Here is a 72,089-nt window from a genome sequence, read left to right on the forward strand (position 1 = left end):
TTGTCGGAATTCCATTCCGTCCCTCGGATCAAAATCTCACCTATCAACCGGAATTTTGCCAAAATACTAACTTCGCCAAATCAAGCCTATTTCTACACGGGACCTCCAAAATAAATTTCGATCACACTCCTAAGTCAAAAATCACCTTCCGGAGCTAAACCAACCACCGGAATTCACATCTGATCCCTCTAACTCATAAGTCAACTTCCCGTTGACTTTTCTAACTTAAGCCTTCTTAAAAGAGACTAAGTGTCCCATTTCTTATCAAAACCACTCCAAACCAACTCGATCACATAAGATACAGATAATGAAGCCTAAAGAAGTTGGAAATGGGGAAAACGGAGTGTAACTTATGAGACGACGGATCGGGTTGTCACATTGGTCTAACCTTAGCTTGAGGGATTAGGAGTCAAGTCCTATTTGCTATGTGATTATTGTTGAGTACGGCATATAGGCATGGTGACGAGTCTCTATACGTTGGGGTCTAGCATGACCGTGGGTCTTATAATGTGATTTTCATGATTTCGTTGAACAATCTATGCTTTAGAAGTGATTTCTATTTGTTGTGAAACGTTGAGGAAGTAATTGTGACTTTTGTACATTGTGGAGCGATGGCTCAAGTTATATTACGAATTTGTGAAAGTGAGTGAGTTGATTGAACCCTTTGGAGCATTGTCTCAAGTGGTAAAGCGAGTTGTGAAGTAAAAGTGAAAAGAGAAAGAGTTATTAAATTGTTCCCTTGCCGGGATATTACTGTTTATTTGGTTATCTCCCTTGCCGGGATGTTGATATTGTTAATGTTGTTCCCTTGCCGGGATTCCTATTATAATCTTGTTTATTCCCTCGCCCCATTGTTGTGATTTCTGTTTGGGTGAGGAAGAGTGATAAAGCACGAAGGGTGATACCGTGCATTGTTTGTTTTCGTGAGGAAAGAATGTAAAGCACGAAGGGTGATGCCGTGCCGCACGATGTACCATTCCGTGCCTATTATACTGATTTCATGGTGAGGAAAGACTATAAAGCACGAAGGGTGATGCCGTGCCGCACGATGTACCATTCCGTGCCTATTATATTAATTCTTATGGTGAGGACGAGAGTAAAAGCACGAAGGGTGATGCCGTGCACTTGTCCTTGATTTCCCTGATTCTTGTTGATAATTGAGTTATGTTGTTCTTTATGTTTATTTTACTGATTTTCTGTTGTTACTTGACTTTATGTTGATGTCATTGATTCCCTTGCCCTAATTGCTTTGTAATTGTTGCTTGGGTGAGGAAGAGTGTAAAGCACGAAGGGTGATGCCGTGTATTATTTTGGTGTGAGAGTGTTAAAGCACGAAGGGTGATGCCGTGTATTATTTTGGTGAGAGAGTGTTAAAGCACGAAAGGTGATGTCGTGCACTTATTACCGTTTCTTATGATTTCTTGTTGTTATCGGTTCAAGTGAATTAATTGTCTTATTCCACTATTACTGTGATTCTTTATGTTGGCATTTTCCTTTATTTGTGTTACTTGTTATTATTGGCTCAAGGTATCCTTGCGCAACATTATGCCTTGAATTTATGCTATAGCTGCTACATGTTTATGTGACTTAATTGCTACTTGACATTAAGCATACTAAATATTAGATTGCCTATTTGCTCCTTAAAGTCCTTGATTAATTGCTACTTGTCATTATTTGTTTTCCTCAGTGAATCATAATTATTGTGTACTTTGTTGTCCTATGAATTCGTATTAATTGTTGCGTTTGTTGGAGAAATTTCTTTTGGAAGAACTGTTGATTTAATAAAATGGGAGCGGGTGGTACGCCTACCACAAGATATGAGAAATGGGATCGGGTTGCACTCCTGCAACGAGTGGTGAACCGCGAGTGAAATCTGCCTTTGTTTTCCTTATCCTTGTTAGAAGTTGAATTTTGGTTTCCTGATAATTCTCTTGAGATTCTGCTTTATCTGTTATTTCCCGAAGCATGTTTCCCCCTCCCATCCTTGTTTGTTTATTTCTGCTTTACTTTCCGCTGTATATTATACAACTGCACAGGTTTATTTGGTGGTCTAGTCCTAGCCTCGTCACTATTTCGCCGGGGTTAGGCTAGGCACTTACCAGCACATGGGGTCGGTTGTGCTGATACTACACTCTGCACTCTTTTGTGCAGACCATAGTGTTGTAGATTTTGGACCGCAGTGAGATTGCTGGATCTTATTCATCAGGCGACCCGAGGTAGCCCTGCAGGCGTTCGCAGGCCCTGGCGTCTCCTTTCATCTACTTTCCTGTTTCTTTCATGTATTTCCAGAGACAGTGTTGAATTTATTTCTTTCAGACCTTTATGTGTAGTATTCTTAGACCGTCTATGAAACTGTTGTTAGTATACTGTATTTGTAAAATAATTCTGGAAATATAAATGAACATAAACAGAAATGACAGAAAACCAATTCGAGCCCACTGAATTCACAGTGTTTCCTTAAGGAATTTAATCCCCTCTTAGTACCCAAGGTTATGGATTATTTCCTCCCAGGATAGAACAAATTACACACTGGTGTAGTGGTACTTTAAACCCCAGTGTTTCAGCGAACACAAAATTCGGTAGCAAATCACACTTACTTTTTGCTTTGTTTGATGCTAAAAGTATGCAGAAGAAGGAGAAGAAACTCAGAAAATCGTAGTGAAATTCTGAGCAGAATAGTGTTGTATTTATAGCCAAAGTTGGGCTAAAATCTGAAGAGGTGCAACTCTTTAGAATGGTTGTTTATGCAAAATGCCCACAGCATAAATGCCATTACATAAATGGTCATTTACTCAACAATAAAGATGGAAAATAAAGAGAAAAAATTGAAGAGGGTAGTTACTTTTCTGTTACCAAAACAGAAAAACGGATTGGATTTAATAATTAATATTTAATATTAATATTCTGTTATTAAAACAAATATTTAATGACATTTCTGTTAATATTTTACTATTAACAAATAAATTTGGTCCAAAAAGTTAATCAATCAATCATTTGACCAAATCCGAATCCGAAGCCGAAGCCGAAGCCGAAGCCGTAGCCGAAGCCGAAGCCGAAGCCGAGCCGAGCGAGCGAGCGACGAGGACGGCGCGAGGCTTGCCTTCTTCTCAACTCTTTAAGAGCTAGAAGAAGAGCAATTGCTTATATACCCATAAAAACCTCTTCCTCTTTCAATATGGGACAATGCCCATTTGCCAAGGGGGGAAACTTAAAATTTTACTCAAAAATTTCATTTCCCTCCATTTCCCATTCACCCTCTTTTAAGTATTTATTATATTAATTAAATACATCCAAAACCCAACAATCCCCCACATGAATGGGGAATGGCTATATCACGGAAGTATGCATGAAAAACTGTGTGATTCGCAAGTAAGGATTAATTGCATCTGGATAAGTAGGTTTCCCTTTGAACTTTCCGTAGTGAACTTATGTCGGATATACTCGATCAATCGGTAGATTTGATATCTTTGAACGGTCGAACTTTAGTGTATACCTAGACAACCACAAGTCACACAACCAACCCTTAACCGTCTTTGGTTCTCATTGTTGTGTTCGTTTCAGCCATGAACACCGCCTGGTTTCATAAGTGCGTAGAGAACTGGCCTTACAATGTTCTCCTTGAAGCGGCTAACACTTCACACTTACATAGGTGATTCCTAAACGTGTCATCCCGTAGATACACTATTTGATATACCCCGTATCAAATTTAGAAATCATTAAAAAGCCTTAATGCTTTATCCGTGGTACTGAACATTGTCTCATCACGAGAATGGACCAAAAGTTTAGTTGACAATGTTGAACCGTCATAAATGACTTTGTTTGATCTCCTTAAACCTAGATCTTGGGATCTCCAGTCTTCTAGGTAGAGTTACCGCCACTATGACTTGTTCTCACCACAGTCCCATTCCCCTTGATGACTTCTCAACTACCTCTCTAGTTAGGCCTTTTGTAAGTGGATCCGACACGTTATCACTTGACTTTACATAGTCAATCGTGATAATTCCTCTAGAGAGTAATTGTCTAACGTTTTTATGTCTTTGTCGTATATGACGAGACTTATCGTTATACATAACGCTCCCAGCCCTTCCAATTGCCGCTTGACTATCACAATGTATACATATTGGTGCCAACGGTTTGGGCCAAAATGGAATATCTTCCAAGAAATTCCGGAGCCATTCAGCTTCTTCACCGGCTTTATCCAAGGCTATGAACTCAGCCTCCATTGTAGAGCGGGCAATACAAGTTTGTTTGGATGACTTCCAAGATACCGCTCCTCCACCAATAGTGAATACATATCCACTTGTGGGCTTGGAATCAGTTGATCCGGTGATCCAATTTGCATCACAGTATCCCTCAATGACCGCAGGATATTTATTGTAATGCAAAGCAAAGTCCTGGGTATGTACTAAATACCCCAAAACTCGTTTCATGGCCATCCAATGAGATTGGCCTGGATTGCTCGTATATCGACTCAATTTACTTATAGCACAAGCTATATCTGGTCGTGTACAATTCATGATGTACATTAAGCAACCCAACACACGAGCATAATCCAATTGTGATATGCTCTGGCCTTTGTTCTTTGCTAATGCAAGATTCACATCAATTGGAGTCTTTGCAACTTTAAAGCCCAAGTGCTTGAATTTTTCAAGTACTGTCTTAATATAATGAGATTGTGACAATGCTAGACCTTGAGAAGTCTTATGGATCTTAATTCCCAGAATTAAATCAGCAACTCCCAAGTCTTTCATATCAAACTTGCTAGTTAGCATACGCTTAGTAGCATTTATGTTGGCAATGTCATTACTCATTATGAGCATATCATCCACATATAAGCAAACAATGACTATGTGATTTGGAACATTTTTAATGTACACACATTTATCACATTCATTTATCTTAAATCCATTTGACAACATTGTTTGGTCAAATTTAGCATGCCATTGTTTGGGTGCTTGTTTTAATCCGTAAAGGGACTTAACAAGTCTACAGACCTTCTTTTCTTTACCTGGAACCACAAACCCTTCAGGTTGTTCCATGTAAATTTCTTCCTCCAACTCTCCATTTAAGAAGGCCGTCTTAACATCCATTTGATGAATTTCAAGACCATAAACTGCAGCTAACGCTACTAACGTTCGTATGGATGTAATTCTTGTAACTGGAGAGTATGTATCAAAATAGTCAAGACCTTCTCGTTGTCTATACCCTTTGACCACAAGTCTTGCCTTATACTTGTCAATAGTGCCATCATCTTTCATTTTCCTCTTAAAGATCCATTTAGAACCCAACGGTTTATTTCCAGGAGGAAGATCAACCAATTCCCATGTATGGTTGTTCAGTATGGATTCTATTTCACTATTGACCGCCTCTTTCCATAACAATGATTCCGAAGAAGACATAGCTTCTTTAAATGTTTGAGGCTCATTTTCCAATAAGAAAGTCACAAAATCTGGTCCAAATGAAGTAGACGTTCTTTGACGTTTACTACGTCTTGGATCCTCTTGGTTAAGTGTACTTTCTTTTGTTTCTTCCCGGGGTCGTTTAGATCCTTCACCAATCGACTCACATTCCTTTTTATACGGATATATATTTTCAAAGAACTCAGCATTATCTGATTCTATAACCGTATTATTATGAATGTCGGGATTTTCTGATTTATGAACCAGAAATCGATATGCTTTACTATTAGTCGCATATCCTATGAAAACACAATCAACGGTTTTCGGTCCTATTTTTACCCTTTTGGGTTTAGGAACTTGCACTTTTGCCAAACACCCCCACACTTTAAAATAATTCAAGTTGGGCTTCCTTCCTTTCCATTTTTCATATGGAATGGATTGTGTTTTGCTATGGGGTACTCGATTTAGTATTCGGCTAGCCGTAAGAATGGCTTCCCCCCACAAGTTCTGTGGCAAACCAGAACTTATCAATAATGCGTTCATCATCTCCTTTAATGAACGATTCTTTCTTTCTGCAATCCCATTGGATTGGGGCGTGTAAGGGGCCGTTGTTTGATGAATAATTCCATATTCTAAACATATTTGTTCAAAAGGAGATTCATATTCACCACCCCTATCACTTCTTATCATTTTGATTTTCTTATTAAGTTGCGTTTCAACTTCATTTTTGTATTGCTTGAATGCGTCTATTGCTTCATCTTTACTATTAAGTAAGTAAACATAGCAATATCGAGTACTATCGTCAATAAAAGTTATGAAATACTTTTTTCCACCGCGAGATGGTATTGACTTCATGTCACAAATATCTGTGTGAATTAAGTCTAAAGGATTTGAATTCCTTTCAACCGACTTATAAGGATGTTTAACATACTTAGATTCCACACATACTTGACATTTTGATTTGTCACATTCAAACTTGGGCAATACTTCCAAATTAATCATTTTCCGTAAGGTTTTATAATTGACATGACCCAAACGTACATGCCATAATTCATTTGACTCAAGTAAGTAAGACGAAGCTGAAATTTTATTATTATTTTCAACAACCATTACATTCAGCTTGAAAAGGCCCTCAGTGAGGTAACCTTTTCCTACAAACATCTCATTCTTACTTATTACAACCTTATCGGAAACAAAAACACATTTAAACCCATTCTTAACAAGAAGTCCAGTAGAGACTAAATTCTTCCTAATCTCGGGAACATGAAGGACGTTGTTCAAAGTCACCACTTTGCCGGAAGTCATTTTGAGAAATATCTTCCCACATCCTTCAATCTTCGCCTTTGAAGCATTTCCCATAGAAATCGTCTCATCGGGTCCAACAGGAGCATAAGAAGCAAAAGCTTCTCTAACAGCACAAACATGGCGAGTGGCTCCAGAATCAATCCACCACTCTTTAGGATTGCCCACCAAGTTGCATTAGGAAAGCATGGCACATAAATCATCAACATCATCATGCTTTTCAATCAAGTTTGCTTGACCCTTCTTCTTGTCTTTCTTTGGAGCACGACACTCCGTAGATTTGTGTCCAGTTTTTCCACAGTTGTAGCAGTTTCCACTGAACCGCTTCTTGCTTGGGTTGTATTTCGGTCCAGAAGCCTTCTTCCTTTTTTTGTTCTCTTCAACAATATTTTCTCCCATTATTGTTGAGTTTCCACGGCCTCTCTTTTCAGCAGCTTTGTTGTCCTCTTCGATTCTCAACCGAACAATGAGATCTTCAAGGGACATCTCCTTGCGTTTGTGTTTCAAGTAGTTTTTGAAGTCCTTCTACAAAGGAGGCAACTTCTTAATCATTGATGCTACTTGAAATGCTTCATTGATGACAAGGCCTTCAATAAAATTTCTGTTAGTAAAAATACTAAGATTATTACTTTCAACATCAATATTAATTTGATTTATACCTTCAGCAAGGAGATGTGAATAATCACTTGCAATTCCTGGACTTGGGTAATAACAGACTTGCTATCTACCATTTTGTAGTCCAAAAACTTTGCAGCAACAAACTTTTTCAACCCGGCATCTTCGGTTTTGTATTTCTTTTCAAGCGCAGTCCATAGTTTCTTTGACGTTTCCACGCCACTGTAGACGTTATACAAAGCATCCTCCAGCCCGCTTAGAATATAATTCTTGCACAAAAAATCTGAATGCTTCCACGCCTCAATCACGAGAAAGCGTTCAGTTTTTGGAGTTTCATCGGACAGCACAGGAACATCTTCCTTGATGAACTTCTGGAGACTTAGAGTAGTCAAATAGAAGAACATCTTTTGTTGCCAGCGCTTGAAATCAATCCCGGAAAATTTTCCGGGTTTCTCCGCCGGTGCCAATGCTGCCGGTGTCGTTCGGCTTGTTGACGCATTGACAGTCACCATTGGAACCGCTTGGTTCTCATTCTCATTAGTCATTTCTGTAAAAGAATGACACAAACGTTAAAATCACGTAGATTTTAATAGAGTACAAAACCACAAAGGTTTTACTCTTCCAGAAACAGTAAGTACAAATACAGAAAATAATATTAAATTCCTTAAGCTTGTTAGTATACTGTATTTGTAAAATAATTCTGGAAATATAAATGAACATAAACAGAAATGAACATAAACAGAAATGACAGAAAACCAATTCGAGCCCACTGAATTCACAGTGTTTCCTTAAGGAATTTAATCCCCTCCTAGTACCCAAGGTTATGGATTATTTCCTCCCAGGATAGAACGAATTACACACTGGTGTAGTGGTACTTCAAACCCCAGTGTTTCAGCGAATACAAAATTCGGTAGCAAATCACACTTACTTGCTTTGTTTGATGCTAAAAGTATGCAGAAGAAGGAGAAGAAACTCAAAAAAATCGTAGTGAAATTCTGAGCATAATAATGTTGTATTTATAGCCAAAGTTGGGCTGAAATCTGAAGAGGTGCAACTCTTTAGAATGGCTGTTTATGCAAAACGCCCACAGCATAAATGTCATTACATAAATGGCCATTTATTCAACAATAAAGAGGGAAAATAAAGAGGGAAAATTGAAGAGGGTAATTACTTTTCTGTTACCAAAATAGAAAAACGGATTGGATTTAATATTAATATTCTGTTATTAAAACAAATATTTAATAACATTTCTGTTATTAACAAATAAATTTGGTCCAAAAAGTTAATCAATCAATCATTTGACCGAAGCCGAAGCCGAAGCCGAAGCCGAGCCGAGCGACGATGACGACGACGACGGCGCGATGCTTGCCTTCTTCTCAACTCTTTAAGAGCTAGAAGAAGAGCAATTACTTATATACCCATAAAAAACCTCTTCCTCTTCCAATATGGGACAATGCCCATTTGCCAAGGGGGAAAACTTAAAATTTCACTCAAAAATTTCATTTCCCTCCATTTCCCATTCACCCTCTTTTAAGTATTTAATATATTAATTAAATACATCCAAAACCCAACAACTGTGACACCAGTTCTGGGTAGTCGAGACTCAAACAGTTGTATTAGATATTCATGCTCAGATAGCTTATTGTTTTTCTTCCGCTTATGTTAAATTCTGCTGTTAAATGTTATATCTTCGTAAATGTTAAAGAATATAAAATGGGTAAAAAGTTAAATTGTTCAAATGATTGGCTTGCCTAGCTCATATTAGTAGGCGCCATCACGACTCCCGAGGGTGAAAAAACCGGGTCGAGACAAAGAAGATGACGGGGAGGAAGGGGTTTGAGGGGAAAGAATTTCTGAACTTTTTTTGTGGAAAAGATTTTTTTGAAGTTGATTTTCCATGTGTCACGTTCTAAATTGTCATTTTTTCCAAGTCACTGAGTTTGAAATTCACGCACCTTAATATCTATGAGAGATTCTCAGCTATGTATCTAATAATAGATACACATTGAATGAGGTTGAAGTATCTAATAGGTACAAGGCTTAATTGAAGTAGCTAGGTTAAAATATTGAGCAAGTTTAAGGAGCGTATATGTATTCCCCTAACAATAATTTATATAGTTTTCTTTTTAAAAGAAATTTCATATTTAAAATAATATAAAAAGTACTATGCTATCAGTCCTCTTATAATTAAAATATTTAAAAATATTATAGTTAAAGAATAATCTCTTCATACTTCACTCCTTATACGGATAGAGTAATATTTAGAAATCTCAGCAAAATAAAAAATACTAATATGATTTATCTGATGTGAACAGAATTTTTAGTGCTAGCGATGATCGGAGGAAGCAGCTATCCACTGTTGAGGTGGGTGTAAACTGACCCTAACACTGCCAAAAAATGACGAAAAGAAGATAGATGTAGCATATATTTATTTCTTATAGTAAGATTATTCTTTTCTTTCCTAGTTCATTAATTTGTAAGAAAACCTTCCCGTTCTTTTTTATTACATTTCAAACTTCGGGTTTTTATCGGTTAATACAATACGGTATTTAAATATTTCGGTTCGGTATTTTTTATATTCGATTTCTTAAAATATTATACCAACATCGTACCTACTTTAAACCGGTGTGGTTCGATATTTCTCCCTCGGTTAGGTAACTTCTGTTTATTTAGTTTGAATACTAACTAGTGCATAGAGTCATAGACTGTTATATTCTTAATTAAAGTACTCAAAAATATAAAGATAAAAATGTTTGTTGACAAAATCTTTATCCAAAACCAACAAGTATCAACCCATAGAGAAACGGTACATAAAAAAGTAAATTTAATCACCCAAAATATCTTGTTACTTGCTTAGAGTTAATTGCTGAACTAAGAGAATAAATAAAAGTAAAATTTTAATTTTATACTTATATTATAATCAATTATCCTTCTTCGAGCCATTGATGGCAGAACTGCGTAGGGGGTAGGGGAGGGGAATAGCGGGGGCTAGGTAAAGAGAGGATGATGGATCTATGTGGGTTAGAAAGAAAGAAGCGAGAGGCGGTGAGAGAGAATTTAGTGTGCTGGGAATGAAGAAAGAAGAAAATAATAAAATCCCTAAAAGTGTGTCTTTAATAATGGGCTAAAGGCTGAAAAATTTCTTTCAAGTTATATACAATATAGGTTAAATAGGGTAAGAGCTTCAAATCTGGGCCATTTTCGGTTGGGCTGTTAGGCCAAGTGACAAGGGAATTCTTTCTTTTTTGAAAGATACTTAAATTGCACATGTAATACCAAATCATTTTAGTAAAACTTAAACCAAATACCATATCAAATATCAAAATACTGAATAAGAAATACCAAAATACCAAAAAAGTTGGATTTCACTATGCTAACTGTATATCTATCTATACTATATTAAAAGCATGAAGGCCCTTAGCGAAATGTCATTCGCCTTTTTTTACCCTTTAAAAACAGATTTCACATTGGACAAAACTGTAATTTAAAATATATTCCTAACATTTAGTATTTTGAATCAACTAAAATTTAGGTTATAAAATATTTTCTTACTTGAACTAGGTAAAAAATCTTACATTCTATAAGACATAAAATCAATAATAACTTTATTATAGATTCAATCCTTATTTGATCTATAATTCTCCTCACGCTTTTTCCATCACGATTTTCTCTTCGAGAACACTCGCCTCGTCGATTCTTCCCCTCGTTCTTTTTGTCTTGGACATTGAGATGTTCATGTCTATCAAACGTAATCATATAATTTAATTCATGGTACTTTTGCCCAATCCTTATATTTATGAGTATTCCACGTTACTTTTCCTTATTTGTTTTTCTTACTATTTATACCAGGGAATCGAAATATTACTTAACTAAAACTCGAATATATTTTGAATGAAACATAATTAAATTTATATTAAGACAATATTGAAACATTTACGTTAAAAGAACATCAAACAAACAAAAGATTTATTTATCTTGATGGCTTTGATTATAAAACTCATACATCAAATTTGCGGGACATGATTTATTCCTTGATTGAGCTAACTAATTAATAAGATCAACATTAATTATTTTCAAGAACTTATATTTTTATTTAATTTTTATTTTATAATGCAAATATATTATTTAATAATATTATTTATGAATTTTTTTAATATTTTATATATTAATACGGGTACTATGGACTAGTTTACCAAATTATGCACAGTTATATTTCACACAATATTCAAAAACTCTTTTTCCCTAAAACCTCTACCTCTTGCCTTTAAAGGGTTCCACATTTGCTGCGAGGTTTTGTGTAATTGTGTCGTCGTACTCTCAACATGTCTTTGGAAGAAGAAGAAAATGCAGCCGAACTCAAAATTGGCGACGGTAATTCTTATTAAATTTCCTTTTCTGTTCAGCCGTTTGACTTTCTTTACTTTTTCCCAAACCCTCGAATTTTATTTGTTACTTTGTAGTCCTTGGGCCAGTCGATTCCTAAATAACTGAATTTGATGAGAAAATTAGACTGATTTGTCTTTAAATTGTTTAATTTTAGTGCAAGGAAGTGGAAAAATATGTTATGCTTTTGCTATCAATGGATTTTGATGGAGTTTGCAGAAGTGTTGATTTGGAGAATCCACATGAAGATAGTTGCCAATCCATGGAACTATTTTCTTAATGCAATCCAAATTTTAGGAAAATAAAAAGAATTCCCCTCTCCCCTTTTAGGTTTTACTTGGTCGCAATTACAGGGGCGGAGCTAGAGTATCCGCTGCGCGTTCGGGTGAACCTAGTAGCTTTTGTGTAGACCCTGTATTTGTAGGAGGAAGTCCATAAATATATGTAAATATTTAATTGCGAACTCGGAAACTAAGACGAGCTGTGGGTTCAGTCGCAAGTTCAGAACTCGTAAATTTCAACCCTTGGCTCCGCCTCTAGTCGCAAAAGGGTATGTGTGTGTGTGCACACAAAGTCCGAGTGTACGCGCGCACACACACACTGTTCAAAATATATAGATACACACATATTTTTTGTGTGTATGTAGTACTTATACGTGTGTGTTGTGTGTGTGTGCCGTGTGTATGGTCTTGTTCACTGCAAAAGTTGAAGGGAAGTAAATGATTTATGGGTATTCTTTATTTTGCAAAACTAAAAATGAAAATACTAGTCACTTCCCAATTAGTTGTCTCTGGTATTTGGGTTAGTTGGTGTCTCTTTGAAGTGATAGGTTCTTTCCTTCTTGTTATGTTGATGCTTACATGCTATAAGTAGGTGGAGCTTGATGTTTTATGTTACTTTGGTTTCAGAGTTTTTGAAGGCCAAGTGTCTAATGAACTCTGAAGTTTCTTTGATTCTTGAACACAAGTATGAGCAGATTCAGCAGATGTCTGATGATCCGAGCAATCAAGTTTCCCAGTAAGAATATGAACTCAAACATTTCATTTCCCTTTTCTTGTGGATCTTTGAGCTGCCCACTGAATAATACTTTGTTTTTGGATTTTTTGCTCTATTCTGTAAGTTACATCTTTTTAGTTTTGATAATCTTTTTTAGAATTTGCAGCGGTTAAAGAACTTATGAATGGTAAAACATTGTTGAATTGACGTTTTTCTTATGTCCATATAGATAATAGAGTTGTTCGTTTAATCCGGGCTGTCTGTCCTAATAATGTAAATTTGAGGAAATGGTGGAATAAGTTGGCAACTATGGGGAATAGGTGGCCAACCGAAAAAGGGAGGATCTACTGGCGTTTGTTTTTCTCACTTCTTTTGTTTCAAGAGATTCCTCTTTGACAGCTTTGGAAGTTTTTATTATGTACGTATGTACATTTGAGGATAAATACATGTAACAGACAGATATACAAAAAAGGAAGTACCTTTTCTCCTACTTTAGAAAATCTATTTCATGATGTGGTGTGCTATGTTCATTTTTCTTCTCTTTGAAAATCAACTATATCCTGTTTTTGACCGTTAGATATTTTGTTTGAGCATGTAGTGGGTGCTTGGTTTTGAAGTGTTCTCACTAAAATTATTTGTCTTTCAGAGTGTTTGAGAAGTCACTGCAGTATGTGAAGCGTTTCAGCCGGTACAAGAATCCTGATGCTGTTAGACAAGTTCGAGAGTATCCTCCAAATATGGTGCATACAAAGAAATTATCTGCATTCCTTTTTGCATATGCTGCAGACACTACATGTATATGGCACACTTTGGTCTCAAGTGATATGAGTGTTTTAGTATATGAAAAGTTTGGGAAAATAATTAGTGACTAAGAAGTATATGCATCATAGTCTCTCTCTAATTATACCTGGAGATGTAGATTAACATATTTACAGTGGGTGTATATGAAGAATATATAATGAAAAGTGACGTTCTTGAATTTATCAAAAGTGAGAGAGAGTAAAGGAAAGAATTAAGGCAAGGAAGCACATAGAGCTGCATATTGTGGTATAACCTCTTTTAGCAAGTATACTTGGACTGGTCAAGCCAAGGAGATCATTTCTATAGATCCTCAACCCTAAGAAATAAGATGTTTCTATCAAATCCTTTCATGCAGAGCTTTTTATGGTTTGACATTTTGAAATGCCAGGGTATCATTCCCTGGCAAAAGAATATCATTGGGATTTTCAAATACTACCACTGTTATTAAAGCAATGTGAAGCAAGGGGTTATCACTTCACAGGAGAAAAAAATGGCCGGTTCTTTAGATTTCAACTTTGAGGAGTTGGATTCATAGTGTCATTCTTGCTTATCGAATGCTGAGATTAATCATTTTCATTACAGTTTGATTATTATAGTACAAAATTAATATATTTTTGGTATTGTAAAACTTTGTGCTTCACTTCTCGCTTTTCATTTCCAGTTCCATGGACCCTGTCACCTTTTTGTGCTTTTCGTTTTGAAAAACAATTGACACAACTTTCTTATAAAATGTGGATCTTAACTTGCTTTTAGAATCCTTAGCAGATATCAGCTTGCTGAATTCGAGGTTAGCATTTGTCTACATCTTATTTATACATCTATCTTTTTTTTTATTGTTTATACCTTTATGGGAAGCTGCAATTATTAAATGTTGTACATTGGCAGCTCTGCGTCCTGGGGAATCTTTGTCCAGAAACCGTTGAGGAAGCTATTGCCATGGTCCCATCTATAAAGGTACCTAATTTACCTTGGTAATCATGGTCAATTGCAGAAAGAAGACACATAGATTTCCTACAGTCAACTACTTATTCTTGCTGGTCTTGTGTCCCTAAATTATTGTACATGTTAAACCCTATGTTTTCTTATCTTTGTGCTTTACATTTGATCCATTTATGAGGAGAGTGTTGCCACTGTTGCGTATAAAATTTACTCAAGTTTCTACCTTCACTGAGTCCCTTAAGAAATGCTTTGAAGTTTAGTCAAGTTGTCAGAGTACAATTTTATAAATTGACTGTGATATAACGAACGACTTGAAACAAGAGTATGTATCGAGTTTGGTTAAAGCTTATCAACCAAATGAACCAAGTGTTTTTTGAGTATTTCTTTTGAGTGTTAAGCTTGACTCAAGTTTCAGTTCTTATTACATGGTAGTTAAGGGACACCGCAAAGTTTTAAGTGTGCAACTTAAAAAACGGGACAAGCACAGGGGGAAATTATTATCCATGAATCTTCATAAAATCCCACCCCACCCCCAAAGAAGAGAATATTATCCACCATGGGTCTGGTGGAAGTGAATTGTGCCATAGTGCTGCATTAGGTCAGATGCATTATTGGAGATCATATCATTACATTATTGGTCTCTTTTAAAATATCCTAGAATCTGCAGTACCTACCATGCAACTCTAGTTTGACAGTTCATGTGTAACTTCCTGGAGTTCTGTTCAGTACAGTTCTTTTTCTTGGCTTGTGTGTTTATAAGCTGGTATCATTTGTTCAATACTTGTATTATCTCAGTAGACTTGGGCTGATGAACTTCCTTCATTGGTTGCAGAATAGAGGTCGCACGCTTGATGAGGAGGCAATCGAGAAAATGCTGAATGATCTCTCCCTGATAAAGAAGTTTGAGTAGTGTCATTTTGATTTATATCTGCATTTCAGGTCTGTAAATATTTCTGCGAATTGTGCAAGTACTGCTACCAAGTCTCCAGGACTCAATGTTGTTGGAAAAATATAACTACCGAAGAAAGAGAAGATTATGTGGTCTATACCTGCGTCTTTTTCAACCAAATTTCTACATTGGTAAAACCACCGCTAACTAGATAGGTAGGCAATCCCATGCCCAACGCAGATTTAAGTAAGCCAAGCATGCCTATTCTCTATTACACGCATCGGGGCCATTTCCCTAGAGGAGGTTTTTTTCTGTTAGGTTAGCGCTTGCAGGTTCAATCTCTCTTACTAGTATAGAGAAAAGAAGTCTACCTTTCTCTATTGACAAGCAAGCCTGAATCCATCCAATGAAGGAAGTGACGCTACGATCAATATCCGAACAAGACCTTGACTTTGAATCTAGATGATGGGTGGGACCCCCTCTCCCGCGCGAATTGATCTTTCTTGCGTTATGAAATTATAACGACAGGCGGAGAGCTGCCCTATTGGTCTAATTCCCGCTTCCCGTTGGTATCGGTAAAGAGGCTTGGCCCCGTCCTGTTTGGAAAATGACCCCTTATGGCATGACTATGGCACGGCTTAGTCAGTTATTCTTGCAGTTAGCTTTCTTAAGTCTTAATTTTTGTCTGCTTGTTTTGGATTTCAACCGTGACAGTGAACAACGCTGTCTAATGCTTTTTTGTGATGTTGCCGTCTTTGTTTGAACTTAATATTCTAAACGTTTTTATGCATAATGGAAGTAAAAGCTTTACGTCCTCAAAGTGATGAATAGCCCGTTTGGCCAAGCTGCAAAAATCAGCTTATTTTGAGAAGTGCTTTTTTTCAAAAATACTTTTGGTGAGAAGCAGTTTGTGTTTGGCTAATTAGTTTGAAAAGCACTTTTGAGCAGCAATTAGTGTTTGGCCAAGCTTTAAAAAACCGCTTCTAAGTGTATTTTTCTCAAAAGTGCTTCTCAAAAAAGTGCTTTTGGAGAGAAGCTACTTTTTTCTGCTTCTCCAAAACTGCTTCTGCTTCTCCTCAAAAGCACTTTTTTTCCTTCTAAAAGCTTGGCCAAACACCTCAAGTTTTCGCGGCAAAAAAAAAAAAAAGCACTTTTGGCCAAACAGGCTAGAAGTCGTTTATTGGGAAAATTTCTAAACAGTTCAAAGACTGATGAGGAAAGATGGGTATATGAAGTGACATGTAAAATGGAAAGTCGTGACGCTGCTAAATGCCTACTGAAAAAGAAAAGAACGGAAGTACGAAAATTTCTAGGTAATTCCCCCGCGCCCGCGCCCGCGCCAATTATATATTTTTCTTGCACAATGGTCAGGAATAACAGCACGAAGGAACAAAATGAGCAAACATGAATCAAACTCAGAAAAGCATTACTAAAAAAAATGGTCCGACCTCCCTCACTAGTTTAACTAGATAAGGTGACAAAAAATATGAACTCCCCGACTGAAAAGCACTCTAAAACGTAATAGGAAATCGCACAGCAAAAGACCAATCAAGCAAGGCACCAAGATGATAATATGATTGTCAAACTAACAAGCTAAACGTCGATTAACATGCAGTATGAATGTGCAACAGCTACTCGATGTTAAAATAGACTCAACAAAACGTCTAACTCATTCTGCCGTCAGAAAAAAAATGTTACATAGTAGCTAACCTAACATGAAAGAGAGGAGACATTTGTAAATAATTTTCAAATTTAGACCAATTTACATAATATATAATCATATACACTAGTCTGACCCAAATAAAGATGTCCATCCCTCTTATTCTTTTGCAGCAAACTACAGTTTCTGATGATCTTTCACAGCAGTGCTGATGTTGACAAGGGTTATCCATCTGCAAGCACAAAATCTTTTGTAAGATCAAACTGATACAGGTTAACAAACAAAATATTACTCAATGAATATATTATTATAATTAAGAACGACATGGACAGAAAAGAAATTAAGGAAGAGCTCTGGCAACACTTGCCAAGTGATATATGGGAATTCTGGTGTATTCTTTGGAGGATGCCTACAACAAGCCAAGGCCCAAAAGCTTCATGTTCATACCTTCTAGACCTTACGAACTAGGTTTTTCGGCACAAGTACTTAATATCCTAAGGTGGAAGAGTGCTGCTGTTCTCAATGACTATTGGTTTATGGCAGCATATGCTTTCATGAGAAGCCTTGTAGAGATTCTTCGTAATCATCAAATAACCAAGTTTTGACACTCTGACCTCGAAATTACCTAAAATTATTGTTTTTCGCCTTTCTATCAACTTATGATAGAACTAGCTACCCGTCAAAAGCAAGCTAAAACCACTAGTTAATCCTGACAAGATGCCAACAAACAGCCATCTGCTCTGTATTACTATAGTACAATTTATTCCGACTTTAAAAGCAGCCTATTTTACCAAACACATCTTTCAAAAGCTAATTAGCGAATCAATGAATAGTCGACCTATCAAAAAATATTGTACCAGTAGACAAGATACATACACCTAGATAGTACGTGCGTTAAATATGTATCAAAAGGACCCCATACATAAGGACCCGGAACCCAATTGTTGTTTTTTTGGACTCAAAGTACATTAATAAGTGTAAAAAAAAAAGTTACCTTTCTATATATAACGTCAAAATACAAGACGCTATACCTTAACGGTAACTTTTGCCGTTAAGGTATAGCGTCTTGTATTTGAACGTTATATAGCCTGACGATTGGACTGACATATATAGCGTTCTAGATTTATACGCTATACATATAGCGTACAGAAAAAAAAACGCTATAACCAAGGAAGTTGACAAGACAACTCACTTTCCCCCTGTTAGAATAGTCATGTAAATAGGAGTAAATAAATAACCCTAATCCAATATATATTAGGAGTAGGACATGTTATGTGTGTATATATATAGGGCTCATTGTAACATATGTCAATACATCAATAATATATTTTCTCCCGTGCATTCTCACATGGTATCAGAGCAATTGTGAGAGGTTTATCGCTGTGCATAAATTCCAGCGATTCCGGGAAGAGAAATCAGTCACCGGAACCCTTTTTCCGGCGACTTTTTCAAGCCTGTTTGCGTCTGCTTTGTCTCTGTCAGTGTTGTGCAAAATCCAACACTACCACAAGAGTCGCCACTGTCCGGCGACCAAACCCCACAAAAAATCTCCGGCAAACAGTACCCCACGCGCCTCCACGCGCCACCAGAAGCTCACGCGCGTGAGCCCACGCGCCGGCGCGTGCACCACTTTCCGGCCATTTTTTGACGAAGTTCCTTCAGGGCAGTTGGATCGCCCTCAAATTCCAAGCCTACCCATAATTTTATTTTTCAATTCCGACCACTTTGAGTTTTTCCGGCGACTACACTGATTTTTCCGGCAGCTACAGTACTCTTCCGGCAAACACAGTGTTTTCTTCATCTGTTTCAGAGAATTTTCAGTTGATTCTTTTTGTTATTTGGTGATAATCCAACCATGTCTTTGGGAGTCGATGCTTTCGGGTCTAGAAACCCGGGTTCTGGCAGTTCCGGTGTTATGATTACCTCAGAACCTTTAATGGGAGGTTCAAACTACTTAGATTGGGCTTCATCTGTCGAGTTGTGGTGTAAAGGTCAAGGAGTTCAAGATCATTTAACAAAAAAGGCTAGCGAAGGTGATGAAAAGGCCAAAACACAGTGGGAGAAGGTCGATGCTCAGTTATGTAGTATCCTGTGGCGATCTATTGATTCCAAGTTGATGCCCTTTTTCCGTCCATTCCAGACATGTTATTTAGTTTGGGAAAAGGCTCGTAATCTATACACTAATGACATATCTCGTTTCTATGATGTAATATCGCGAATGACAAGCTTGAAGAAACAGGAATTAGATATGTCTACTTACTTGGGACAAGTTCAGACAGTCATGGAAGAATTTGAGACGTTGATGCCAGTTTCTGCTAGTATTGAAAAACAACAAGAGCAACGACAGAAGATAGTTTCTAGTTCTTACACTCGCTGGACTCCCTAATGACCTTGATTCAGTACGTGACCAGATTTTGGCTAGTCCAACCGTCCCCACAGTTGATGAATTATTCTCTCGATTACTTCGCCTTGCTGCAGTACCTAGTCACCCAGTGAGCTCATCACAGACAATTGACTCCTCTGTCCTCGTATCCCAATCAGTGGACAATCGGGCATCTCATACTATGGAGAATAGACGAGGAGGAGGTCGTTTTGGAAGATCTAGACCCAAGTGCTCTTATTGTCATAAACTTGGACACACTCGTGATGTATGCCATTCTTTACATGGCCGCCCAACCAAAAATGCTTATGTTGCTCAGACTGAGACTACAGGTAACCAGGGATTTTCTTTATCTGAAGGGGAGTATAATGAGTTCCTTCAGTATCGAGCAAGTAAGAAGACATCTCCACAAGTAGCTTCTGTTGCTCAGACTAATACTTCTGTTGCTGGTAATTCTTTTGCTTGTGTTTCCCAGTCTAGTCCTCCCGGACAATGGGTTGTGGACTCAGCCGCTTCTGATCATATCTCTGGTAATAAATCACTTTTGTCAAATATTGCGTATTCACAGTCTCTTCCCACTGTTACTTTAGCCAATGGGTCTCAAACCAAAGCAAAAGGAGTTGGACAAACGAATCCCCTACCCTCTGTCACTCTAGATTCCGTTCTCTATGTCCCTGGCTGTCCTTTTAATCTTGCATCTGTTAGTCGTTTGACTCGTGCCCTCCATTGTGGTATATATTTTATTGATGATTCTTTTATTATGCAGGACCGCAGTACAGGGCAAACGATTGGAACAGGACTTGAATCAGAAGGGCTTTACTACCTTAACTCCCTAAAATCCTCCAAGGCATGTCTAGTTACAGATCCTCCGGACCTAATTCATAGACGTTTAGGACATCCAAGCTTATCCAAGCTTCAGAAGATGGTGCCTGGTTTGTCTAGTTTATCCACATTAGAGTGTGAGTCATGTCAGCTCGGGAAACATACCCGAGCCTCCTATCCTCGTAGTATTGAGAGTCACGCAGAGTCTATTTTTTCTTTAGTTCACTCTGATATATGGGGTCCTAGTAGAGTCAGTTCAACCTTGGGATTTCGTTATTTTGTTAGTTTTATTGATGATCATTCAAGATGTACTTGGATTTTCTTAATGAAAGATCGTTCTGAGTTGTTTTCTATATTCCAGAATTTTTGTGCTGAAATTAAAAATCAATTTGGTGTTTCTATTCGCACTTTTCGCGCTGATAATGCCTTAGAATATTTATCCTCTCAATTTCAGCAGTTTATGACTTCTCAAGGAATTATTCATCAGACCTCTTGTCCTTATACCCCTCAGCAAAATGGGGTTGCAGAGAGAAAGAATAGGCACATCATTGAGACTGCTCGCACACTTCTCATTGAATCTCATGTTCCGCTGCGTTTTTGGGGCGATGCAGTTCTCACAGCATGTTATTTAGTTAATCGGATGCCTTCCTCTCCCATCCAGAATCAGATACCGTATGCAGTATTGTTTTCCCAATCACCCGTATACTCTGTTCCCCCTCGTGTTTTTTGGAGCACTTGTTTCGTTCATAACCTAGCCCCTGGGAAAGATAAGTTAGCTCCTCGTGCTCTCAAGTGTGTCTTCCTTGGTTATTCTCGTGTTCAGAAGGGATATCGTTGTTACTCACTTGATCTTCGTAGGTACTTTATGTCATCTGACGTCACATTTTTTGAGTCTAAACCTTTCTTTATCTCTTCTGACCTTTCTGACCCCCTTGATATATCTGAGGTCTTACCTATACCGACCTTTAAGGAGTCTACTATAGCTCCTCCTTCACCTTCCGCCACAGAAGTCTTACCCCGAGTCTCCTATAGCTCCTCCTTCACCTTCCGCTATAGAAGACTTATCCATTCCAGCCGTTGAGGAGTCTAGTGTGGCTCCTCCTAGACTCCCTGCCACAGGAACACCACTTTTGACATATCATCGTCGTCCGCACCCAGCATCGGGTCCAGCTGATTCACGTCCTGCACCTGACCCTGCTAATACTGCGGACTTGTCTCCTCTTAATCAACCGATTGCACTTCGGAAAGGTATACGGGCCACCCTTAATCCTAATCCCCATTATGTCGGTTTGAGTTATCATCGTTTGTCATCACCCTATTATGCTTTTCTATCTTCTTTGTCCTCTGTTTCCATCCCTAAGTCTACAGGTGAAGCATTGTCTCATCCAGGATGGCGACAGGCTATGATTGACGAGATGTCTGCTTTACATACGAGTGGTACTTGGGAGCTCGTCCCTCTTCCTTCAGGTAAATCTACTGTTGGTTGTCGTTGGGTGTATGCAGTCAAGGTTGGTCCGGATGGTAAGGTTGATCGTCTTAAGGCTCGTCTTGTTGCCAAAGGATATACTCAGATATTTGGGCTCGATTACAGTGATACCTTCTCTCCTGTGGCTAAGATAGCATCAGTCCGCCTTTTTCTATCCATGGCTGCTGTTCGCCATTGGCCCCTCTATCAGCTGGACATTAAGAATGCTTTTTTACACGGTGACCTTGAGGATGAAGTTTATATGGAGTTGTTGCTCAGGGGGAGTCTCGTGGCCTTGTATGTCGCTTGCGTCGGTCACTTTATGGTCTAAAGCAGTCTCCTCGAGCCTGGTTTGGTAAGTTCAGCACAGTTATTCGAGAATTTGGCATGATTCAGAGTGAAGCTGATCACTCTGTATTCTATCGGCATTCTGCCTCGAGTCTCTGTATTTATCTGGTGGTCTATGTTGACGACATTGTTATTACTGGCAATGACCAGGATGGTATTACTAAATTGAAGCAACATCTCTTGCAACACTTTCAGACTAAGGATCTGGGCAAACTAAAGTATTTTCTGGGTATTGAGGTCGCTCAGTCTAGCTCAGGTGTTGTGATCTCACAACGAAAGTATGCCTTAGATATTCTTGAAGAGACAGGAATGACAGGTTGTAGACCGGTTGACACTCCGATGGATCCGAATTCTAAACTTATGCCAGGACAGGGGGAGCCTCTTAGCGATCCTGCAAGATATAGACGGTTGGTTGGTAAATTAAATTACCTTACAGTGACAAGACCTGATATTTCCTTTTCTGTGAGTGTTGTGAGTCAGTTTATGGATTCTCCGTGTGATAGTCATTGGGATGCAGTTGTTCGCATTCTTCGGTATATAAAATCAGCTCCAGGCAAAGGTTTATTGTTTGAGGGTCGAGGCCATGAGCAGATCGTTGGATACTCAGATGCTGATTGGGCAGGATCACCTTCTGATAGACGTTCTACGTCTGGATATTGTGTCTTGGTAGGAGGAAATTTGGTGTCCTGGAAGAGCAAGAAACAGAATGTGGTTGCTCGGTCTAGTGCAGAAGCAGAATATCGAGCGATGGCTATGGCGACATGTGAGCTAATTTGGATCAAACAGTTGCTCAAGGAGTTGAAATTTGGTGAGATTAGTCAGATGGGACTTGTGTGTGATAATCAAGTTGCTCTTCATATTGCGTCAAATCCAGTGTTCCATGAGAGAACTAAACACATTGAGATTGACTGTCACTTTGTTAGAGAAAAGATACTCTCGGGAGATATTGCTACAAAGTTTGTGAAGTCGAATGATCAGCTTGCAGATAGTTTCACCAAGTCCCTCACTGGTCCTCGTATTAACTACATATGTAACAAGCTCGGTACAAATGATTTATATGCACCAGCTTGAGGGGGAGTGTTAGAATAGTCATGTAAATAGGAGTAAATAAATAACCCTAATCCAATATATATTAGGAGTAGGACATGTTATGTGTGTATATATATAGGGCTCATTGTAACATATGTCAATACATCAATAATATATTTTCTCCCGTGCATTCTCACACCCCCCAAACAGATGAAGCAACCTTTTGGATAATGAAGTGCATTAGCAAGAGAGGCAACACATCTCCGTAGAATTCTAGAAATTTATTGTTTTGTTTGTTTCTGCCTAGAAAGGAGAAGAATTAGAATTTTTTTTTTAAAAAAAGAAAAAAAGATACATGAACTAATAATGTGAAGAACAGAGCAGCCGATTTAAAACCCTCTCTACACGATTAATGATTGTAATCATTTTTGCATGATTCAAACAGAGCGTTTATAGATTTATATATTTCTCCCTCTTAGTTTCTGTATATGCTTTTTCTTAAATTTTATAATGTTGGATTTCACGAGCAAAGCTCTTTGTGAATAAGATTCACTTTTTTGGTATGGATAAAAACATCTTTCATAAAAAATATTTTTTATGAAAGATGTTTGTATATTAGGAGAGTTTTTGGTATGGATAAAAACATCTTTCATAAAAAATATTTTACACAAAAATCTGTCTACCTTTTAGAAAATAATTGTCTGGGATCATTTACAAATTACAATATTTGGTTGATGTAAAGTATGTGATATATATTTATTTTACAAAGTGGAGGATAATATATGGGTACACAGATTTTAATCAAACTAACAACCACTTTATAGTAATTTTCACAAACAGAAAATTTGAGAATATTCACAAATCCCCAAAAGAAAATTCAGACACATGCCGTGTCAGCAAGTAATCATAAAGGGTGGCAAAAAAGGGGAAAAGAGCAATTTTTTGGTTATAGCGTCTTTTTTCTGTACGCTATATGTATAGCGTATAAATTTAGAACGCTATATATGTCAATCCAATCGTCAGGCTATATAGCGTTCAAATACAAACGCTATACCTTAACGGCAAAAGTTACCGTTAAGGTATAGCGTCTTGTATTTTGACGTTATATATAGAAAGGTAACTTCTTTTTTTTACACTAGTCCAAAAAAACAACAATTGGGTTCCGGACTCCCATACATAACTTGTTAAATGTATAAACAAACATATTACCAAGATTGTATCGTTGGACAATTAGCAAAGCACAACATAACACGAAGACAAACAGAGTTATATCAGAGCTCTAACATATCATTCGTGCACAATCTAAAGTCTAATCACTACAAATAGAGTCTCTCTCACTTTCTCCTTTCTAAACCCAAAGTAAAGGATTATATAAGAAACAACATGGTCAATTCAATTCTGATGCATATTGCTATGTCACAACAAAAACAGAAACCTAATTTTCCCCCCTGATAAATAACAACAACAAACACCTCATGCAACTTGCATTGTGCTGCCAGATCTTTGAAAAAGGTTTGACATTTATAACTGATCACTAAACTCTAACATTCTTAACTAATTAAACCATTAAATGCTGTGTCCAGGGAGGAACAAATTATCGATATAGTTTAAGCTTATGAATGATAACAGACATACAGCAGAAAATTAGGACCCAAGTTTCTCTCATCAATATTTATCTTGTTCTGGAATTTCTATGTTGTACGCAACTAGGATATATTAAGAATCTTTGACAATATAAATTGCAATGTATCCCGATTTAGTTTAGGCAAGGTGCTTAATACCTCTGCAGCTTATAACACATTTCAAAGACGATTTCTTCTGTGAAGCTATATAATCAAAATGTAATTCATCTAGTGTTTTCATAGAAATTAAAAAAACTGGTAGTGGCAAATCGATATCCACCACCGGAGACAACTTGCAGAGTTGAATGATTACCTAGAAACAACTTGCAGGAAATCGATCTATAATATACATAAAGCATACAAAATAGCTTTTTTTTTTTTAATAAATAAAGAATACAAAGTATCTTTCTTTTTAAAAAAAAAGAAGAAGAAATTGGAGTAGGAAAGTAACTTCAACTATGAGATATTAACAAATTCAAGGACGCAAAAAGTATGGAGAACCATTGCCTTTGGTCCACGCGCCTTATGCGTAGAAAGCTCAATGTGCAATTTGTATTGTTTTTTATAGCAAGTACTTAACGAGAAAAATAGAAACAGTAGAAGTTCAATAATCCATCTAGAGCCATTATAATCTCAATGTGGCACAACTTTAAAAATGTTAAAGAATGTAAGCTATGAAGCATTGTATCTCTAGCCCCGAATCAGTCGTTCTAGCTCTCCATGATAGTATTAATGGAATGACTCCATCCCTATGAAACAATGTTGTCATATTACTTTTTGCAATAAGAATCTAATAAATATATCCATGACAATGTAGTAACATCACGTTCAGACTCCCGAGAGTAAATCATATATGTAAGAGCCTCGGAGCCACTCATCAGCCATCACCAATCATGGGAAGGACGGATGTTTTCTTGGTTTTGGAGCACTACTAAACTACTTCATGCCAGTTATTGTTGATCTTAAATGGCGGATGAAATCTCACATGCACATTCTACAAATAGTTGCCCCCCCCCCCCCCTCCAAATGCTCACACGCATATATTAGCATATAGAGCAAAAGAGAAGGTCAAAGACAGGTTCTGCTTCTACACAGAAATATGGGATAGCTAAGACAAAACTTACCATTACCATGGCTTGTTAAGAGTGCTTCATCCAAACTTAGTTTGAACCAGAACTAGCAGCACATATGGATTGCCCATTACCCTCAGTCAAAGAAGAATCACGACCCATCTCTGAAATCTGCTGGTCAGCATGCTGAGCTGGTAAACTGCCTTCAGATCTGTTTGATTCGGGAGAACTATTTCTGTTACCCTCTGTAGTTTCCGAATGTTCCACATGTGGTATGAAAGCAGTCCCAGTATTAACCTCATGCCGAGCTTCAGCACCATGATCTGATGTTGAACTGTTGCGGGAGAAAAATCTCTCCTTCCAACCTCTTGTGCTCTTAGTTATAGACTCTTTATACCTTAATGATTGCAAAGAAAACAATCAATCAAACAAGACCCAGGTCCGCATTGGTAAATGAGATATCAAAGGATTCATACAGAACTATAAATAATGTATCTTACTACCTCAGCGACATTGCAGCAAATCGAGATTTAATTGATTCTGAAAGAGACTGAAGATCCGATGGTCCAGCTCTCTCTTGATTATTAGGAGAAGACTGTGAAGGAGACCTTCTACAAGACGAGCAATTTCGAATAGGCAAAAAAACACAACTCATTGAACACAAATAATTTACTATGCTGGGAGCCAAAAATAAAAATAAAATAAAAATGCAGTTGTAAAGCCAAACTTGAGAATCATAATCACCTATTGTTTGAAGAAGTTCCAAGATGATTAATAACAGCACTTGATCCTGATCCAGATGCAGAAACCAGATCGGCTTGAACAGGAGGCGTAGTAAATAGCCGTGAACCTTCACCAACTGAAACAATTGGAGAAGTCGAAGCAGAAACCGATGCGGGAGAAGCGGATTCACCACCAGTCATCAGAGTTGGAGAGGTAGCGGGGCCAGCAGGTGGTGAATTTGGGTGAGTGGAGAATACCAGAAACTGTGGACGACCTTGAGCAGAAGACCTCCCCCTCTGACCGTCCCTCCTGGCAAGGTGGCGGGCCCTTCCCATAGCAGCAGCGGCAGCTAGGTGCTGAATGATACGTTCTTCTAGTTCTGAATCAGTTGCACTCACTGGTAACTGTAAAACATTAAAAATATGAATTATAATAAAAAGGAATAAGAAGAAAAGAAATGATATCTTCTGTCTCTAACTGATGGTAAACACCACCAAGAAGTTGAAGTCATGGACAATGGAGAATGCTAACATGCTGTAATTCAAAATCTCCCAAAGTTGGATGGTGAAAGATAGTGGTATTTCGAGGAGGATTCATCCTGATATTTCTCTCGTGCTCAACTGCATCCAGCAATTCTTGGCTGCAAATACAAGAACAATGGTCACATCATTGGAAACAAGACTATACAAGAGATAAATGAGCGAGAGATGTAACATATAAGGATGCAACCTGTTGGGATCTTTTAAGGAGAGGGCCTGCCAACACATGGGGCATTGAGAACTTCTCTGACACCTGCGAAACATCAACTATCATGCACAATGTTATTGACACCAGCTAAAGTTATATCCATGCTTCTGGGTCTCACTGGTAGGAAAACCAAAATATAATCAGGGGGAACACACCGACAACTAATTTTTATGAAATAACGAACTGTTAAAAAGCCTTCTTCTTCCGCATCTCAAAATTAATAGTTCTCTTACCTGCTAACTGATTTTTTGATGGATTAAGATTCCTAATACCTGCTTCTTAATAAACCTTAAATGTCAACTTAAATGCATTAGATCTCTAGAGAGAAAATTAAACATGCTTTCAACTTTCTACTTATAGTATAGTCTATAATTTCAACTGTTTGATAGAAACAGAAGTATATTTGTGACTGCCATTGAAAATTTCCTCTAGGAACACATTAATAGGAGCATATGCGGATGAATACAAAAAGAAAGCTGGTAGGCAAATTAAACAAGATCTGCGTGCTATACCCATCAAACATACTCCTGTAGCAAAAGCACTACCTTAAAGTTGCATGAATATAAAGAAGAAGGACACAGTCATCATTACCGTCGACAGTTGGTACACTTCTTTCCCCCTTTTTTGACAGGTTTGAGTGGACACACTTCTCTATAAGGTAGAAGGTTTATTTTCTGGGAGTAGCTTTAACCGACTTATGAAGCGATAAGCTCTTCCTATTTAGAGTTTTCTTATCTTTCATATCTTCTATTTTAGCAACTCAGGACCTGGTAAGGGGAGGGTGGGAATGAAGGAGGAAGATAAAGTATATCATCTAGGCCAAGCTGCCAAGATATTGTCCACTTTGACTCGACCCCTCTAAACAACTGGAAGGCTTTTAGGCTTCACGGTTTGTCCCCCCAGAGAAAACAACCCAAAAGGCGCCTCAATGATTGAATCCTGATCTCGCCCTTATATTTCCCCTAACTTTCCCCTCCCATTCTAATGTGAATTTTGCTTAAGGCAAGTTTCACAACAAACCTCCTTTGAAGTTCAACAACCGGTCCGTGAGCTGTTACACTTCATTAAGGGATTCAACGTCCTTGCTGCAGTTTGCTCCACCCCCGTACTAAGGGAGGTACCGACTCTGATACCGCCTATCAACGTCTCAAGCGCAACTACCAAGGTATTGTTTGCTTTGGCATAAAACCTTTGTGCCACCTCAAGGCTTTTGGGCCTCACGATTTGCCTCCCTTGTACCCAAAAAGACACCTCACCGGTTGAATCCTAAACTTGTCCTCATATGGCCCTTAACTTTCCCATCTCGTTCAGAAGTAGGATTCGCCTAAGACAAGCTTCATAGCGAACTCCCTTTCAAGTTCAATCACCAGCGGTTGTTACATAGAGGTAAAGGAAAAATAGTGATTCATTGATGTTAAGATCATATCTCGGAGATGAATAACTCAAACAAAAGGGTCAATCATTAAGGTGGGAGTATGAGAATGGAGGCAAACTTAGTGTGCTTTCGGGGACGACGTGGAGCTCGTGGCGAACACATTGGCAAAAAGTGCGACGGAAGGTGGGTTAAGCATGACACTGCCCGCCTAATGAGAGTGCGGGAGGCATATTACTCCTATTGGATGTGAGGAAGTTAGAGGCCGTGGAAGTAAGGAAAGAAGAGCTTATACTAGCTACCCTGCATCACAGAGTAGGCTAGACTGGAATTTTGAGAGAGAGAGTTTGGGCGGGTATGGGAGGGTTCTAAGGAGAGACTTTGAAATGAGTTATCGATCACTTTGGCAAGATGAGAGACACTCTAAGTGTTGGTGACTGGACTTGATATTATTAGGTTTTCGAAGGAAACGGTAGTGCAGAACAATGTACAAACAATTGAAAGGTTCTCGGAATTCATCAATAACCACCAGTTATTGGTCTTCATTTGACGGGGTCTAAGTTTACATGAATAAGGTAAGAGGAGTCAACATACAAGTCAAGGTTTGACAAATTCTTTGTGTCGACCACATAAAGGAATGGCCGAATTTGTTGCAAGTTCCATTGCCTAAGTTGATCGTGGACCACTTATCCACCATGCTGGATGACAACAATAACAAACCCAGTGATATCCCACAAGTGGGTCTAGGGTAGGTAAGATGTACGTAGCTTTACCCCTACCCTGGAACACCGTGTTTGAGAAATGACTAAAAGTGGCAAACTTTGAAGATAGAGTGGCGGATTGGTCGAGTTATTAAGGACCTCATTCTCACTAACAAAGAAACTCAAAATGCTGAAAGGGAACATAAGGGTGTCGAATAGGGAGCTTTTTGAGAGGGTAGAAGTGAAGATAAGGAAATCATGAACGACATTTGGGTAGACTAAGAGAGCAAAAGATTTGAGGGGGCTAGGGGGACGAGGAAAAAAAAGAAGAGGAGAAGGAGGAAAGGAAATGTCAATTAAGAGCACATTATTCAGTATGCCCACATACTACATGCCACTAACCCAAGCACCGACTAATGATTCTGGAAAACTTGAGACTCTAGAGGAATTTTCTATAGAATGCAGTAGATAGGACCAAGAGGCACCATCTAGTCAACCAGGAGATCGTTACTTCCCGAAAAAGGAAGGAGGACTTGGGGTAAGGAGACCTTAGAGTGTTTCTGATAAGGGGGATCTTAGTGTGTTCAACAAGACATGTTGGAAAAACGATTGTGAAGATTAGAAACTGAGGAGAAGACCTACTTGAGGAAGATGATAGCTTAAAGTATGGAATTGTGGACAGGTGAAGGACTAGAAATATCACTTTTGTCCTTTGAATGTAGCTTATGGAGGAGCATCATGAAGGAGCGGGAGGATTTCAACTGCAATATTGCATTCAAAATTAGGGTAATAAAAGAATTTGTCTAATTGGTGGTTTGGAGATAAAGCCTTAAGATTCACCTTCCCTAAGGTTATAGATTGCCAATCCACAGAGATACATTACAACAACTTCAGGGAACATAAGAAGTTTTCTATATCTTGAAATTAGGAGGAATTTGCAAGATTAGAAGATGATAAAATACCAAAGCCTATTAGAGATTCTTAACAAAACAGTTTATTTAAAATAGTTGGGACTCATGGATGGAACGAGGAGAGGCGGGGAAGAAGAGATGATTCTTCTTGGTTAAGTCCTATTATCATATGCCGCTCACAAGGGAAGAATTGATCTTTCCACACTTAATGGTTGGATATCTAGAGCACCAAGAAATGGTATTTCTTTGCTTAAGTGGCAGGTTGGCAGCAAGGGAAGCAAATGTAACAGCCGAGAACATGAGAAAGAAGAGGTTTACTTATATTAGCTGGTATACAACAACAACATAGTGTAATCCCACAAGTGAGGTCTGGGGAAGGTAGTGTATACACAGACCTTTCCCCTACCTTGTGTGACGTAGAGAGGCTGTTTCCGATAGACCCTCGGGTGAAAGGGAAAAAATAAAGCAAGTTTGAAAAGAAAAAACAGTAGTGAAGAAACCACGTTCAAAATACTGCAGTTATATTAGCTGGTATTTCATGTGCAATTGCTCACGTGAAGCTGTTAACCACCTACTGTTACATTACAAGGTTGCCACGCGGTTGAGATGGGTAGTGTTGAATTGGGTTAGAACACAATGGATGATACCTGGCATGGAGTACAGCGAACAAAGTGAAAAAAGCCTACACAGCTGAACCTTCGGAGAAGGAAGAGAAGATGCAAGGTATGCGTTTCTATACTAGCTCTAATATGGGTCCTATAGTAGGACATGAATAGGAGAACTTTCATAGTTTATATATAGATCTTTTACATATGAGCAATAGCTTATGGTTTCTAGTTTTTTTTAATGTACACTCATGGAGTCCTAATTTGTATGGGAGATTGGGTGTACTCTGTGAAAAGCCATATTTTATTATAGGTTCTCTATTTTTTGGTTTACTAGCATGGGGGAAATTCCCCCGTTAATAAATTTACTTGCTTTGTAAAAAGGCCTCACAATCTGAATTTGATAAACTAATGAACCTTCTGCTGGACTTTAAGCTCAAACTCACCATGGCATAGTTGACAGCCAAGTCTTATATCCACCTAGTGGTTGGATGTGGACGTTAGGCTTAGTAATTGCGGGGTCCATTGGACCTCTCTAATCTTGGCGAAATTGGGCAAGCCTCAACTCATTATGAGTTGCGATAAAGCAACAACATCTCTATGGGGTGGCCTAGTATTAAGATATGAGAGCAACAACCTGGAGATTCCAGATTCAAATCCCAACTACAACACTAGATATGAGCTCATCCACTCTATGTTTGGTGAGCAGGATTACCTTGACAACATGTGCCCGTGCGCAAGACAGGTTGCTTTGTGGATTAATTGAGGTGCGAGCAAATGGACCCGGACACCACCAACATCAAAAAAATTAAAGAAAAATGAAATTAAAGAATGCAGCACTTTGAAAGCTCTATAACATTTTTACTTGCACCTACAATACTTTACATCCTCTTTCTCATAAATAACTTGAAGAATTTAATTTCACGCATAATACATTGAGACAATGTCAAATTTATAAAAGCTGGTGGTGTATAGCCAGCCTAGATTTTGCCTATTTATCAAAACAAGCCCTCTCTTAACGCCAACAGTGCAAGTAAATAGAAAAAAAAGTCTTTTAATATGTCCTACAAGTTCCACATGTTTTTGGTATAGTTCCTGATCATGGGACTTCAGCAACCTACTGATACGTATCCCATTTTATTCGATGTACATTCAAGTATCAACCAACTCTGAGGAGTGGGTCCTGTTACTTGCACACAAAAAATTCAAACTCTTAACAGTTTCAGATTATTATATAGCTATTTTGAAAATATATTAATATGATACCTTTACCCACTTTTCATTATCTCCAAACTGTTATTAGTACATCTGATATACTCGGACATGGCAACCCATTCAAACTTTGTTCTCTTCGTCACTGCACTATTTAACTGAATTAGGATGGAAAGAGAAACACGTTGCAGTAAAGTCCTAACAAAGAGCTGCAACGTCAGCTTTCCAGCAATTAGATTAGAAAAAAAAACAGACCCTAAGGCAGCTACCCATCTCCAGATCTGATTATCTTCTACAGAATGCGATACCGCATTCGACTAAAAACCAAGTAGTTCAAACATAAGTATTAATCAAATAGCACAAAATATATCATACCATTCAAGAATACATTGAAGATGAAACTCATGCTTGCAACCAGTCACCTACACATAAAAAAGATTTGATTATTTGGAATGAAGTCCATCTCAGTGCATTCCACAGTGACAAGGGACAGTACGAAACAAAACATACCGTTGAGGGATCACTTTCACAAAATGCTTCAAGGCATATGCTGCAAGTATCTTCACAAGCATCCTGAATACCGCCCTCCACAAATGCTGCCGCTGAAGTCAAATGATTCTCGGACATCTTGCCCTCCTCCATCTGCCAAAACATAAAACCTCACTGAAACTACACTTCATCATTATACAAAGTAATAGAAAGTAAACAGTCACATGACCCCACCCCCACCCCCCTCCCAAACCCTTTTTTTCGATAAATAGTAAAAGAACACTTCAGACCTCTAAATTCATATTCAAAGCTAACAAAACACATACAGAATCCAGACAACAGAGTACTATCACATTACTTCGGCATGGCAACCATTGTCATTAGCATAGAGAGGGGGGAAAAATAGAAGAAAAAAGCTCNTATATATATAAAAGAGTTGTATTATATGAGAGTTGAACAATATTGTATAAAATTTGTATTTAAGTTGTATGTTATTGTAGTTGTATTTAACTGGGTAGAAATAATGTATAAAAATTGAAGATAAGTTGTAGATAAATTGTATAATATATAATTAGTTGTATGAAATTTGTTTTTACTATGTATAAATCAGATACAAAATATACAAAAGACATATTGTATAAAATTATTATAAAAATTATTTTTAACTGGTATGATATTTCAAAGCTCATGTCACTCCAAGCTTGAGATATCAAATTCTTAACATCAGATTGTTGTTGCATAGCTGAAGTACTCTTCAATTCTGACACCAAATTCGGCTCTAATTGGACATACACATTACTAGTATTTGAAAGAACACACCTTCCACTAACTTTTCGTCCAAACAACGAGCTCAATGACCAACTTGGCTGTCGTATTGAGCCAACAGATGATGTCATGCCACTTCCTAAAGTAACCGGTTGAAGAGCAACGGTAAGTGTCTGTTCAAGCACAATTCCATAACTTGCTTCGGCTAGATCAAATTCATTCGAGACCAAATGCAATCTCTGAGAGTGATAAAATCCTCTGTTGATAGAAGGTCTATCCATCAATGCAGAAAGCCCAGCTTTATCTCGGCAAGGAAGCAACATTAGCCATGGAGAGAGGTTCTCTATGCAAACAGCCTCATGGGGCAATGTGGAGAGAAGGAGAGAGAGAGAGAGAGAGGAAGGGAGAGAGGAGAGAAAGAAGGAAAGGGTGTAACTAAATCCCTTATTGAAGCCACAAATAATGGATTGGGTGCCTTTTAAGGTGGAATGTATATATTTTGTAAACAAAACTTGTGTAGGTAGGGTAATTTGCTAAACATGAACATTTAGAGTAATAAAGTTCCCAATAGTGTATAGGAATGAAAAAATCCCTAAATTGAAAACCATGAAATTAACCCGTTTTATTTTCAAACAATCGAGATTCAGTACCCAGACCCGTTTGCTTTCCCCATAATGCTCCCCCTTCTTAAAAGAAAAAAAATCTCACTTTATACCCATCAATTCCAAACTATTTACCCTTTAATGCCCAGGCCCAAACTATTTACTACTCCTAATCATGCGCCCAAAACTATTTACCCGGTTATTAACTTTGTATAAACTCTTCCACAAGAAATAATCTGAAATACAGTGAAACAAAAAAAAACAAGAAATAGCAAAGAAAAGGGTAGCCATGGATGCGGAAGAAGGAACACAACAACCCCAGCTAGTTCTTGCACACAAACTCTTCCTTTTGACACACCCAGATGTCAATGACTTGGATAAAGTTCGCCTCCGTGAAGAAGACTTGGACAAACTCTTCCATTTCCCTTATATCCTTCTTCAAAAAGAAATTAGATCTGATTATCTGAGAAGTTGACCTCTAGCTAGTTTCAACTCTGCTCCACTTTTTTTTATTGTTCTTTCCCTAGCTCTTGCTCTTGCCTTGGCCCTTGAATTTAAAATTCTTATTTTGAAGATTTCTTGTTTGATTCAAAGTGGGTGTTGTTAAATATTGCTTATAGTACCTTCTGGAAGTTCATACTGAAATTTGATAGCATTTGGAGCTGATTTGAGGTGATTGAGATCGAAATTTTCAGTTGAAAATCGAAAAAGAACACAGCTACAGTATACCTCTACGGTATACATATGCTGTAGGAGTATATAGCTATACTGCAACAGTATATTATTATAGTTTACAATATACTGCAACGGTATATTGTAATAATCGAATAAGAACATAGTTACCTAACAGTATACCGCTACAGTCTAAAATATACTATAGGAGTATATAGTTATACTGCAATAGTATACTATTATAGTATACAATATATTGTTATAGTATACTGTATAATATGCAATATACTGTAACAGTATGTTGTAATAGTATACAATATACTATAATAGTATACTTATTACACGTAAATTCACTTGCCTTTTCCCTTTTAATTTGCTTTAAGCTTTTACCCAGCGTGAGGGGCAAACTGAAAATGCAAAAAAATAAATAAAATATTATAGTATTTAATGGTATACTCTTACAATTAGATCCTTTTAGAATTTTTTGAAATTTTTATTGACAACTGATATTATTTTAATTTAATAATTGAATTAAATTAATTTTACCTCTTTACGTAGAATTATATACCCTGTTGGTATAGCTATATACTATACTGGTATTATGTGTTAGTTAATTTTTGGTTGTATTAGCTACATTAAATCGGTACACAATTTGATTTTTCTTTAGTAATAGTATGAAAAAAAGAATAATAAAAAATAGTGAAAACAGTAAATGAAATTAGATTATGAAGAGAAAAAGAATATAAAAAAAGAAGTTAAATCAAATTAGAAAAGGAAAAAAGAAAAAAATAAGAAGAAAACGAGAAAAAAGAAAAGGAGAAAAGAAAAAAAAAGAAAAAAAAAGAAAAGAAACATAGAAATAAAAAAGAATTGGAGAATAAAGAAAAAAATTCCCCACAAAAATTACTATGGGTAGGAAATATAATTAGTTTATGGGTAAAAAAATAAATTGATAGACAAAGGTAAATAATTTTGTTTTGGTGGGTAACTGTGTCACAGCATTTCATAGACCTCTCTCCATGTTTTGTCTCGTAACGTTAACTTCTCTTTTGTTTTGTCTCTAACTCTAACTTCTCTTGTGGCAATATTACACTTAATTCACCTATTTTAATTTTTTTTGTTTTGCACGTTTCTCTTAACTTGTTAACAAAAAATATAAGAAGTAACAGTTTAATTAATTTACTCTCATTAGTATACTTTTTTGTTAAATTAATTTTATTAATATTTTTAAATTCTGTTAAAATAAGTATAACCAGAAAGTGAAAAGCAAAGAAGTCAAGAATTGAACATGGCGATAAGCTGACATAAAACAAGACAAAAGTCTAGAAGAAAAAGACAAATCATAATAGCAAAAAATAAGTGAAAATAAGAACATCAATATATTAACTATATGAGCTAATGTTAATCGTACATAAATTATCAGTTGTAAATAAAGAATTAAGGAGTATCAATAAAGCAAAGAGCCCTCTAGGAGAATTCAAGATTCATCGAATAATCGTGATTTAAATTGTAGACGATAAATTGCGTTGAGAAAATAAATTCAAGACCGAAAAATATCGCAACAATCGTAGTAATTGATTTCAGATATTTGAGCGTTACAATCTCTACGAATCCTCTGATTCTTCTTTGCAATAGTAAATAAATTCAGGCTTTCGAGCTTGATCTTGAATCTATATTTGTTGCCACGAACGATGATCTTGAATTCAACTAGCACGAACTTTGATTTGAACTCGTACTCCTTGAACCTTGATTTGCTCTTCGTTCTTGAGCTTGAACTTGATTTCTTGAACTTGATTGCGTGAAGCTTGAAACTTGTGGAGGAATTTGCAGCGTTTGATCCACGAGCTCTTTCTTGCTTCTTGTTATATCCTCTGGTATCTTTTCTGGGTTATGAAGACCCCTATTTATAGTTGTGGGAGGGAAGAGTTATGATAAGAACAAACTCTTTCCGACTAATCAGATTGAAGAGTGACAAGGTCGCATTTGATTGGCTAGAATATGTCACTTGCACACGTGGCGCGATTTCATTAGCCTTTTAATGTGACTTGGCATGCCTTGTCATTTTGACACGTGGCATGATCCTATTGGCTCTTCCGCTTGACTTAGCATGCCACGTCATTTGACACATGGCACCAAATTGGGCCTCTAGGAAGATTATATCTTGGACTTAATAAAGCGAGCTCATCATTCGTAGGCCAATTAAATGGGCTAGCTCAATGAATTTGGACTTATTTATTTAATTCATATATATTGGACTTATATAATTATGTAACGACCCGACCTGTCGTTACTTCGCTCGCCAGTCCTCGGGCATGACTAGCCCCGTATGATGTATTATGACTTATGTAAATCGTTGGTTTTGGTTTTCAGGATGATCGGAATAGATTTGGAAGAACAATTCTCAGTTTGAAGCTTTAAATTTGAAAGGTTTGACCAAGTTTTGACTTTTGAGTATATGATCTTGGATTTGGATTTTTTATGATTTGGTTAGCTCCGTTAAGTGATTTGGGACTTATGAGCGCGATCGGAATGTATTTTGGATGTCTGTGGAAGGTTTAGGCTTGAATTGGCGAAATTGAAATTTGGCATTTTTCGGTCGGCATTGGAAATTTTGATATCGGGGTCGGAATGGAACTCCGGAAATTGGAGTAGGTCCGCTGTGTCATTTGGGACGTGTGTGCAAAATTTCAGGTCATTCGGATGAGGTTTGATAGACTTTTTGATCGAAAGCGGAATTTGGAAGTTTTGGAAACCTTAGGCTTGAATCCGAGGGTGTTTTGATGATTCGATGTTGTTTTAAGTGTTTTCGAAGATTGGTATGAGTTTGAATAGTGGTATATGACCTGTTCATACTTTTGGTTGAGGTCCCGGGGGCCTCGGGATGATTTCGGGTGGTTGACGGGAAGTTTGGAGTTGGAAATTTGCAGGTGAAGCTGCTGAAGCTTCTGTCATAACCGCAGAAGCGCAAGGAGGGTCGCAGATGCGGCCAAGGTTGAGGAAGATTGGAACCGCAGATGCGGAGGTACGAGCGCACATGCGATAGCGCAGGTGCGGGATTTCGATCGCAGGTGCGATTCTTGAGCGGTTAAGTGGATTCCGCAGATGCGCACCTGGGTCCGCAGGTGCGAGATTTTGACCGCAGAAGCGATTTAGCTGGGGCAGAACATATAAATTAAGTCCTTCGTGAATTTTTGGGTTATTCCACCATTTTCATATATAGGTTTGAGCTTGGGATAGCAAATTGAAGAGGGACTTCAAGAGGGTTTCGTGGAGGTAAGATTTTTGGACCCTAAACTTATTTCTATGATGGTTTTTAACTGTTTAAGCTTGAAATCTATGGAAATTAGTAGCAAAATTTGGGGATTTATGGCTTAAAAATGACTTTTATAGAGTAATGGTTTGATTTGGGAATTGTGTCGGCTGGCCTAGTTTCACGATAGGCGCCATCACGACCGGGTCGGTTTTAGGGTCGTGACAAGTTGGTATCAGAGCCTAGGTTACATAGGTCTCACGAGCAGGCATAGTAGAGTCTTGCGGATCGGTACGGAGACGTCTGTACTTATCTTCGAGAGGCTGCAGAACCTTTAGGAAATCCCACGTTCTTGAATTCTTATCGTGCGTCCTTGATTCAGTTTGAAATGTAACTCTTTGAATTCCTCCCACGCGTTCGTATGCGCGCATGAGCGCTCGGTATAAGCCGTGCATCGACGGTTTGTGATTCCCTTATGAGGGGCGAGATGTGATTTCTGTGTGTTGATGTTGGACCAGTCTGGAGGACTTGAGGCCGGGCTCTGCTTGTAGCTTGGCACTGAGGTGTTGATTATGTGAGCACGTACTTCTGGATTTATATGTTCGGTAGTGTCCCTATTAGTGGAAGTGATGACTGGATGGCTATGTGATGAGTATGATGTGACTGCGAGATGTGTTCATATGATTTGAATGTGACGAGAAGGGTCTGCTTGAGGGAAGGAAGAACGATTTGGTGCTTGATTTCCATCTTGGTTTGATGTGTGGCCCCGAGTTATGGGCGTGCTGAAGGGCCTTTTCATGTTGTCTAGTTGTGGAATGAAGTAAATTTCATGCCGTGATATGAGTTCAGACTCAGGAAGATTAAGTGATTGCGAAGTGTTTATGACTGTGGAAGGGTATAGAGAGATACCAGTTTGAGGCTAAGCAAGTGGATTATCTCCTGCGAAGTATTCTGAGGTTTGTGTGATCCTTATGTTGTTGGTTGGGAGTCCTCTTTTATCAGTGGAATATATGTGTTGCAATTTGAGTTTGGATCGCTTATGAGAGTGGGCTTGTCACGCCCCAAACCTCGGGGAGCGCGACCGGCGCGCGACCGAGCGAATCCGGCCGAGCAAGCCGATCTAACCTTTCTCGCCCGACTCATTCTATATTCGAAGAAGTAATGCATTACCAATTACGTATTAAACATGGGAGGGAGAGTTATTATTTAAATTCATAACCATTGCTAGTTAGATTCGTACTTAAATGCAACATGCCATAGTTAAGTTCCTAAAAGTACATACAGTTGACAGTCTAGTGGAGAAAAGTTTCAAAATACAACGTGATCCTATGACCACCCCGGCACCCATACATGACCCACATAAACGTCTATGGAGCCTCTAAGGATACAAAAGTCCAAAATGATAATGCCGGCAACAAGGCCCCGGCTATACCTCAAAGTATAAAAATTTACACAAAAGAAGAACTACAAAACCCCTGGGAGAAATGGGGGCTCACCAAGACAGCTGTGAAGGGAGAAAGGGAGCACCACTATCTGCGATCGGCACTGTCAGCAACGGAACCACCTACATCCATTCAAAGATGTAGCGCCCCTGGCAAAAGGGACGTTAGTACTGTCTAATAGTACTAGTATGTAAAGCAAACACAATTCTTAATAGGATGAACAGTGAACAAATAAAAGGAAGTTATAACATCAACAAGTACTTCACAGGATTACAAGGGAAAACACCAAATAAGGTTCACACGGCTCCGGTTAAGTCTTTCTATTCCTTTAGGTTAATGTTCTTTAGTGCCAAATGCCAAAACTTATAATATAATGCCACCGTGATTTTACACGGAGTCTGGTCTCGGCCCGACCGGCTAAGCCATCCCAAGTGAGACATATCCAAGTCCACAATGATAATTAGAAATCCAATGTAAATGCCACCATGTGTACAACATGGCGTCCGATCTCGGCCCGATCGGCTAAGCCATCTCACTTGGGACATAACCTCTTTCAATTATTCCTTGGTTCCCGTTTCTTTCCATTTTCCCATTACATGGTACAACACCTCTTTTTATAAATTTATTTCCTGGCACTTGGATACATTGTTACAACTCAAGTCTTCCCTTATTTATTCGTTCAAGTAGCTTCATCATCCATGCCGATAAGGGGGCTATCATATAAAGCATGCACACATAAGAAAGTAATGAACACTTGGGGAACACAATCACATTTTCAACTATCATGAACTCAGAGTAAACACATAGAACAATTTTGGGACAACAGTCCGTCACCCAACACATTAATGCAATACATCTAGTATGATCAATTCGAAACTCACGCCAACTATTTGGACACTAAGAATTCAACACTAAGAAGAAGAGGGTTAGCCATACATACCTTAATGGAGCTCTTCCTTAAATCCGTACAATAAATTCCACAATTTCCTAGCAACTTCGATCTATTTATGAGAAATACAAATTGAGCCAAGAATTAGAGACATGATTAAGGTTTTAGCTCATTTGAGTATACTGTCAAGCACTAGGTGTGCATTGTGGTTCTAGGACCCCTTTTGTGAGAGATTTTTATCACCTTACACCCCAATTGTCATCTTTTTAACTCACAATCTTCTCATACCCCATTATCACTCATGCATGCAAGATAGTCAATTCTTATACCCTCAAACCCACCCGTGATCACTTATTTTAGTAGAAATTTCGAAATTATAGATGAGGGCACAAGTCCTTACCTCTTAGGATGAAGGCCTAGCAGATTTTACTTGATAATCTTCAAGGGTTTAGGCAAGGATCAAGTGGGGACATGATGAAGATCACCCTCCCTCTCTAGAACTCCCTCTCTCACTCTATTTTCAGGAAAAATCACATAAAAGGGTCTAAGGGGGTGTTTTTAATGGAATGGGGTCGGGTTTTAAAAGTTAGAAAATAGGAGCCCCGACAAAATCTGCGATCGCATATGCGATCGCATAATAGACATGCGGCCCGCAAAAGGGACCGCAAAAATGGTCCCCAAAACCTGAACAAACTGCCCGGGTATGCGACAAGAATGCGGTCCGCATACCTTGTTACAACCCATATTCACATACGTTAGTTCATGCCATAAGGTCGTCGACGTAAATCCATGAAGAGATTATCTTTGAGATGATAAGAGATTAATCCTATTGGTCTTAAATAATACAAAGGTGTATAAGGGTGGTTAACAAGTATTAGAAGTTAAACGAATCAAGGATGTTGTCAGCCGTATTTTTGGGTAAACCTAGGGGTGCTTAATACTCTCAAGAGGTCGTATTTTAAGGTATATAAATCATAAAATATCCGTATCATAGTCTTGAAGTCAAACGAGTTATGAAACAAAAGTCGACAAGAGTTGTTGCAACTTAAGTTCATAGTTTTACTTAAACTTTAGCTTTTCTCCCAATATACTTGAAGTTACGGGGTGATCTACCCACCAAATTGAAGATCTATGAGTCTAGTTTCCAACGCATTAAACCTTTTATCAATACGACATTGGAGTAGAGAGATATAGACATTTTTGCGAGACAGCACAAGCTGCTAGGTGACAAGTAGGTGGGTCACCTACTTGGTTAAATGATAGCCCAAAAAGAGGCAATTTCGGGTCAGACAAAGAGCCCATTAAAAGGCTTATCTTCTGCAATATATCCCTCATTATATTTCACAAATAACCAGACCTAAACCCCTGCAAAATTCCTCCCAAAAATTATCCACAAACCCTAATTGATTTTTCCTCTCTTTCAAGTTCAAATTGGGGGTAAACCCTAGAGTTTGAAGAACCAAGATAAGGGCTGAGTTATCCAACAAGTAAGGTGAGTTTACTGCTATCTTTCATACATTTATTCTGCTGTGAATTCATGGTAATTCGTTCTATACATGTAAGAACTCACGGGACGGTGATCGGAAGCCGTGAGTTCGAGTTATTCACTTGTAGCGGACTGTTTTGTGGACTGTTTTGTGTTGCTGTTGGGCTGCGTATTTTACTACTGTTTTGTGGAGTTTTGGAGGAGGAAGGGTGTGGAGAAACACCATATAGATGTAGGGTTGTGGGCTGGTAGTTCTTCGTAACATTTCCGGGTCGTTTGACACGACTACGGTGGCCGTCGTATGTATGAAGTGATTTGGTTGTGCGTGGACTGTTTTGGGAGGCTCAATATGATTATTATTGATGTTGTTTGGGCTGTTTGGTGATTGTTTGGAATTGTGTGAAGTCATATATATAGGGGAGGTGCTGTCCGTTTCATTGTAAAATAGGTTGTGGTCGATACATAATAGTTATGACGCTTGAATGATAACTATAGTATCGTTTCTCTTATTGTAGACTAAGGAGTCGTGAAAATTGCATAGCTTGAGATTGGGGCAGTATATACAAGGTATGTGAGGCTATCCCTTTCCTTCTTTTGCACGACTCCGATTGTACATAATGTGATGAACGAGCTTCCAAAGATACTCTACTCTTAGAAGCTGGCAGTACTTACATAGTTTCCCCTCTTATGGAACGATTGATGTTGATGTTGCTTCTCTTATTCTTATGTTATCAATGTTGTTGGTACTTCCTGATTCTTATAAGGTTCATGGTGAAGAGTTAGTCCTAATAACGTGTACAGAGGATACCGACCTTACGTCACTCCGAAAGTTTTAGAACGTGAGTCCATGAGTCGAGCATGCATTATATATATGTATCTATTTTACTCTACCGAGCGGCGCTATAGTCGGCCGGGTACGGCACCTATTGTGCAACCACTGATCAGTTGGGTTTTACCGAGCTCCACGTGGCCGGGTACGTTTTTACCGAGCCTATTACGTCCGGGTACGATATGATGATGATGATGCCCACAGAGGCGTATGTTTTAAAAGTTTATGTATATATACATATGTATCACGCATTTTATGTCAGTAGCCCTTAGAGGTACCCAGATGTTACAGGTTGTTTATTTTCTATCCCTGTTTACATTACTGTTCGTACTTATGGTTCCCTGCCTTACATACTCAGTACTTTATTCGTACTGACGTCCTTTTATTTGTGGACGCTGCATGTCGTGCTGCAGGTCCTGATAGACAGGCAGGCGCAGCTCCCCCACCATAGTAGGCTGTCCAGTTCAGCGGTGATTGGCGAGATCCCTTCTTCGGACTTGCCTTGGTCTTGGTATGCATTTTTGTTATAGATATTATAGGTATGTCGGGGCCTTGTTCCGGCTATGTTGCAACACTTATGTTCCTTTAGAGGCTCATAGACAGGTGTCGACTCATGTATAGTTTGGTAGGCCTTGTCGGCTGGTTTTTGTTGTATAGTCTCTCATGGTAGTGTGGTAGCTCGTACCTTATATATAGTTTCTTGATTGTCTAGTCATCCCATGTTATGTATGTTCATGCCATCATATTTTATTGTTGGTTGTCCATGACCCATGTCTACCATTTATATTGATCTCGTCAGCCCTAAAAGATAATAAAGAAGGTTAGATAAAATGTATGTTGGTGCTCGGTAAGTATGGCCGGGTGCTAGTCATGGCCCTCCAGTTTGGGTCGTGACAAACCTGTTCTGCGGTCGCATAATGCACCGCAGAATTGCCCCTCGCAAAATTTCAAAGGGAATTATGCGATAACTATGCGGTCCGTATATTGATTATACGATCGCATATTTGGCCGCATAGTTGACCTCAAAATTAACCAACAAATTGTCTGACTGTACGGCGACTATGCGGTCCGCATAACTTTTATGCGATCGCATAATGGACTGCAGAAGTGCACTTTTCTGGAAAACATTATTTCTTAACTTTTTAATGCACAGATCTAACACATATTCCTAACTTGGCACTACGAGATCTCGGATTTTTGAGTAAAAATTTCACGGGGCCTTACAGGGCTTGACTGTTACGAGGGTGAATGCGAGACGTGTAGAAGATTTGAAGTACTAGATGGTCTCTGTTGCACGAGCTTATGAAGGATTGAGTTTAATCTCACTACGGTATTATGGCAGTAATAGAGTATAGGCATTATGAGTTATTGTGTGTTTGATCTATGGCTTTGTGCCAAGTGGGCGAGTCTGCTATCGATCAGTTGATTGCACGGTTATGTGCTATGTTGGTTCCATTTCGAGGCATGTTGGTGAATCAGTTATGGCTTATAGAGGTTGAGATCGAGGATGACTCGAGTAAAGGAAATTTTGAATAGGGGTTGTGTTATGCTTTATGGGTGTATAAGAATCATGGAATGACTTGAGTTGTTATTGGTGAAGGATGTAATGTGCAAGGAGCAGGAAATTATTTGGTCGCATTAAGGTGGTGTTACATTCCGGGGTGTTGGAGTGCTGATGGAGCACAGGTCGTCCGGTCCGTTTGATCAGTCTAATTGAGGTTTGAGCAGAGTGGATCACTCCCGAGAGTGGTTTTGAAGGGTTCAAGATTTACATGTAGCAATTGGGGGGATCTTCAGGATGTGTATTCGGCTAGAAACTGAGGTTTACATTGGAGGGTGTCAAGACTTGTGACATTTCTATATCGTTATGGATTCTACATATCAGTATAAGGAAGGTAAAGGTAATGGATTTAGATTCGTAGGAAGTCTCTTCAGGGTAAGTATTCGAAATGTGGTGCTCTTGGGGATATTTGAGAGACTATTCAGCGGCTTATAAGCCTTAGACGGTGTGGTTTAATGCTTGGGTCTCGTGTGGTGAGTCTGGGTTGAGGATTGCGGTATCATGACAATGAAAAGTATCAATTCGAAGGTAAATCAGAAGAAACTTGGGATAAATAGGACAGCTTGGTAGTAGGTCGGATCGGCATGGCAATGGGTAAGATTAGTTCTTTGGGTGTTTATAAGGTAATGAGGTTCTACGGGTATTCGTGGCAATGCTCTTGGGTTTTGGTGACCTGCGTAGCTTGGTTGAGTTAGAGGAATTCAGTCCTGATGGTTTGGTTTTGGGCCGGAGAGCTCTTGATGGTTTCTACCACGGTTAGAGATGTATACATTCTATTGTCGTGAGGAGCATGTGATGAATAGTGATTTTCTTTTAGATGGGATCAAATGGAATGTTCTTGGCTGGTTGAGTACATAGTTGCTTGTGGCTTGGAGTGGACTATGAAGTTCTCAAATTCATCATAGGATGTCATAGTATGTGCGGTATGTTTTGAAGGATTGAGATTGGCATGTGTAAGGTCACAGTTCAGTTCGGAAAGGAAGGTCATAAATTCTTGGGCAGCACGGGCAGTTTCAAATGATTAGGCAATGATATTGCTAATTGGTGCGGCTTGCAGAGGACATACATTTTAGAAAGGGCAATGTGATTGAGTTAATAATATATATTCGATATTACAGCGCTCTCTTGTTTGATCGACTACTGATATTCGAGTTGCTTGGTGGACAGAAGAATTTTAGGAGTATCCCTCGTGGAGTGATTGGGTATTAGAGGTGTGTTGTAAATTCGGACAGTGGAATGGTGATCGGATATGGTGATTCGTGTGCTATATGGATTTGGAGACTGGGAGTTTTCATAGACAGGTTATGTTGTGGTCGTGGGTCGCATGTATCGGCCTTGTGTGGGGTCTATCGGGGGTTTAGAGACTCGAGTGGATCCTTGTTGCTTAGTATGTTAGATCTTGATGAGATATTGGGTATGGACTGGTGGTCTCCGTGTCGTGTTATTATGGATTGTCATGCTAAGACAATGACATTAGCTATGCTGGGTGTGCCACGGATTGAGGGGCGAGGTTCGACTGATTATGTTTCCAGTAGGCTGATTTCATTTTTGAAGACCCAGCGGATGGTTGGGAAGGGTTATCTTTCTTGTTGGCCTTTGTGAGGGATGTCAGTGCAGAGACTCCTGCCATGAATGTAGTTCCGGTGGTGAGGGATTTTCCGGATGTGTTTCCTGCTGTCGGGCATGCCGCCGGACAGGGTTGTTGATTTCGGTATTGATTTTTGGTGCCGGGCATCATATCGTATGGCACCAGCGGAGTTAAAGGAGTTAAAGGAGTTGAAGGAGCAGCTTCAGGGACTCCTTGATAAGTGGTTCATTGATAGGCCAATATGGATGTGTGTTATGCATCGAGTCGGCTTTGTTAACTCTGAGTTGCTATTGTTGAGGGATGTGTTGAATCGATTGTTTTTGAGCTTATTAGTGTTCTGGGGTGATCTATGAGTTACGCTTCCGTGTTGCAGGGAGTTATGATTTGTTGGTTATATGCACATATGGTGCGGTTCCATTTAGGCTTTTTAGCAAAATTTGAGTGAGACGGATATTTGAGGGTTGCATGATTGATTGGGTATTGGTTATGTTCTTTCGGGATGTGTGGTGTTATGTCATTCGCTTCTCCGTGGTTATAGTAATGCACTCTGGGTCCTTGATGTTGAATTCCGAATGGTTATGGATTTTGAGCAGGGTGGCTCGAGGTATATAATGCAGACCAATGCTTGGATAGGACCGCTCCTTCGTGTGTTTTGGTTCTACGGTGTGCGATGGGTTCTTAGCACCGTGTTGTGGTGGTACTGGTGAGCTTGCGGTACAGCTCTCTCATTTGAGTTATTTTCCATGATTTGAGGACATGTGGACTGTTGCTTATTGGTTCACGGGTGGCACGGGTTATGGATTGAGATTGTATCGATGTGTCATGTCACTAGAGTAGCCGTATTGGATGAGGTGAGGTCATTGGGATCTTGAATGAATACTATCGGATTCGATTTCAGCATGTTGAAAGAGTAATATCGATGTTCGGCTTAGAAATTTACTATGGTTCTTGCCGAAGGAGAGGGAGCTTCATGAATGGTTGATCTGAGGAATGGTTATGACTTCTGCGTGTTTCGTTCATCATTGGCAGTATACAAAAGTGTTGGAATAAGGCTTTATTTGATAAGAGGTTTGTCGTCGGTATTCGGTTATTTTCAGCAACTATTGTGATTAGTTAGAAGTTATCGCTACGAGTGGTCGAGTTATGTGGTATATCATGTTATTACATCTGGGGATACAGATATGGTTTGATACAGCTGGTACGAACTTATTCAGTGTATAGGTGTGAGATTCTAATATTATAGATAAGTACGGAACTGGAAATTTGGTTCTATGGTTCATGGGCTTGGTTGGATTGCGAAACTTCAGTTATGTTGCGTTATCAGACCTATATGGGATAGGGTGATGTGGGATCACCCCCGGGTATGTGCTTGGTAAGGTTATACAGCGATTCATTGGCTTTTGGAACAACTCTGGGCACGTTCGAGGACGAACGTATGTTTAAGTGGGGGAGGATGTAACGACCCAATCGGTCGTTTTGAGCATTTGCACTTCGCTTGCCAGTCCTTAGGCATGACTAGCCCCGTATGATGTATTATGACTTATGTAAATCGTTGGTTTTGATTTTCAGGATGATCGGAATAGATTTGGAAGAATAATTCTCAGTTTGAAGCTTTAAATTTGAAAGATTTGACCAAGTTTTGACTTTTCAGTATATGATATCGGATTTGGATTTTTTATGATTTGGTTAGCTCCGTTAAGTGATTTGGGACTTAGGAGCGCGATCGGAATGTATTTTGGAGGTCCGTGGAAGGTTTAGGCTTGAATTGTCGAAATTGAAATTTGGCATTTTTCGATCGGCATTGGAAATTTTGATATCGGGGTCGGAATGGAACTCTAGAAATTGGAGTAGGTCCGTTGTGTCATTTGGGACGTGTGTGCAAAATTTTTGGTCATTCGGACGAGGTTTGATAGACTTTTTGATCGAAAGCGGAATTTGAAAGTTTTGGAAACCTTAGGCTTGAATCCGAGGGTGTTTTGATGATTCGATGTTGTTTTAAGTGTTTCGAAGATTGGTATGAGTTTGAATAGTGGTATATGACCTGTTTGTACTTCTGGTTGAGGTCCCGGGGGCCTCGGGATGATTTCGGGTGGTTGACGGGAAGTTTGGAGTTGGAAATTTGCAGGTGAAGCTGCTGAAGCTCCTGTCATAACCGCAGCTGCGGCCTGGGGACCGTAGGTGCGGGCCCGCAGAAGCGCAAGGAGGGTCGAAAATGCGGCAGGATTTCGATCGCAGGTGCGATTCTTGAGCGGTTAAGTGGATTCCGCAGATGCGCACCTGGGACCGCAGGTGCGGGTCCGCAGGTGTGAGATTTTGACTGCAGAAGCGGTTTAGCTAGGGCAAAACATATAAATTAAGTCCTTCGCGATTTTTTGGGTTATTCCACCATTTTCATATACGAGTTTGAGCTTGGGAGAGCAAATTGAAGAGGGAATTCAAGAGGGTTTCGTGGAGGTAAGATTTTTGGACCCTAAACTTGTTTCTATGATGGTTTTTAACTGTTTAAACTTGAAATCTATGGAAATTAGTAGCAAAATTTGGGGATTTATGGCTTAAAAATGACTTTTATAGAGTAATGATTTGATTTGGGAATTGTGTCGGCTGACCTAGTTTCACGATAGGCGCCATTACTGTCACGACCCCGGTTCGCCCTCCGTGAACCAACGTGACGGCACCTAGTCTCTACGACTAGGTAAGCCTAACAATGCGGAATATAAACAACAGTTGCAGAAGAAATAATTTAAAAACCGAAATAGTAAAATAAAACAGTGTTTAAGATGCCGCCCAGCACATAACAGTACAAAATCTCAACCTAACACTCTCAAAATCCGGAACCCCATGAATCACAAGCTAAGAGATACATAAGAAGCTCTAACTCCAGAAATGTCTAACAAAAGGAAAACTACTGAAGGGCTATACTATTACAGAAAGATAGAAAGGGACTCCTCGGTCTGCGGACGCGGCAGATATACCTCGAAGTCTCTACATCGCCTCAAGGATGATAAGACTGAGTGGAAGTACCTGGATCTGCACAACAAAAATGTGCAGAAGAGTAGCATGAGCACACCACAGCGGTGCCTAGTAAGTATCAAGACTAACCTCGGTGGAGTAGTGATGAGGAACAGTCAAGACACCTACCGGTACAATAAACTGTACAAATATAGGAACAACGGAACAGGATGTATATATAAAGACTACACGAAATGGCTAACAATACTACAATCATAATAGGGGAAGAAAACAGCAAGTAACAACGAAAATACTAAGAATAATGACATAGAAGAGCGAGCAAAAACACAAACCCAAATCCTAAAGTTACAATACAGTAAAGGTAAGCAATAACTCAGATCCTACGACAATGTTCGCATCAGGTCTTATCCAACAATTTCCACGAAGTACCGAATCTCGGACAAATTACAGCTCACGATGTCCCATGTACCTGAAATCTAACACTTGGCATCCTGTGCCCCCATCAACCTCATGCTCATGCTGACAACTCACTTGCTAACTAGAGCCACTCTCACATATATAACAACTAAACGAGGGTGTACATCTATACTCAGCAAAATCAGGAGGACTTCACATCCAATAGGATTGTTCAACTACGTGTATGCTTGTGCAAGTGCTTTAACATAGATCCTACCAGCTAATAAGCGTAAGGAAAAGAACGGACAACACGTAAGATGTTTCCTCACAACATCCACGAGATAAAGCTCATACAGGTAAGCGTATGACAACACAATATTAAACAACAAGAATGTCTCCAGGCCATCACAAATTCTCACAATCAATCCCTGACATAGCCCACCTTGTCTCGCCACGTGTGCAAATAATAACATAATGAGTGCCCGCCTTGTTTCGCCACACGTGCATCATAATGTTCCCACCTTGTCTCGCCACATGCACAACCCACATATAAGCATATATATATATATATATATATACACACACACACACACATACATACACCGCCTTGTCACGCCGCATGTGTAATATATCAATAGTAGCAATAGCACGGCAGAAACCTCGTGCAACCCCATAACAATAATCGCACGGCAGAAACCTCGTGCATCACAATATTAACAACCGCACGGTAGAAACCTCGTGCACCACCACAACAAGTACAACAACAACAATGACAATATATACAAGAACATGACAAGTAAATCAACTCAAGAACTTTCGATCACAAGGAGACGGTAAAACTAGCTCACAAGGAACAACCACAATAGAGAATACTAAGCGTGATAAGAACAACTCAACAAGGGAGAAAATAATATGAAGCAACGATCCCACCATATGTAATTCAACAACAAGGAAGCTAACACGAATCAAATAATTCCAAATAAGGAAATGTCCACTAAATATAGATTATCTAAACTTCTTTTAAGGCTGGACAATTTACGAAGAATATACAATAATTTCCATTAATGATGAGCAGTGGGAAGATAATCATCACCTCAATCCAGACTAAATAATTACAGGGGAGATAATAATGATTTCCAATAAAGACGAGCAGTTATGAAAGATAGCATGACAATAGAAGAGGTAAAAATCTTTAGTTAAGCAAAATAAGAGTCAAATAGGCAATAAGAATGAATCATGAGCAATTAATTCCAATTAGATCATGTAGAGGTGAAACTAGTAAGTGGAAAAACTCAAGCATATCAAGTACACATTCATACACAGTGAATATAAGGACCTAAGAACCCTAAAAGGCCAATTTTTCCACAAATAAGTCCGAGCACGCACTTGTCACCTCGCGTACACAAACTACAATCAACACAGCAGACTCAAATCCTAAGGGGAAGTCCCCCATACATGGTTAGACAAGATACTTACCTCGAACCGGCTCAAAATCAATCCGAAACCACGTTCTTGCCATGAGTAATCAACTCCAAATGGCCCAAATCTATCCAATTCAATTGCATAATGTAAATAACACTTCACGTAACTGATTCTACAAACAAATTCTAAGCTAATACGCGACATTAGGTAAAATGACCAAAATGCCCCTCGGGCCCACGCCCCGGAATCGGGTAAAATTCACATTTTCAGAACCCTTGCACTCTCACTAGTCTATATATATCAAGAACACAGAAATTGGAGTTCAATTGACCCCTCAAATACCTATTTTAAGGTCTCTTAATCTCAAGCCCTAATTACTCATTTTGCACTGATTTTTTCCTAATTTTTCACCACTAATTAGACCTTTAATCATATAAAAACGAGTTATGAAGTCAAGAATATTACCTCCAAGTAATTCCCCTTTGGTTTCCTCAAAAATCTCCCTCAAAAGCTTCAATCCCGTTCAAAAATGGTGGAAAAATAAAGAAGGGTCGCGGATGGGCTATTTAAATACTGCCCAGATATTTGTACATCGCGATCGCGGGAGAAGAGATACGATCGCATAGAAGAAATAGTTGCTAGCCCAAAGTGTGCTACGCGATCGCGAACAAATCAATGCAATCACATAGAAGAAAAATGCTACTGTCCAAATTTTATGCTATGCGATCGCGGACAAATCAATGCAATCGCATAGAAGGAAAATGTTACTGTCCAAATTTTGTGCTACGCGATTGTGAACAAATCAATGCGATCACATAGAAGGAAAATATGGCAGGTTGACATTGTACTACGCGATCGCGGCTATGCCTATGCGATCGCATAGAAGGAAACACCAGATAGCAGAACAACAGTTCAAACATAGGGAAAAATGACCCGTGGCCCACCCGGAACATACCCGAGGCCCCCGGGACCTCAACCAAATATGCCAACCAATCCTAAAATATCATTTAAACTTGTTCCAACCTTTGGAACACTCAAAACAACATCAAAACACCAATTTTTTATCGGATTCAAGCCTAAGAATTTCAAAAACTCTCAAATTACGCTTTCGATCAAAAATTCTATCAAACCTCGTCCGAATAACCTGAAAGTTTGCACACACGTCACATTCAACACTACGGAGCTACTCCAACTTCCAAAATTCCATTCCGATCCCGATATCAAAATCTCACTATCGAACCGGAAACTTAAAAAATTCAACTTTCGGCATTTCAAGCCTAAATTAGTTACAGACCTCCAAAACACAATCCGAACGCACGCCTACGTCCAAAATTATTATCCGAAGCTGTTGAGATTACCCAAAACCCATTCCGGGGCCGTTTACTCAAAAGTCCAACTCCGGTCGAATTCTCACCGTTCAAACTTCCAAAACTAGATTCCTTCTTCCAATTTGACTCTGAATCATCCGTTAACTGAATTCAACCATGCACACAAGTCGATACTCATATTATGAAGTTGTTCCAGACCTTACGCTGCCGAATAGAGCTTAATTTCTCAAAACGACCGGCCATGTCGTTACAATCACGATCGGGTCGGTTTTAGGGTCGTAACAAATTAATACAATTATATTAGCCAATAATATTTATTTGGACTAACATATCTAAAATATAGTCCACATTATTTTATCGATTTAAATTCGACAAAATTTAAGTGCTTACAAATTTCCCTACTTCAAAACTTGTCAAAGTTTAAACTTTTCATTTCGAAACTAGGGTTGAAGTACTGCCAAGATATTCTATTGTTCCTTCTTGACCTTAGTTTTCCTCCTAAAATTGAAAATGAGTTTCAAATGGCAATTAATTCCATTTAAACTTGATTCTGCAAGATATTTTAAAATGGAACTATTAATGGGCAACTAATTGATCTACTAGATGTGGCAGTTGCTAGAGATTTTTAAATTCAAATTGATTGTTGCTAAGATTCTTGGCACTATGACGTCTTAATTCGTGTATTAACTGAAACTCATTCTCCTTAACATGTATTCCTCTTGTTCGAATAGAGTATTTTGTAATCCGAGTTGGAGTCAAATTATAGCATCCCAATTCATGCTGCAAATCAATTGCTTAAGCCGCCTTAGCCGCCTGTAGGTTTTCTCTTCTATATGGATTAGGATATCTTATTCTTGTTGGACTCTAATATATATTGATCCCACATCGCTATTAACTTCTCCGATAGCCGTCTCACTGTATCTATAAATTGTGGCATGCCTTTCAATCACTCGGCATCAACAACATCTGCGAGCTACGTTCAACTTAACTTTGACGATTCAAAAACATTGACACGAAGGTAATTTTTTCTTACTTTTTGTATCCGTTACTCTTTTATAGCCAGCACATTTTGTGGTATAAAATTAATATCTTGTTGTAGAAAAGTGCAAATCAAGGTCTGTTTGATTCTACAGAAGCTAGACTTTTAGTTCTAGAACATATACGAAATTAAGAATTAGAATCTTCGCAGATCACCCTAGGTGATTTTTCAAGATTAGCTTTAATTTTCGTCATGCTGATAGTTTCAGATTTGTGCGACTTCTCTAAAAGTTTTATATCTTGATGTAGGAACCTCGGAATCACAAACTAGTTGATTCTTCAGAAACTAGAGTCCAATATTTACAACATATCCAAAATTCAGAATTAAACACTTTGAGGATCGTTCTAGATGATGTTTTGAAGTCGGCTCTATATTCTAACGCGCCATCAATTTCAGATTTGTGCGACTTTACCAAAAGTTTATATCTTGATGTAGGAACCTCGGAATTGCAAACCATTTAATTTCTCATAAACTAAAGTTCAATATCTACAACGTATCCGAAATTCAGAATTAAACACTTTTAGGATCGTTCTAGATGATTTTTTGAAGTCGGCTTTACATTTGAACAAGCCAACAGTTTCAGATTATCGCGGCTTCACCAAAACCTTTGTATCTCGATGTTGGAATGTCGAAATTGAAAACTGTTTTAATTGATAGAAATTAGACTCAGAGAGCTTTGTTCTCACCAAAAATCATGGCCCGAATTATGCTAGATTATTCTAGGTAATGCTTTAAACTCAATTTTCGAATCTGACACGCCTTGGCAGGTAACTATCTTTCTTGTACTTGTATATTTTTTTTGCTACCTTCTTTTTTGTTGTTATCCTTTTTGGCTTTTGTAGGTGAAACAAGAAGGATGTATTCTTGTTTAACGAGACAATCCATGCATGAAGAAGACAATCTTGGGGTGTGAGGAGTGGCTCGACTATCGGAGAGATTACTCTCAATGTGGCTCAACTATCGGAGAGATTACTCTCAATATGGCTCGACTATCGGAGGATTACTCTCAATGTGCCCCAAATATCGGAGATATTACTCTCAATGTGCCCCGACTATCGGAGATTACTCTCAATATGGACCGACTATCAGAGAGATTACTCTCAATGTGCCCCGACTACCGGAGAGATTACTCTCAATGTGACTCGACTATCAGAGAGATTACTCTCAATGTGGCTCGACTATCAGAGAGATTACTCTCAATGTGCCCCGACTATCGGAGAGATCACTCTAAATGTGGCTCGACTATCGGAGAGATTACTCTCAATGTGCCCTGACTATCGGAGAGATTACTCTCAATGTGGCTTGACTATTAGAGAGAGTACTCTCAATGTGCCCCGACTATCGAAGAGATTACTCTCAAGAGACTTACATGTCCACCTTAAGATTGAAAAGTATAGTTTCCTTTTAAGGACAAACCCACGAAGAGGCCAACTTAAGGTGCAAAGGGACTCATATGTCCACCTTAAGATTAGAAAGTTATAGTTTCCTTTAAGAAAAAACCCACGAAGAGGCCAACTTAAGGTGCAAAGGGACTTATATGTCCACCTTAAGTTTGGAGAGTTATAGTCCCCTTTAAGAACAAACCCACGAAGAGGCCAACTTAAGGTGCAAAGGGACTTAAATGTCCATCTTAAGATTGAAAAATTATAAAGCTTCAACTCGAAGACTTCGTGGACTTGACGACGTCGACTTGAACACTTGGAAAACTTTGAAGATTTGGCGGACTTTATAGACTTTAACTTGAAGATTGATAAACTTGAACATTTGATGGACTTGAAGATTCGACGGACTTTGATGCTTCAACCTGAAGACTTTGAGGGCTCAAATACTTCAACTTGAAGACCGACGAGTTTGAGGACCTCAGCTTGAAGACTTCAACTTAAAGACTTGGAGGCTTAAATATTTTGACTTGAAAATCGAAGAACTTGAAGAGCGGCAGACTTAAAGATTTGGCGAACATGAAGACATAGTGAACCCCCAGATTTCAGCGCAAATACTTGGTAGCCTCCAAAAAGACTATAATCGTCCCATTGAAGACACTGGTTTACCATGGAGGCTTGCCTCCTTTAAATCAAATGGGATCCAAAGTTTAACAGAAGAATGGTATCTCAGCTCGATTTTCAAGTGTTGATTGAATGAATTGCATTCCATCACACTTCATTTGGACAACGATTGGGGGATTATATATCTTTTGAACTTATGTGACTGAACTCAGAAAGAAACTCTAAGCTGCCTACGTACCTCGGTGAAGAGGATCAAGTCATACCATAGTTCAGATGAGTGATTTTTTTATATGTCCTAACATTTTCCTAGGCCGCTTCTTTCGAGGTTTTCAACCTAGCAGACTCTTTTTTTTTGGCCGTACACAGATTAGACTCATGCGGGCCAAGAGTGTAGGAACATGCAGTTTAGGCTCGTGCGTCAAGGAGCATTGCAACTTTAAGGATAATACTTCTTTGAAAACTTGCCATTGATAGGGCCAATTCTCATGACATCTGCATCAACTAGCTTGTAAGCCCCACTTGAATAAGCTTCTTGCACGACATATGGCCCATCCCAGTTTGAAGTGAACTTCCCTACATGTTTATGGGAAGTAATAATGGGTCTTCTTATGGCAAGGACTTGATCTCCTACTTGAAAGGATCTTGGGCGAACTCTTTTATTGAAGGCGTGAGACAATCGAGCTTGATAACATTCAAGACTCTGTTGAGCTTCCAACCTCTTCTCATCAAGAGCCTCCAACTCTGCTAATCGAAGTCGAGCATTTACTTCATCAGTGATGCCTTCTTGAATAGCTAATCGTAATGAAGGTATTTGACGCTCGAGTGGCAAGATGGCTTCGACTCCATAAACGAGTTCATAAGGGGTCGCTTGTGTTGGCGTGCGGTGAGTTGTCCTATATGCCCACAGATCTTCCTCCATACGGTCATGCCAATCCCGTTTGTATTTGGAGACGACTTTCTTTAACAAGTTGCATAGAGTCTTGTTGAATGCCTCGGCTAGACCATTGGCGGCAGCATTGTACATAGAAGAGTTACGTTCCTTGAAGCCAATGAGTTCACAAATCTTGTTCATCAACCTATTGTCGAACGACTTGGCATTATCTGTTATTATGTAACGAGGAATGCCAAAGTGATAGATAATGTTTACTCGGATAAAACTTGCAACATTTTCCTTCTTTACTTTCTTAAGAGAAACTACTTCAGCCCATTTTGAGAAGTAGTCAGTTGCAGCCAAGATGTATAGGTGCCCACAAGAGGACTTTGGCAGTGGTCCAACAACATCCAATCCCCAAGCGTCAAACGGCCAGGATGCAACAGTCGGGTGGAACACTTCAGGAGGTTGATGAATAAAATTCGCATGGAATTGACAAGCCTTGCATCTTGGAGCGTAGTCCAAGCAATCTTTTACCATCGGGACCGATAATATCCCATCCTTTTTATATGAAAGTGGAGCTTTGGTCTAGATTGGTGTGACCCACATACCCCAGAATGTGCCTCTTGCATAGCTTGGAGTGCTTTTTCTTCCCTTAAGCATCGCAAGAGTACTCCCTCGAATGACCTTCTGTAAAGAGTATCTTTGTAGTAAAGGAAGCGAGGTGCACGACGACGGACTTCGGTCCTTCTCCTTGGATTTTCTAAAAGTATCCCATAGCTTAAGTGGTTGATAATGGGTTGTCGTCATTCTTCTTTCACAGCTTCAAAAACAACGACAAAATACTTGAGTTCATTTTCTTCACCTTTAGCCTCATTTGGCCGCGGTACTACCCATTTTTGGCAGACAGTAACTTGCGCTTGATCAGGCAAGGTTAACGATGAAGCTAGGGCAACTAAAGCATCAGCCTTCTTGTTTTCTTTCCTAGGCACATATTGAATAATCACATCACCAATCCATCCCATCAATTTCTTAGCATAATTATGATAAGGGCATAGTTCAAGTTTCTTGACCTCATAACTACCTAAAAGCTTATTGACCACTAACTAGGAGTCACCTAAGACTTGCAATTGCAACTGCTTTATATTGACAGCCATTTCAAGCCCAAGTATTAATGCTTGATACTCAGCAACATTATCAGAACTGAGCTGTGTCAAGTGAAAGAGTAGGGGAGAACTTCCCCTTGAGAAGTGACAAATACTACGCCAACACAAGCTCCTCCGCGATGTGCAGCACCATCAAAGTACATCTTCCATGGGGGTTGAACTTCAACGACCATTGTGTCCTCATTGGGTAGTTCGTTAGTTAGCTCCCAATCATGAGGTATAGGGTGATCTGCCAAGAATTCCGTTAACGCTTGTCCTTTTATAGCCTTTTGAGGGATGTACACAATTTCAAATTGTTGAAACTGGAGGCACCACCTTGCTAGTCGATCATTAGGGACAGGTTTTGACATTTTAAACTTGATGGGATTTGCCCTAGAAACAAGGCGAATGACGTGAGCTTGAAAGTAGTGCTTCAACTTTTGAATTGAGAAGACTATGGCCAAACATAACTTTTCAATTGGCGAATAATTCAGCTTATTTGGTGTCATCATCCTGCTTAGGTAGTAAAGGGATTTTTCTTTCCCCTCACTATTTTCTTGGGCCAACAGTGCTCCAACAGACATTTTCTTGTGCTGAAATATATATTATCAGCAACTTTCCTAGTATAGGGGCTGCCAAAACTGGAGGCTTCATCAAGTAAGTTTTGATACTTTCGAAGGCATTACTACAAGCTTGGTCCCACTTGAAAGGAACACCTTTCTTCATGAGGCGACTGAATGGTTGGCCCCTCCCGGCTAGGTTTGAGATGAATCTCCTAAGGTATGCTAGCTTTCCTTGTAGACTTTTCAATTCATGAATATCCCGAGGCTCAAGCATTTTCAAAATGGCATCTAGTTTGGCTTGATCAATTTCGATCCCTCGATGTCGGACAATGAAAACAAGGAACTTTCCAGAAGTAACTCCAAAGACACATTTCAATGGATTCATCCTAAGTTGGTACCTCTGGAGCAACTCAAACACCATTCTCAAGTCTTTCAAGTGGTCTCCCTTCTTTATTGATTTTACCACCAAGTCGTCAAGATAGCATTCGACATTCTTATAGAGAAGATCATCAAAAATATTCTGCATAGCCCTTGGTAAGTAGCACCAACGTTCTTCAAGCCAAAAGGCATTACCTTGTTGCAATAAATACCTTTGGGGGTACAGAATGTAGTAAGTTCTTCATCTTTTGGTGCCATGCGAATTTGGTTATAGCCCGACGAACCATCTATGAAAGACATTGCCTCATAACCATAGTAGCATCGATCATCACCTCTGGAATAGGAAGCGGGAATTCATCTTTGGGACACGCATTGTTGAGATCTCTAAAGTCAACGCACACCCGAATCTGGCCATTCTTCTTCCTTACAGGGACAATTCTTGAGACCCATGTTAGGTGTTTAACTTCGCAAATAAAGCCAGCTTCAATGAGTTTGTTAACTTCACTTTCAATCAAGGGAACCAAGTCCGGCCTAAAGCGCCTTTGGGCTTGCTTAACAGGACGAGCACCATTCTTGACTGCAAGGTGATGAACAACTACTTTAGGGTCCAAGCTAGGCATCTCTTTGTAACTCCAAGCAAAGGCATCCTTGAACTCGTTGAATAACTTGATATAAGTGCTTTCTTCATCGATTGCTAGTAAAGCACTTAGGTATATGGGCCTTGGTTCTTCATCTGTGCCAAGGTTAACTTCTTTTAAGGCATCAATCGTTGCCTTCACCCCTTCTTCAAGTTCCGGGGGAGCCTCTCTCGCATCTTCATCTTCTTGAGGGTCCCCATCGGTAAAGGATATGTGATAACATGGTGAAACATCCTCCAATTCTGCATTATCCTCCATTGAAGATGGAACACCATTATCGCCTTGTACAGTAACATGATACGAAGAACTCACACTTTCTTCATCTTCGTCACGTTCCTTAGTGTGGACCACAGTATATGGCTTTACCTTCAATACTTCTTTACATGAAACCACAAGTTTTGTTTGTCGCCTCATTCTAGAAGGAACAAAACTTCGGAAATCCTTAGAGATCTTCTGGATTTTGGGCGAAGCGGGTGTTCTTATGCTTTGATAGTTTCCCTGGAACTTGTTCCCCTTTTATAATGGACCCAATATCTCAAACATGGGAGTCCTCATAGTTGATTTTCCAAGTCGATCAAAGATAGAAGGCTTGTTAGAAGCGGCATATTCATCTTCTACAGTGACATAATTACTGCTCGCCCTTCTTATGGAGATGCGCACTGGTGGCGGTTACTTGTATCCCAAACCTTCACGTAGTTGTCTCGTTGCAGCTTTCGATGGGAGCTTTCCTAACTTTGATGGCTCATTGGGATTATATCCAGCTTTTGCAAATAGCCTGTAAGCGTTAGGATCAAAACCTTCATCTGTTCGCTTTGTAGGGAGTGCCACATTCTGCAAATGATTTTGGGCCACAAACCCTACAAGTGGCTTTGAGGACAACTTTACTGCCTCAATTCGTTTTATCGGAAGCGTTAACTCCTTTAGCATGTTAGTTTCGGGACTAGATGATTCACCTTCATCTTTCTTCCTTTTAGGGACATATATAGGAGTGCATGAGTTACTTTCTTGCCATAACACGCAATATCCCCTCTATAAGATTTATTCGAGTTAGGTTGTACCTCCTCAGTAACAGCTTTGGCTTTACCAGCAGTCACCTCAACTCTTTTAGTTGTTGGCTCGTCATTGTTGCTTTTCATGACATCAACATCTTTTAGCTCCTTCGCAATGCAGCTCTTCAAGTAGATTTTTGCATCGGCGAAGTGTGACTCAACCTCGGTGAATGGCTCGTGATCAGCAACTATCTTCTTCTCGCTTCACCCTCGTAGTATTTCAAACAGTGATGGTTTGTAGATGGAACTTCTTTATTCTCATGTATCCAAGGCCTTCCAAGCAAGACGTTGTATGAAGCCTTTGTATCGATCATATGCAACCATGCACTTGATTGCATATCTTCAATGGTGATTCCCAACCTGATTGCACCTATATCTTTTTTCCCCCCTTGGTTGAATCCTTGAATCATCACACGACTTTTCGAGAGTTCGTTCATGGGAATGCTGAGATCTTTCACAGTGCGAACTGGCAAGATGTTCACTGAGGATCCTCCGTCAACCAAAATTTGATTTACTCTTTCATCGCGTATATAGAATGGGCGGTTGTGAAGAGTGTCACCCAGTAAAAGATCGTCATTTATGAATCTAACCTTTTCCTCGCATGCGTTAACTTCTTGAGGAATAGACTCGATAAGCTTTTCTGAAGATGGTGCCAATGGTAGGTCATCACTCTTTTCTTCCCCTTTATCACCATTGCAACAAGAGGCCTCAATATCATGACGGGAAAACTTCAAGCGAAACCAACATGGCAAGAAATCCTCCAAGGTCACTGGATGTCGTGGCTTTTGAGGGTGGTGCAACTCCACTTTCGCTTTCTTTAAATGCTTAACTGGATTCCATCTCCTTGGTCCTTTTACCATCATTTTCCTTGTTGGTTGTTCTATTGGTTCTTTTCGTGGGCTCCTTTTGTGGCACATTCGACGAGTCACCAACGTCCAACCTTCATCATCATCAGGCTGATCAACTTCAACCTTGTTGTTCTCCAGTAATTCTTCATCTTTACTTTCTTTGAAACTACATAATTCATCTGGACTTAATGAGCCAAAGGTGATAGAGACTTGTTTTGCGCTTGCTTTCTCATCTTCAAGCACGATCTTCTTTTCCGAGCCAAGTCCATAATTTTGTCCTTGAAGACAAAGCACCTCTCTAGAGGGTAGCTCACAAGTCGATGGTATTTGCAGTAATTTGGGTCGTTTGTTTTCCCAGCTTCATTTGGTCGCTTCATCTCCGGAAGCTCAATAAGATTTAACTCGAAGAGTTCTTCGAAAATGGCTGGCACATCAGAATCCAGAAATGGGTACTCTTTATCTTGCATTTCTTTTAGAGTCAACTTTCAACTTGGCTTATCTTGAAAATAAGTGGATTTCATACTCTGCTTCTTGCTCGCCTTCGTCGCGAACTTCACAGGTGATGTGTTGACATTCATAGCTTCTTTGCTTTCAGACTTGGGTACAAACTTGCCCCACTTCCTGACTTCTTGCTTGTCGTTCCCTTTGCGAGGTTCATAGATGGGCAGCCTTTCATTTCCAGCGGAGGCCATGCTCAATTCTATGCCATGCGAACGAGTTGCAAGTTCTTCAAATGTGCTAGGCTTGATACCTTGCAAGATGTATCGTAATCCCTAATGCATTCCTTGGATGCACATCTCTATGCCAGAAGCTTCACTAAGCCTTGTAACGACCCGACCGGTCGTTTTTGGAATTTACGCCCCGATCCCCCATTAACTGCTTCCCCTAAGTTCATTTCTGCTATTTCGGTTTGCCGGGACGTTCGGTGTTGGGATTCGGAATGTTTTGGGACACTTAGTCCCTAAATGAGAGCTTAAGAGTTGGAAAATGGTCTGTAATCGAAACAGTGTGAAGACGACCTCGGAATGGAAATTCGATGGTTCCGTTAGCTCCGTTAGGTGATTTCGGGGTTGGGAGCGTGTTCGGAATGTATTTTGGAGGCTCGTAGCTCATTTAGGCTTGAAATGCCGAAGTTTGAATTTTTGAAGTTTCCGGTCCGATAGTGAGTTTTTGATCCGAGAGTCGGATTGGAATTCTGGAAGTTGCAGTAGCTCCGTCATGTCATTTGGGATGTGTGTGCAAAATTTCAGGTCATTCGGGCATGTTTTGGTTAGGTTTTTTATCGAAAGCATATTTTGAAGAATCTTGTAGTTCTTAGGCTTGAAACTTTGATTTTATCGGATTTTCGGCGTTGTTTTAGGTGTTTTAAGGTTTGGTACAAGTTCGAATAAGGTATTAGGTCGTATTGGTGCTTTTGGTTGAGGTCCCGGGGGCCTCGGGATGACTTCGGGTGGTTGACGGGAGATTTTGGAGTTGAATGTATAGCTGAAGGATTCTGTCATCTGGTATTTCCGCTTCTGCGGCTTGGGAACCGCAAAAACGGAGCCGCGGGAGTGGCCAGACCGCCGCAGGAGCGGAATTCGAGTGTCCTTTTTAGTTTCCGCAGGTACGGAAGTTTAACCGCAGAAGCGGTTACGCACCTGCGAGATAGTAGTCGCAGGTGCGGTCCTTGGAATTTTGTTTGAAACCGCAGAAGCGGTAATTAATCCGCATAAGCGGCAACCGCAGGTGCGGTGAAGGGCCGCAGAAGCGGAAATCTTGACTTTAATGAAGAACCGCATAAGCGGCTTGTGGTCCGCAGAAGCGGGACCGCAGAAGCGTCCCTTGTCCGCAGAAGCGGAAACCCCTGGACAGAAATAGAGATGTCGAGGGTTTGAGTTCATAAGTTGCAAAAATCAATTGAGAGCTCGGTTTAAGGCGATTCTGAGTGGGATTTGAAGTGAAGATCACTGGGTAACGTTTCTTTGGTCCCTTCTTGTTATATTTCATCATTATATAGTTAAATCCACCATTAGAATTCGAATTCAAGGTCAAAATTGGGGAAAATTGGAAGAAACTTCATAGACCTAATTATTGAGTTTTGAGTGGGCAATTGACCTCCGATTTGGGAGATTTTTATATGGTTAGACTCGTGAGAGTACGAGGGTTCTGAAAATGTGAAAATTATTCGATTCCGAGACGTTGGTCTGAGGGGCGTTTTGGTCATTTTACCTATTTTCGCGTCCTAGCTTTAAATTTAATAGTGGAATCAGTTGTTTGCAATATTACTTACGATATATAATTGAATTGAATAGATTTGGGCCATTTGGAGTCGGATACTCGTGGCAAAAGTGTGATTTCGAGTTGATTTTGGTGCCGATTCGAGGTAAGTGGCTTGTCTAACCTTGTGTGGGGGACCTTTCCCCTTAGGATTTGTTATTTGTTGATTTGAGTGCCTTGTACGCGAGGTGACGGGCGTGTACTTGAGCCAATTGTTGGAAAACCCGATTTTTCTTAAGATATTGAGATTGAGTTCCTTCCATATTTGCTTTATTCTACTTGAAATTATAACTTGTGCTAGATTAGGAAAGCATGTTTAGTTGATTTAACTTGCCTAATTGCTTAAGTTGCCTTAACTGTACTACGTGAAGCATGCTAGGCCAGTACTACCTGTTGCTTGTCTTTTGTACTTCGTTTCCGTGTACCTTCTGGTTGTGATTGCGCATTTACATTGGGACTACGGATGTGGGATTCCAGTAGCTCCCCCCCTTGTTTGTTTACTTTGGGACTACGGGTTCGATTCCCGGTAGATCCCCCTGCACTTTTACTTTGGGACTGCGGGTTAGATTCCCGATAGATCCCCCTGCACATTGATAGTTGGACTACGGGACGGTATCCCGGGAGATCCTTCGGATATACACATATGATGGACTACGGGACGGTATCCCGGGAGATCCACTGGACAGTTGAGAAAAGGACTACAGGACGGTATCCTGGGAGATCCTCATTGTTACCATTGGTGTTGAGCTGTACTTATTCTGTGGTTGTTCCGTTCTTGTGTATTTGCTATTGCCTTGCTTAATCTGTCTTATATCACTGCTGTATTTATTATTTCTGTCAGATTATCATACTGTTAATTATTGTTATTACTATATTTTGTCTCAGTATGGCCCTGACCTTCCTCGTCACTACCCAACCGAGGTTAGGCTTGGCACTTACTGAGTACCGCTGTGGTGTACTCATGCCCTTCCTGCGCATGTTTTTCATGTGCAGATCATCCAGGTACCTCTACTCAGGCGCACTATCAGTGAGGCAGGAGGACTACGGAGACTTCGAGGTAGATCTGCTGCGTCCGCAGACCGACGAGTCTCCCTCTTATTCTATCTTTAGTACTTAGTTTTTCCTTCTTTCGGTTGTTAGAAATTCTGGAGTTTGGAACCTTTACTATACACTTCTGTAGCCTGTGTTGCCCGTGAGTTTCCGGGTTTTGGGAATTGTTTTAGACTTGTGATATTGAGTTGTACTTGCCAAGCGGCATTCAGTACAGTTTCCTTTAGATATTTGATTTGATTTTCTCTATTTTTCCGCAATTATTATATTTCCGCAAATGTTAGGCTTACCTGGTCATGGGGACCAGGTGCCGTCATGACATGTTCACGGTTGGTGAACTAGGGTCGTGACAAGTTGGTATCAGAGCTCTAGGTTCATAGGAGTCACGGAACACAGGCCGGTTTATTAGAGTCTCGTTGATCGGTACGGAGACGTCTGTACTTATCTACGAGAGGCTATGTAACTGTTAGGAAAATTCCACTTCATTTGATTTCCTTGTCGTGCGAGATTTTGACATCACAACTAAACTTCTGTCTTTCTATTCTCTCACAGATGGTGAGGACACGCGCTACCCGAGAGGATCAGGCACCCGCGCCCCCTACTGCAGCCGTCAGAGGCCGGGGCCGGGGTAGAGGTCGAGGACGCGCACGTGGTGCAGCCAGAGCACCTGCGCGAGCTGCCGCCGAGGTACCACCAGCAGATCCAGCCGGAGCCCAGGCACCTGGCACACCTACTACTGCCACTACTACTCCAGCGCTCCAGGAGACTTTGGCTCAGTTCATGAGCATGTACACCACCTTGGCTCAGGCGGGGTTGCTTCCCCTTGCTGCAGCCACATCCCAGGCCGGGGGAGGAGCACAGACTCCCGCCGTCCGCACTCCTGAGCAGCGAGTGCAGGTTGAGCAGGTTCCCGAGATTATTCCCCCACCGCCTGCAGCACCAGTTCAGCCCGAGGATGGGTCAGCTGCTTCAGAGGACGAGCAGCGGAGACTTGAGAGGTTCAAGAAGTATGATCCCCCAGTGTTCAGTGGATTAGCATCAGACGATGCCTTGGGATTTCTAGAGGAGTGTCATCGTATTCTTCGCACTATGGGCATAGTGGAGTCCAGCGGGGTTTCTTTCACTGCTTTTCAGCTTCGGGGAGCTGCCTATGATTGGTGGCGCACTTATGAGATAGACAGTCCAGTCGAGGCTGCTTCACTGACTTGGACCCAGTTCTCGGACATGTTTATGAGAGAGTTTGTTCCCCAGAGCCTCAGAGATTCATGGCGCGCAGAGTTTGAGCACTTGCGCCAGGGTGCTATGACAGTTTCAGAGTATGCCATCCGTTATACCAGGTTGGCCAGGCACGCACCGGCTTTGGTTGCTACAGTTCGAGAGAGAGTTCGCAGGTTCATTGAGGGCCTTATTCCGCCCATCAGGTCTAGCATGGCTCGAGAGTTGGAGATGGACATTCCTTATCAGCAGGTAGTGAGCATTGCTAGGAGGATTGAGGGTATGCTCGCCAGGGAGCGAGGAGAGAGGGAGGCCAAGAGGTCTCGAGAGTCGGGTCACTACTCTGGTGCCCGTACCCCATCAGCAGGTCGTTATGGCAGAGGTTATTCGGGTCGCCCTGTACATTCAGCTCTTCCAGCAGCCGGCAGTACTCCAGCTCCACCTCCACCTCAGGAGCCTTATTATGCACCTCCAGTTTCTAGCGCGCCTCCTGCGCGGGGTGTTTCCAGAGGTCAGTCCAGCAGGCCTAGTCCCAGCCAGTCACAGCCACCGCGTCCTCCCAGAGCTTGTTTCGAGTGTGGTGATACACGCCACATGGTTAGGGACTGCCCCAGACTTGGTAGGGGTGCATCTTCACAGACTGCTCAGCCGCAGCGTGCTCCTCAGAGTTCTCAGGCCATGATCACAGCTCCAGCAGCTACCCCACCTGCCCAGCCGGCTAGGGGCGGAGGTCGGGGAGATAGAGGTCGCCCTCGAGAGAGGGGCCGGGCCAGATATTATGCTATTCCTGCTCGTACTGAGGCTGTTGCCTCCGACTCCGTCATTACAGGTATTATTCTGGTTTGTCACAGAGAGGCATCGGTTCTATTCGATCCGGGCTCTACTTACTCTTATGTGTCTTCTTACTTTGCTCCTCATTTGGGTGTGCCTCGGGATTCTTTGAGTGCCCCCGTTTATGTTTCTACTCCTGTGGGAGATTCTCTTGTTGTGGACCGCGTTTATCGGTCATGTTTGGTTACTATTCGTGGTTTTGAGACCAGAGCAGACTTATTATTACTCGGTATGGTGGATTTTGACATTATTTTGGGCATGGACTGGTTGTCGCCCCATTTTGCTATTCTTGATTGTCACGCCAAGACCGTGACGCTGGCTATGCCAGGTATTCCGCGTGTTGAGTGGAGTGGTACTTTAGATCACACTCCCAGTAGAGTTATCTCTTTTCTTAAAGCTCAGCGCATGGTTGAGAAGGGGTGTGCCGCGTATTTGGCTTATGTGAGAGATGTTAGTGTTGATACCCCTTCTGTTGATTCTGTTCCAGTGGTACGGGATTATCCCGATGTATTTCCAGCTGATCTTCCGGGCATGCCGCCTGATAGAGACATTGATTTCGGCATTGATCTGTTGCCGGGCACTCAGCCCATTTCCATTCCTCCGTATCGTATGGCTCCTCCTGAGTTGAAGGAGTTGAAGGATCAGTTGCAGGAATTGCTTGGTAAGGGTTTTATTCGACCCAGTGTTTCACCGTGGGGTGCTCCTGTTTTGTTTGTGAAGAAAAAGGATGGTTCTATGCGCATGTGTATTGACTACCGCCAGTTGAACAAGGTTACAGTGAAGAACCGTTATCCTTTGCCTCGCATTGATGATCTGTTTGACCAGCTTCAGGGCGCACAGGTGTTTTCTAAGATTGACTTGCGCTCAGGTTACCATCAGTTGAAGATTCGGGAGCCAGATATCCCGAAGACTGCCTTCAGGACTCGGTATGGCCATTACGAGTTCCTTGTTATGTCATTTGGGCTGACCAATGCCCCAGCAGCCTTCATGCATTTGATGCACAGTGTATTCCGGCCATATCTTGACTCATTCGTCATTGTCTTTATTGATGACATTCTGGTATATTCCCGGAGTCGGGAAGATCATGAGCAGCACCTGAGGACAGTACTTCAGACGTTGAGAGAGAAGAAGCTATATGCAAAGTTCTCAAAATGTGAGTTTTGGCTGAGTTCTGTGGCATTCTTAGGCCATGTGATTTCTAGTGAGGGTATTCGGGTGGATCCGAGGAAGGTAGAGGCCGTGCAGAGTTGGCCCAGGCCGTCCTCAGCTACAGAGATTCGCAGTTTCCTTGGCTTGGCGGGTTACTACCGTCGTTTCGTGGAGGGATTTTCATCGATTGCTGCCCCTATGACTAGATTGACCCAGAAGGGTGCCCCATTTCAGTGGACAGAGGAGTGTGAGGCGAGCTTTCAGAAGCTCAAGACAGCTTTGACTACAGCCCCTATCTTGATGTTGCCTACCGGTTCGGGGTCTTATACTGTCTATTGTGACGCCTCGAGAGTTGGCCTTGGAGCAGTGTTGATGCAGGACGGTAGGGTGATTGCCTACGCGTCCAGACAGTTGAAGATACATGAAAAGAATTACCCTGTCCACGACCTTGAGTTAGCTGCCATTGTTCATGCCTTGAAGATCTGGCGTCATTATTTATATGGAGTGCCTTGCGAGATCTATACTGATCATCGGAGTTTGCAGCACTTGCTCAAGCAAAAGGATCTCAATATGCGTCAGAGGAGGTGGTTAGAGCTGCTGAAGGATTATGACATCACTATCCTATATCACCCGGGCAAGGCCAATGTGGTGGCGGATGCCTTGAGTCGCCGGGCGGAGAGTTTGGGGAGTTTGGCATATTTACCAGCTTCAGAGAGGCCTATGGCGATGGATGTTCAGGCCTTAGCCAGCCAGTTCGTGAGATTGGATCTTTCGGAGCCCAGTCGGGTTCTAGCCTGTGTGGTTTCCCGGTCTTCCCTATTTGACCGTATCAGGGAGCGGCAGTATGATGACCCTCATTTGCTTGTCCTTCAGGACAGGGTCCAGCGTGGGGATGCCAGAGATGTGACCATTGGAGATGATGGAGTAATGAGGATGCAGGGCCGGATTTGTGTGCCCAATGTTGATGGCCTTCGAGAGTTGATTCTAGCAGAGGCCCATAGTTCGCGGTATTCCATCCATCCGGGTGCCGCGAAGATGTATCAGGACCTGAGGCAGCACTACTGGTGGAGGCGGATGAAGAAGGATATAGTTGGTTATGTGTCTAGATGCCTCAACTGCCAGCAGGTGAAGTATGAGCACCAGCGCCCGGGTGGGTTGCTCCAGCAGATAGAGATTCCGGAGTGGAAATGGGAGCGCATCACCATGGATTTTGTATCTGGACTTCCACGGACCTTGAAGAAGTTTGATTCCATTTGGGTTATTGTGGACCGGCTGACCAAGTCCGCTCATTTCATTCCTGTGTGTACCACTTATTCATCGGAGCGGTTGGCGGAGATTTATATCAGGGAGATCGTCCGTTTGCATGGTATTCCAGTTTCTATCATTTCAGACAGAGGTACTCAGTTTACATCGCGGTTCTGGAGAGCTGTGCAGCAGGAGTTAGGCACTCGGGTGGAGTTGAGCACAGCATTTCACCCCCAGACGGACGGACAGTCCGAGCGCACTATTCAGATTCTTGAGGACATGCTCCGTGCGTGCGTGATTGAGTTTGGAGGGTCTTGGGATCATTTCTTGCCATTGGCGGAGTTTGCTTATAACAACAGTTATCAGTCCAGCATTCAGATGGCGCCGTATGAGGCTTTATATGGCAGGAGGTGTAGATCTCCGGTGGGTTGGTTTGAGCCGGGTGAGGCCAGGCTATTGGGTACAGAGATGGTTCAGGATGCATTGGAGAAGGTCAAGGTGATTCAGGACAGACTCCGTACAGCCCAGTCTAGACAGAAGAGTTACGCGGACAGGAAGGTTCGTGATGTTTCATATATGGTTGGTGAGCGGGTTCTGCTTCGGGTCTCGCCTATGAAGGGCGTCATGAGGTTTGGAAAGAAAGGGAAGCTGAGTCCGAGGTTTATTGGCCCTTTTGAGATCTTGAGGCGAGTTGGGGAGGTTGCCTATGAGCTTGCCTTACCTCCCAGCTTGGCCGGAGTTCATCCGGTATTTCATGTTTCGATGCTCCGGAGGTATCACGGTGATCCGTCGCACGTGTTGGATTTCAGTTCAGTCCAGTTGGACAAGGATCTATCCTATGTTGAGGAGCCAGTGGCTATTTTGGACAGGCAGATCAGAAAGTTGAGGTCAAAGAACATAGCTTCAGTAAAGGTTCAGTGGCGGGGTCAGCCGGCCGAGGAGGCGACTTGGGAGACCGAGCAGGATATGCGCAGCCAGTACCCTCATCTTTTCACTACTTCAGGTATGTTCTCTATGCTCGTTCGAGGACGAACGAATGTTTAAGTGTAGGAGGATGTAACGACCCGGCCGGTCGTTTTTGGAATTTACGCCCCGATCCCCCATTAACTGCTTCCCCTAAGTTCATTTCTGCTATTTTGGTTTGCCGGGACGTTCGGTGTTGGGATTCGGAGTGTTTTGGGACACTTAGTCCCTAAATGAGAGCTTAAGAGTTGAAAAATGGTCCGTAATCGGAACAGTGTGAAGACGACCTCGGAATGGAAATCCGATGGTTCCGTTAGCTCCGTTAGGTGATTTCGGGGTTGGGAGCGTGTTCGGAATGTATTTTGGAAGCTCGTAGCTCATTTAGGCTTGAAATGCCGAAGTTTGAATTTTTGAAGTTTCCGGTCCGATAGTGAGTTTTTGATCCGAGGGTCGGATTGGAATTCCGGAAGTTGCAGTAGCTCCGTCATGTCATTTGGGATGTGTGTGCAAAATTTCAGGTCATTCGGACGAGGTTTGGTTAGGTTTTTGATCGAAAGCGTGTTTGGTTGGAATTTGAGGTTCTTAGACTTGAATCTTTGATTAATTCGGGTTTCCGGCGTTGTTTTAGGTGTTTTAAGGATTGGTACAAGTTCGAATAAGGTATTAGGTGGTATTGGTGCTTTTGGTTGAGGTCCCGGGGGCCTCGGGATGATTTCGGGTGGTTAACGGAAAAATTTTGGAAGTTGAGAAATAGCAGCACTGCTGCTTCTGGTATCTTTCCGCTTCTGCGGCTTGGGAACCGCAGAAGCGGAGCCGCAGAAGCGGCCTTGGTCGTCGCAGAAGCGAGATTAGCCCTCCCTCTCAGGAACCGCAGAAGCGGTCGCCTTTCCGCTGAAGCGGAACCGCAGGAGCGTTATGTGTCCGCAGAAGCGGACTCTGGTCCATTAAGTGAAAACCGCAGAAGCGGTTGTTTTTCCGCATATGCGGGACCGCAGAAGCGGTCCCTTGTCCGCAGAAGCGGAAATCCCTGGGCAGAAATAGAAATTTCGAGGGTTTGAGTTCATAAGTTACAAAAATCAATTGAGAGCTCGGTTTAAGGCGATTTTGAGTGGGATTTGAAGTGAAGATCACTGGGTAACGTTTCTTTGGTCCCTTCTTGTTATATTTCATCATTTTATAGTTAAATACACCATTGGAATTCGAATTTAGGATCAAAAATTGGAAGAAACTTCATAGACCTAATTATTGAGTTTTGAGTGGGCAATTGACCTCCGATTTGGGAGATTTTTATATGGTTAGACTCGTGAGAGTACGAGGGTTCTGAAAATGTGAAAATTATTCGATTCCGAGACGTTGGCCTGAGGGGCGTTTTGGTCATTTTACCTATTTTCGCGTCCTAGCTTTAAATTTAATAGTGGAATCAGTTGTTTGCAATATTACTTACGATATGTAATTGAATTGAATAGATTTGGGCCATTTGGAGTCGGATACTCGTGGCAAAAGTGTGATTTCGAGTTGATTTTGGTGCCGATTCGAGGTAAGTGGCTTGTCTAACCTTGTGTGGGGACCTTTCCCCTTAGGATGTGATATGTGGTAATTGAGTGCCTTGTACGTGAGGTGACGAGCGCGTACTTGAGCTAATTGTTGAAAAATCCGGTTTTTACTTAAGATATTGAGACTGAGTTTCCTTCATAGTTGCCTTGTTTTACTTGCAGTTATAACCTGTGTTAGATTAGAAAAGCATGTTTAGTTGATTTAACTTGCCTAATTGTTTAAGTTGCCTTGACTGTACTACGTGAAGCATGCTAGGCTAGTACTACCTGATGTTTGTCTTTTGTACTTCATTTCTGAATATCTTCTGGTTGTGGTTGCGCATTTACATTGGGACTACGGATGTGGGATTCCGGTAGCTCCCCCCCTTGTTTGTTTACTTTGGGACTGCAGGTTCGATTCCCGGTAGATCCCCCTGCACTTTTACTTTGGGACTGCGGGTTAGATTCCCGATAGATCCCCCCTGCACATTGATAGTTGGACTGCGGGACGGTATCCCGGGAGATCCTTCGGATATACACATATGATGGACTACGGGACGGTATCCCGGGAGATCCACTGGACAGTTGAGAAAAGGACTACAGGACGGTATCCTGGGAGATCCTCATTGTTACCATTGGTATTGAGCTGTACTTACTCTGTGGTTATTCCGTTCTTGTGTATTTGCTATTGCCTTGCTTAACCTGTCTTATTTCACTGTTGTCTTTATTATTTCTGTCAGATTATCATACTGTTAATTACTGTTATTACTATATTTTGTCCCAGTATGGCCCTGACCTTCCTCGTCACTACCCAACCGAGGTTAGGCTTGACACTTACTGAGTACCGCTGTGGTGTACTCATGCCCTTCCTGAGCATGTTTTTCATGTGCAGATCATCCAGGTACCTCTACTCAGGCGCACTATCAGTGAGGCAGGAGGACTACGGAGACTTCGAGGTAGATCTGCTGCGTCCGCAGACCGACGAGTCTCCCTCTTATTCTATCTTTAGTACTTAGTTTTCCTTCTTTCGGTTGTTAGAAGATTCTAGAGTTTGGAACCTTTACTATACACTTCTGTAGCCTGTGTTGCCCGTGAGTTTCCGGGTTTTGGAAATTGTTTTAGACTTGTGATATTGAGTTGTACTTGCCAAGCGGCATTCAGTACAGTTTCCTTTAGATGTTTGATTTGATTTTTTTTCTCTATTTTTCCGCAATTATTATATTTCCATAAATTTTAGGCTTACCTAGTTATGGGGACCAGGTGCCGTCATGACATGTTCACGGTTGGTGAACTAGGGTCGTGACAAGCCTATATTTACAGTTGTGGCTTGCATTCCTCCAACGATTGATAAAGTCGATAACTGGTTCACCCTTTCGTTGACGAGTATTTGTGAGTTCTACCATATGCACAGTGCGCCTTATGCTATAAAAGCGATTGAGGAACTCTTGCTCTAGTTGATCCCAGCTATCAATAGATCCCGCCTCGAGGTCTGTATACCGATAAAAAGCATTTCCTTTTAGTGAGCAGACCAACTGTTTGACGAGGTAATCTCCATAGGTCCCAGCATTGTTGCATGTCTCAACGAAGTGCGCCACATATTGCTTTGGATTGCCTTTACCATCAAACTGTTG

The 72,089-nt window shown here is 40.4% G+C and overlaps 2 protein-coding genes across 5 annotated transcripts; one reads left to right on the forward strand and one right to left on the reverse strand.

Moving 5' to 3' along the window:
* Positions 1 to 11,516: 11,516 nt before the first annotated feature.
* On the forward strand, positions 11,517 to 15,481 carry LOC109207778 (DNA-directed RNA polymerase II subunit 4). The gene is made up of 6 exons (XM_019370763.1): positions 11,517 to 11,687; positions 12,608 to 12,716; positions 13,342 to 13,419; positions 14,250 to 14,283; positions 14,382 to 14,450; positions 15,268 to 15,481. The coding sequence occupies exons 1-6, from the start codon at positions 11,639 to 11,641 to the stop codon at positions 15,343 to 15,345; spliced, it is 417 nt and encodes a 138-aa protein (XP_019226308.1). The 5' UTR covers positions 11,517 to 11,638; the 3' UTR covers positions 15,346 to 15,481.
* A 1,394-nt stretch (positions 15,482 to 16,875) lies between these two features.
* LOC109207779 (E3 ubiquitin-protein ligase RHF2A-like) lies at positions 16,876 to 32,644 on the reverse strand. Of its 4 annotated transcripts, none has more exons than XM_019370766.1 (8): positions 32,502 to 32,644; positions 32,367 to 32,413; positions 27,173 to 27,235; positions 26,975 to 27,083; positions 26,465 to 26,847; positions 26,224 to 26,328; positions 25,775 to 26,117; positions 16,876 to 17,216 (listed from the first exon to the last, which is right to left on the reverse strand). In XM_019370766.1, the coding sequence occupies exons 1-7, from the start codon at positions 32,631 to 32,633 to the stop codon at positions 25,811 to 25,813; spliced, it is 1,146 nt and encodes a 381-aa protein (XP_019226311.1). In that variant the 5' UTR covers positions 32,634 to 32,644; the 3' UTR covers positions 16,876 to 17,216; positions 25,775 to 25,810. The 4 variants fall into 4 exon arrangements, with proteins under 4 accessions (XP_019226311.1, XP_019226310.1, XP_019226309.1 ...); XM_019370765.1 differs by having other exon boundaries at positions 25,781 to 26,117; positions 26,224 to 26,331; XM_019370764.1 differs by having other exon boundaries at positions 26,224 to 26,331.
* Between the last annotated feature and the right edge of the window lie 39,445 nt (positions 32,645 to 72,089).

Source organism: Nicotiana attenuata, unplaced genomic scaffold (genome assembly GCF_001879085.1).
Source record: "Nicotiana attenuata strain UT unplaced genomic scaffold, NIATTr2, whole genome shotgun sequence".
NCBI classification, from domain to species: Eukaryota; Viridiplantae; Streptophyta; class Magnoliopsida; order Solanales; family Solanaceae; genus Nicotiana; species Nicotiana attenuata.

Bases quoted from the DNA above. Each gene is read 5' to 3' on its own strand.
- LOC109207778 (XM_019370763.1), top strand. From the start codon at position 11,639: ATGTCTTTGGAAGAAGAAGAAAATGCAGCCGAACTCAAAATTGGCGAC. The intron at 13,420-14,249 runs GTATCCTCCAAA...ACTTGCTTTTAG, and splicing joins GCTGTTAGACAAGTTCGAGA to AATCCTTAGCAGATATCAGC. The intron at 14,451-15,267 runs GTACCTAATTTA...CATTGGTTGCAG, and splicing joins CCATGGTCCCATCTATAAAG to AATAGAGGTCGCACGCTTGA.
- LOC109207779 (XM_019370765.1), bottom strand. From the start codon at position 32,633: ATGGAGGAGGGCAAGATGTCCGAGAATCATTTGACTTCAGCGGCAGCA. The intron at 27,084-27,172 runs GTTGCATCCTTA...TTGTATTTGCAG, and splicing joins TCCTTAAAAGATCCCAACAG to CCAAGAATTGCTGGATGCAG. The intron at 26,848-26,974 runs GTTAGCATTCTC...AATGTTTTACAG, and splicing joins GAGATTTTGAATTACAGCAT to TTACCAGTGAGTGCAACTGA.